Raw genomic sequence first — 72,089 nt, forward strand, 5'->3', positions numbered from 1 at the left:
AACCCCTAACTGGGAAGAAGAAAAGAAACTCAACTGGTGAAAGAACTGGGCTCAAATGAGTACACATTTTGGAAGGGTAATCAATTTTGCTGCCAAATCCTGGCTTTTTTAGTTAATTCTGCAATCCCAAAAAATGCAGTGGAGAGAGTGAGAGAAACAGTGTGTGTGTGTGTGTGTGTGTGTGTGTGTGTGTGTGTGTGTGTGTGCGTACGTTAATGCTGCACAAGCATTTTCCTCAGAGCGACTTCTCCAATGCACCTGCAATGAAGACATTTTACATACATCTGCATGCAAACAAGACAATCCGGCGATTTGCATTTCGGAGCTCAATGGGCAGGAAATAAATCTTGAGGAGGAATATCCATACTAGCAACCGCATTAAATCAACATCCCCGTCAAGCTTTGCTCTGTTCGAACAGCTTTTGCATTGAATTCGTCCAAATCAGTGGTGCTCCATCATCTCCCATTTCCTGCGCTGACATTCAGAATCTTTGATTGTTTTTCCATTCATCACTTGTTCACCGCTGCCCTCATCACAGTCCTCTCTCTCCATTCAGCTAGAAAGGGAGGCAACACATTATCTTGTCCTCACTTCACACTAACTAGCGTGCACACAGAATAATCAAACCTGTCATCGTAATTGGAGTTTTATTTTTCGCAAGTGCTGCAAGGTGAAAATATGCCGAGAACCGCTGCGTATTAATTAATCTAACTGAAGCTGGGTGTCTTCTCTCACACACAAGACCAAGAGTAAACATCCAAACAAACACGTGCACGGCGCCTTTCCCCGTTCTCCTTTGAAACTCTTAATAACAGAACATTTCATCAGCCGTGATTAAAGGATCTGCTGTGCTTAGTGGTATCCGCTTAATGTCTCCAAGACGAACTTTAATATTGGCCGGTGAGATGTGTCCCCTGCTGTCCAGTGTGTGGGCTGTGTACCACCTCGTGGGGAAGGGCTCCCGCCGCCAAGCAAATGTTCCTCCTTTCTGTCCCGAGCATTCTGCTTTCATTACTCGCCGATCTCATTCCAGTGCCCTGTAATCAAATCCTCATTGAGTGAGCTGAAACTCAGTTAGCGGCACTGCCAGTAGCACGGCTGGTAGCACACAAAAACACATGCCTTGTGCGTGTGCATGCACGTGCCTGCAGCAGGTGTAACAAGGTTAAAAATACAATACATTTTAATAGAGTTACGTTAAGATAAAAGTATTGTATGTGAGTCAGTTAGGGAGAACACTAGCCCTCCTCTTATACTGTATGTCCATATTGAAAGAAGACGTGCAAAAGGCTTTTCAAGATGGCAGCACAAGACACACCTATGGCAAGAAGCCATATGGCAAGAGACTCAGTTTCCTGAACCAAGACACAGGTGACAAGTAAAACGAGCATTGCTGAAAAATCTTCAGGTTTTAATGTAATGTCCTTGGTTTACACAGCTAGCACAGGAGATATCGACCAGGGTGGGCTGGGGCTAGCTGGTTAGCATGCTTTGCAACATGACACATAGTTGTCATGACGTCAAAAATGTTAATTTTAGTAAAGTTTACAATGTTTTCAACCAAATTCTTACATATTGCACCTTTACAGGTGACTTAAGATAATTAAAAGTGTAAGCAAGTAACACAACAACATTACCTCGAGTACCTTAAGTATTCTTTATTGCAAGAATATAATAAAATAGGAATAGGTGGTCGACACATCGATGGAACAGTCTCCAGCTTGCACATTTTCAGAGTAACAATCTGAAGCTTTAAATTCAATCAGAGGCGCAGGAAGCAGGTGCCTTGCTCTTTAACTTGCAATACTGAACATCATTATCCTTCTGTTAGAACTTAAACCTCCTCTCAGTCTGACCTTGTAATGCTTCGTTCAGGTGCACAGAGCAGCCAAAATCTGTGAAACAGACAAATGAGATAGAGATATGAACTCACCCTGATGCCATTACCAAGGTGATGCATGTATCTGAGTGCCACCAAAAGAGAATCTATTTCAGCTGTCTATCTAAAGGCCGCGGAGCCATTAGTGCATAATGCGGTTCAGGCGGTCACAGGCAGGCAGGAGGAGAACAGCTTCAGAACCACATGACTACCCAATTAAGAGCCTATTGTTGACATTCACAATGGCATAAGTACAGCACTGCCCACACAGAAATAGAGCGCCGAAGTATAAAAGTAGGATTCTACACAGCCCGAGGCGTAAAGCGCGCTGATAAACTGACACCTACACTGAGGGGACCAGAAATGTATATTCAGTTCCTTCCGCTTAACCCCAAAACTTAAAATGAAAGGCTCTGCACACGCCCACAGGCCTTTTCACTTATGGCTGATGAGACCTTTTGCTTGTGGTGAAGCTGTGGAAGGTGCGCTAAAAATGGGAACGCCATGAGGTCACCGGACTCCTCAAGAAGAGACACGGAGATGTGATTCGTCCCGCCCTCACAGGTGGGTCAGGGAGATGTCAATCAAACTTCTAACGCCTGAATTATAGGTGACATAGGTGAGTATTTTCATTTTTTCTACTTCACGACGTTTCAGATACCAGGTTTCAGTAGCATAATATTTCTTTGCCACATAGTTACTTTAAAGATCACAAACACACGGCTAACTGATTAAATATGAGGAAATCTTATACGCTGAACTAGCTCAGATTAGCCTAACTGAATCTGACACAGCATTACAAATGCTTACATGGTAATGCATCAGTAATAATAATCAAAACAGGAACCATTCTCTCGGCTAATGAAGTGCTTGAAGTGCATTTCGCTGCAAATACTTTTGTACTCCTGTAAGTAAAAATATGACTGCAAGACTCTGTTGTTGCAAAGACAACCACATCAGTCCTGAGAGTTGTAACTGCCAGCGACAGAGGATTCAAAACGGGAGTTTATTCATTCATTTAGTCTATAATGGAGATGTGAACGCAGATAGAAATGGTGCCAGGTGGTCAGGCTGAGATTTCATGCACAGTGGCAGACAATATTGCAGCGACAGCGAGGCAATCTTAAACCTGATGCTGTAATTATTCTATAGCCATTATATTGTGCAATCAACATTTATGTCATAACGATAAGTTAAAGCAAAAGACTTGTCTATTGACACTGTGAAAGTGCCCTCTTGGGCGATGAAACTGCCGTTTTAGGTGGTCCAACCTGCAAAAAGTGTGATGCAGTGCACTAATGGGTGCCCTGCATGCCTTCTATGTGCCTCTAAATGTTTAAACAGCTCCCTGGGTGTGTTTATTACAGAGGTGTTATATATATATAAATATATTTTAAAATCTGAATCACATAACACAAATTTAATCTCAGCCTTTCTGCTTCATGACTTTCCACATGCAGCTTGTGCCCTTTTCCTTTTTTTTTTTGAGACCACCCCTGATAATCACATAGGCTAGCTCTGCGATGAATGATGGTAGGATTGAAGATTTTCTTTTAGATACATGTTTTTATAAACACTTATCATCTGTAGTAGGATAAAGAAAGAAAATATTGATGGTGATCTGTGGCAGCATTCTTTACATGCGGTAATTCATGAGCCACCTAAAAAGATTAAGCATGCGACTGGAAACAATTCCCTTTGTCCTCTGTACAACGTGCAGTTGGTTGTGTTTTCTTACTTTGCAGCATTTCTTTTTTTCAAATTGTGAAAAAAATCATCATCTGTTGCCCGACTAGTGAAGATGTTTTCTTAAATTGCAGTGAAGGCATTGAGCGCCTGTAGGGCAGGATTGCTCAAGTGGAGCCTGTGGGCCAAAGCTGACCTGCCATAAGGTTATTGACATTATTAGGCTACTTATTTTCAAAGTCTGAGCATAGCAGGATGTCGGTCAGTTTGCTTTTCGCTCGTGGCCCACCACTTTGCTTCAGTTTTGGCCCTACAATGGAAAAGGTTTGGGCACCCCTGGCTTAGGGTCACCATTGAGTGCTGCAAGAGTGAGAGCTAAATCCAGGAAATAAGTTAATATTTTTGCACTTCCTGTTCCCTTCTCTCAAAGTCAATGTTTGTTTTTTTTGTTTTTTTATAGTTTTTCCTTAAACCTAAACGCCAGAAAAAAGGTCTGTGGTTAACACAAGCTTAAGATATTTTCAGGTTTTGTACTAGCACATAAAACAGTAATAGTAGTAATCAGTAAGTACCCCATGTTTGAATTAAAAGGTGTTTACGTGTCCTAAAAATTATTATAACTATTTTTGCCGATAAAACAAAATTCACGTAAAAAATACAATTAGCCCGAGGACGTTACATTAACACCTGGACACAGCCTTGGACACGGAGCACAGTTCATTTCAATATGAAAGCTGCTCGGTGGCGCATGAAGCCAAAATAGCTCAGCTTCGCCGACCGAGCCAGCTAACTTCTGGTTTAGTGCCTGGCTAACTTGAAAAGAGACAAAATGATTTAATCCTGCAGCTCTTCTAGACTTTCCAAAATGCTATTGGACCAAATGGCTCAAATTATGACAGTCAAACGAGTCATTCGGTGGTTGTGACGCTAAAAAAAAGAATTAGCCACCATTTTACAGCCGCTTCTTTCACAATGCAAGTAAAAAAAAGTATTTTTAGACCACAGTGATATTTACACGTTTTGCTCTATGACATAAAATAAATGTCCACAATGTAATTATAAAGCGCTTACGTGCCTTAAAAACTGCGGTTGCTAACAAGTGGCTAAACATTGACATTAAACGTCATCTCACTGAACATAGAGACTCATCTACTCACTAGTCCGTCTTAACAGGGAAATTATTCTAACTCTACAAATCAATTTACAGAAAACATGTATAGTAATTAATGTAGTAAGAAGCTTAGTGGTGGTGACATTTTAATCATGCGACTGCAGTGTCCTCCGTTTATAGCCTAACAATAGCTTGTTAGTGCTAGCGATTTCATTTTCGCGTACGAAGACTAGTGTCTGCCACATAGATTATTTTTGGCGGTATTTCAAAATCCAATTTTTAAAAGTGATACCGATGCTAACTTCCTTGTTAGCCTACAAAAATACATCATCGCTACACCACTCAAATTTTTTTAGCAACTATACTAAAATCTTTGTGGCGGGAACCAGGGCAATGCTAACATCCGGGTTAGCCTAGCAACAACATCCACTTCCGGTTAGAAACCTGGCAGTTAATTGATGTTAGCTTGGAGGGCTATTCGGTGAAAGTGTCGTTATTAATGTGATATAAAGGCATCAAATGTGCACTTCAGATGAATTAGATGTGTGCAGTTTGAAATAACATCGTGTGGGGGGAAAAAAAAGACAATTAAATTGCGGTAAGCTAATGCGCTCTACCCGGAAGTGAATGTAAACAAACTTCGTGTCCGCTCTTTAAACGTTCCTGCCAACTCACGTAGCAAAAACCATCCGTTTTTATTATCATAAAACTGTTTTATTGAATCGTTTTTTTTAAATAGCTATGAGAATGAAGCTGATAGGGTCGACAGAAAGACGATTCTCCCTCCCTGTAGTGCGCCTGCCGGTTTAAATCTCCCTCTCTCGGCGATGCAACTTCCGCTTTCAGCACCATGTACAGCGCCGTCACTCTCATTTTTTCATCGAGAGCTTATACGGCAGCTCGAGGCGGGGAGGTAAACTTTTGGCAATATCGGGAGTGAAGGTTTATCGCCGCTGTTATACGACGAGTTGTTTGCGCGTCTCTGTGGCTCCGATGTGCAGCTCGGTCCGTCGCAGCGAAAAATAAAAGTGCGGCCACGGAGGCGAGACCGACGGGGAGAGGCAGCGAAGATAAGGCTCCCCCCTCGATATGAACTGAATATGCACAGAGAGACGAGTCCGTGAAGCAGAGCTCGCTGCCACTGGGTTACTGAGGGGATCACATCGTAGTAGTAATCTTTTTTTTTTTTTTTTTTTTTTCTCTCTTTTCTTTTTGTAAATACAAGACAGGAGAGAAATCCAGCGAGTTGCAACGCGAAAAGAGAGCCGGGGAGGAAGAGGAAGAGAAAAAAAAAAAGGGACTGCCGTGCGGGGGGACGCAAAGGGACTCGATCTGCATGTGAGACCGCTGGTCCTCACACACCGGAGGCAAGAGATGCAGCCTGCGAGCAAGCTCCTGACTCTGACTCTCCTCATCTTCATGGGCACAGAACTCACCCAAGTAGGTTTCCTATTTTAAACGCCATTTTCCAACCTCCTCCTCCTGTAGTATTATTATTATTATTAATAATAATAATAATATTAATATTATGATTTAAAAAAAAAAGATAATTGGCTTGAGAGATTACCCCGGTTACCTCGCATTAAAGAGCCCCGGTGAATTAGCCCCCTCTACCCCCCGTTTAAACAGATTAACGGGTGGGATTACATGATGTGAATACATTGTGCTGCTTGACGGGCGCGGATAGATCCAGCAGAGAGGAGGAGAAGGAGCCCTGCTCAGTGTGGCTGAGATAATAAAGGTGGTGGTGTTGGTGGTGATGGAGAGGGAGGGGGGGGGGGGGGATGTATTGCATGATTTGTCAATTTCCTCATTAGCAAATGGTCAGATTAATCAGCCGGCGCTGCTGTTTTTCTTAATGCACTGTGATGCCTTGCAGCTCTCTTGTGGAAAGGCCATTGGATGGATGCATTTTCTTGCTTTTTTTTTTTTAAAATCACGGGCTCCACAATCAAAACGCAGTGTCTCAAGGAAAAGGTTGTTTTGAGCATGCTCAATGACCACAGTGTGACTTGCTTGTTGCCTCCTGTGTGTGTGTGTGTGTGTGAGGAGAGAGAGAGAGAGGAGAGAGGGGTGGTGGTGGTGGTAAAGAACATTCAGTCCAACAGTGCCAAAGCCACCCAGCCTCACGAGTGGTAAACAAAATCACCGGTCAATAAAATGCTTGCGTGTGATTCTTTTACTGGAACTAGTAATTACTTCCTGCTCTCCGAGGGCCATTTGCAGCAATACGTATAATAGCTACTGTTGCATTAAACTGTTGACAATATAAATTCCCACGATCACTGGAGAGAGAGACAGAGAGACAGAGAGAGAGAGAGGGAGTGAAAGGAGGGGAGAGTTTATTTATTCCCAGGCCCTCCCCGCCACCACTGGAATGAAGAATTTGGTGATTTAATTGGCCTTCCTTGAGTCATATTTCAGGGGGGGCGTCACTGTCGTGCGAATCCAATTGTGGTTGGTAATTGGAGACTGACAAAAGGAAAAAAGAAAAATCAAACATGCCACTGAGGTACTATCAATAAATTAATCTCTGCTCCCAGTGTATCTGCAATATACTCCACTACTCCGAGTGACAAACTCAATAAAACGTGCTGGAAGTAGGTTGCTGCTGCTGCTGCTGCAAAAAACCCCTGCTGGCCCTGATAAACCAACGTGTTAGAACAATATTGATGTAATATTGCTTTGGCAGAAATGTGCCGGCGATTGATTTCCGCAAATTTATGAGGAATGTCTGCGAGCGGGAACGCTTTTTATTCATGGAGCAACAGCTTGGTGTGGACGTTCGCGTGGAATTTGATTTTTACACGCAGCTATTACGATTTTGATCTAATGAATGTGCGGCCTGTACGAGGGACGGGGAAAAATGCTGACACTGTCGAACAATGGGGAGGCTATTTGCTGCCGATTGATGGAAGCCATCAGTCAGAGGAGGGAGAGGGGGAAAAAAGGGGGGAGTGTGTTTCATTTTGGGTTTCATGACAGTCGGTTCAGGTCCTGCATGGTGCCGGGTCAGGGCCCAGTGTTACAGTGACAGTCAGTGTCTCTCTCTGACGCCCTGAGAGAGCGTGTGTCATCTGTTTGAAGGTAAGTCGATACTAGTCCACACGCAGCCTTGCCTGTCTGCGCCCCTTCCTTGAGAACAGAAGCAGAAGATACACTGACAAGCCTCTATTTATACTGCCCCTGCTATAGAAACCTACATTTCAACGTAGGATGGAGATGCCTCTGCGCAGCTCGTCTGTTTGAAGCCAGATATAAAAAGTGAGAGGTGTATCTATCTAAAGGTGCGTTTTATTGCCAGATAACTCATGAGAGAGTAAAAAAAAAAAAAGCCATCCGTGCAGCATGGCCGGCCTTGATCTCCGATGCTCCACAAAACGAGTGCTCTCTTAATGACCACATTAACCACCTTGCTTCAGAAGTGTCGCACAGCCCTCAGACAGCGCGGGGCAGCTTTTCTTAACATCTGGCCGAGGGAGCGGGGAGACACCTGATTAGTGGCACACTCTCCTCTTCAATTCTGCCCGCGTTTTTTCACCCCTGTCCCCCCCTCTGCTGAAGGATCTGGCTCCTGCCTGGTGTTAACACGGAGAAGAATAGCAAGCAGGCAGCGGAGGCAGCATCTGGTCCTCACCTAGTGGCTCCCCCATGGCTTCAGGCCCACATCCTCAAGCATCACAGACACCTGACAGAACAGATGGCACCGCTATTTGCCTCCCCTTTGACACCAGGCAACCTACATACCAAAGCTCAAGAAATTACTGTAAAACACCAGCACGTGGTTGGGTTTTTAGTTTTAAGAATGTAGTGTTTTACATTCACTACTATTTAAAGCATCTAATTCACATGCAACAACTAAATCTACTTCCACAGAGGCTTCAGCAGGGGAACAGTTAGGGTGTTTTTTTTATGTATGAAAACCCCCCAAAAAGAGGCGAAAAAAAATCAATTTGGTTTCATGTGAGAAACTGAAGACAGAGTTGAGCTGAATTGCAATATGCGTGGTGTGATTGGCAGCCGGGGGTTGAGGCTATTTATTATTCAGTATGGCTGGTTGAGTGACGAAGCAAGAGGAGAGAGAGAGAAAGTGAGCAGAAGAGGAGTAGGTGGAGCATTATGTAGTTCACTGGCATGCTGGAAATGTGATTTTTCTTTTTTTTTGTGCCACTTTATGAGCATTTACTACATTGGATATTGAAGGTGTCAGTGTGGTTCTGCTACGATATGAACACCTGTTCACTGTAATGCAACATAGTGCAACAGCCCAGTCAGAAATACGACTTCTATGAAGCGTAAAATGTTCAATTTTGTATGTATTTTGGTCATTTTTCAGGCTGCTATTTGAATTTCTCCTCCTTTAATGAAAGCATGACAAACTCAGAATTGTAATATTTACAGTATAAATGAATTTATAATACAAACTCGGAGATATTTATCTTTTCCATAACTGATAAACAAGCTGTTCTCAGAGGAAAATTAGGTCCCCAGATCACTGTTTGAAGATAGAAAGGTGGCAGGGTCCGCCACATGTAAACAAAGTAAAACAGTGTGAGACTGTGTTGTCCTTTTTAAAGGTCAAGTTTGTTTATTCAGTCATGAAAACAAAGAGAGTTTGTTTATTTAGTTTGTTTAGGACTAAAAAATCAGTCAATGAAGATCTTTCTCTTCTGATTAAAATTTAGATTAAGATGGCTATATTATTATTATTATTATTATTATTATTATTGTGATTGTTATTGTTATGACTCTATTGTGTAATGTGGCTGCTTGATCCCCTCCAGGCAACTTCCCTAAATCATAATTTGTGTCCTGTATAACAACTTCAATCACACACCCACGGTTTAAAACACTGCAGGCTACATTCTTACAAAAAACAACACATAATCTGATCAAAACCTCTCTTACACAATCTTATTTATACAGAGTTATTACATCAGACTGGATAACTGATCATTATACAAGTGTTGCACTTGTTATATTTGCAAATTTGACCTCTTGTCAGTCACTCCACAACAAAGTGCTGTGGCACTCGTCTAATGAAATATTGTGCTCTGAATTTACACATCCCAACAGGGATCCTTGAAAAATGCTTGAACTGCAGTGTGATATTTTAAAGTACTTGTAATTGCATTACTTTCATTAAGACTCGCTACCCGACTGAATAGTTACATTTTCAGGGAAAGACCTAAAAATGAAAATAAAAGCATCCAGCAGACTGATCCGGCCTCACGCTGCCCTCCATTTCTGTAACAGCTGGTGATGGAGAACTGATCAAAACTGAGCCAGATGTCTATTTCAGATACAGGATTGTTTATTTTATCATTAAAAATGCATTGTTTTGCATCCTAAGGTGCTGGAAAAGCTTGAAAATGCACCTTGAAAATGCTTGAAAGTGCCTAAATTTTCTAAAACACCCTATAAAAAGTCTCTGACTGGTTTCTCAGTTAGAATCAGCCATCTTTCATCAACACACCTGTGGATTTCCTCCTGATGCTGGTGTCTTTTTTATCACACTGACTTTAGATCTTCTGTTTCACCTGTCTTGACACTAAATTGGATTGGACTCCACCTGCGACAGCTTAGAAAACTAACTGCACCCATTAGAAAGCTTCTAAGAGACCGCTGTGTCCACACTGAACTGCACCACATCACATCACATCACGCAAGACTATGGGCCGGACTCTGGACTGCAGTGCACAGCGGTGAGCCGACCCCTGCCGGTACTTTGGCAGCAATCTGTGGAGCCATCACTCCTGTGAGCTCTCACCTCAAAGGTCACAGAGAAGAGATGAGAGAGACAAGAGAAGAGGTATAGCAGGAGGGAAGGGGAGAAATATGGAGGGTGAGTGAGTGCAAGCTTCACTCCCCTTCCATCTTTTCAGTTTACCAGAAAAATGCATTATGGAGCACACAGGAATAGCTGTGGACACAGAGCCACTCTTGCTATTCTGGGGGGCCTCATGTATGATGCAGTGCTGCGATTTAGCCCGTAGGCTGCAGCATTAGCCTATACAAGCCTGCTGACGACTGAGAGACGACAAATAATTCATCTGTCCTGAGCTTTGGAGAGACTCTAAACAACAATATGCACCATTTAACTGCACTTTCCTAATGTGCGTGCAATAGTTTGAGTCTAATAACCACATTTTCCGTGCGTAAAGATGAGATTTTGTGATGTAAAGCCAATGAAAATCAACGTTGTTTTTTCTAAAATGCATAAAGTTATCTGTGCATTCGATAAATATATGTTTTTGGATGTTTTATGGTGCATCATTGCATGTTAAGAGCCCTTCCCTTTCTGATTGTAGCAACGCCGAAATCAGCTACACGATGGCGCCAGAGACCCACGAATCAAACACGCTCATCCTCACTCAGAGCGCGCAAAGCAATCCAGCAACCTCTCCGTAAAAAAACGCACTCCCGAGTCCTGAAGCCCTGCGCTCCTCACTGAAATGCGACATTCTGCGGGAGTGTGTTCATTCACTGTGACATATGTGGGGCTGTGCGGTCACACATCACACCGGTTGTTAAAGTTTTTAAATACAAAAATGAAAGGCCAGCTTTACCATGCGTGATCCTCTCTGACCGAGAGCCTCGTGGAGGGAGGAAATAAAAAAAAAAAGAAATGTCACTGTCCGCTATAAATAATCCCTCAGCAGCGTCAGTGTCGGCCGACCTCAGCCGCACTGCTCATTGTCATTCCCCCCGGGGACGCAGCCCGTGTCGGGCAGCTTTGGGCGAATCAGGCGCGATCCCAGATATCACCATGAACGGACCCAAACCTGGCTGACATCATTGCGTCTGGCGATATAGATAGATCCGTAGTACCTCCTCCTTCCCTCCTCTCATCCATTTGGAGCAGCCTTTATGTGTGTGTGCGTGTATGTGTGTGTGCAGTCAGTGGCACTTAATCACAGAGCGCACCAAGGCAGGAGGCGGACCGTCGGGCGTGAACGAAATAGTAACGGTGAACCGGAGAGGCAGCAGTGTGCGGGACAAGGAGCTATCCAGAGGACGCATCCAGCAGCCGCTCTCGGTTGTTGCTCCCCCTCTTTTTTTTTTAACTGGATCAAGTGTTGCCGTTTTTACCTCCTCGGTCGTCTGCTCTCGCGTCCGGACTCGTTCGCCGCCGCCACTTCGATTTGGAGATGTCCAAAAAAAGAGCATCCGATCCGGAGTCCCGGGTGAAGCAGCAAGCAGCCGCGCTGGGCACCATGACTCGCCTGCCTTGTTTCTCCCCGGAGTCTGTAGAATGAAGACGGCTTTTTGAAGTAAAGAGTCCCAAAAAGCGAAGCGCTAAAAGATGTCGGTGCCTTTGCTGAAGATCGGCGTCGTGCTCAGCACCATGGCGATGATCACCAACTGGATGTCGCAGACCCTCCCCTCTCTGGTCGGGCTCAATACTACCAAGCTCACGGCGGCACAGGGAGGGTATCCAGATCGGAGCACCGGAGTAAGTGCGCAAGTTTCGCAAAAATTCCTGCGCCTTTTTTTTTTTTTTTTTACCCACCTTCCTCCATCCTGAATGAATGAATCAACTGCTGCAGGTAGATTACAATCAGTCACAGGCAATATGCGCGCCTTTGAGTTAATGAATTAGAGGAGAAATCCTGTGATGCGCTTTGCAAGGCGCATGAAAAAGTGGGAAAAAAAAGATTTGGAGAGGCATCGTAGGCATCTTCCCCCTGCGTCTGGTGTTGCTCCAGCTGCCACTGGGGCTGCTGCCTCTGTCGATATGAGCATCCTGCACTAAGTGGAAAGTTATTGGTCGCCCCTCTTCTTCTGGTATCGACACAAATGAGAGATCCGTGGTGCAAAAATTAGCCGATTGACACCAGCAAATATCAGGGCAGTGCTATTTTTCTCTCTCCTTGCCCCCTTCTCTGAATCAGCGGGAACCCCTCATTCTTCCTTTCACCGTGTGTGTGTGTGTGTGTGTGAATGAGCGAGAGGCGCTCAAAGCCAAGATGCTGTTATAGAGTCAAGATGAAGCGTTTCTTTGTTTCTCTGGCAGGCTGCTGGCAGATTCGGAGCTGTCTCGGTGCCAGGATCACATTGTGAGCGCTCTTGTCAAGTGGATGTTTGCTCTGGAATTTAGAACAATGGATGTTGAAGGCAGATAAATGGAGAAATAGTAAAAAAAAAAAAAAAAGAAAAAGAAAAAGGAACGACTGATATTAACGCCTCACCGTGCTGTGTTTATTCCTTGATTCTGGGGAATATGCAGGCGTTGTTTTCGCAGGTCCTCTGAGGTTTTATCTGATCATTTTTGTCAGTGATGTGTGATAGTAATGAACGAGCAGCACAGAGGAACGCTGAGGTGTCAAGGCAGCTGCTCAATAGTGATTTTTCTTTGTCCTGCTGTCAGCACATCCTTTGGTAGAAAGCAGCTGACTGACAGTAGCTGTGATCTCTCCTTTTTGGGGGGTTTTGGGAAAGTCATTCCTCACTAATTGAATAAATCAGCAGTGATTTTTTCTTTTTTAGAACAGCAGGTTGGAAACTGGAGTTTTCTCTCTCTCTTCCACCTCTTTCTTACGTCATACACGTCATTGCTTTACGCACCCAACCCACTGAATAATGGGAGTAGCTCCAGCTGCCTCCATTGGCTGCATCTTCTCTTTGTGTGGCCGTAAAATATTCTGTATGTTGGCGCAAAACGGGTGGAGCTTGGCGGTTTGTAGCGGTACAGCTTTTGCACAGAACATGCACAATACACGTCACGAGCGTCCTCCTGTTTTTTGCTGTTTTCCCTTCTCCTCCAGCATCACTGCTCACCTGCCCCCCCTCCTTTTTTTCTCTCCCCATCCACTCCTCTTTTGTCCTCAGGTGTTGCCAGCAAACCCAGAGGAATCGTGGCAGGTGTACAGTTCAGCCCAGGATAGTGAGGGGAGGTGTGTCTGCACCGTGGTGGCGCCCCAGCAGTCCATGTGTTCACGGGATGCCCGCACCAAACAACTGAGGCAGCTGTTAGAGAAGGTAAACGCCGCTTAACTCCTCAGCAACACACGGCTCTGACAATCGATTGCCATGTCACGCCCGCAGTGACCTCCTTCACTCCTTTTACTTACAAAGGCGAAGACACACACATAGGCCTACCCATGCTTGTGGTCTTCCAATCACCTCTTTGCCTGTAGGACAAGAATAGGAATCACGCTCTAATGAGCTCCCTGGAAACCAAAAAGGCATCATGGGAGGCAGCTATACGCTCCCTATCTGCTTCTGTTGTACTGCACATACCCAAAGAAACACATTTAATGATGCAACCCGGCTCAATAACTATGCACTGGTCTCAAAAGGAATATTAAAACAATTCTGTGATATATTTTTAATGTAAAGATGGAGAAAGTCGCCAGGTGATGCAGAGTAGCTCACTGATTCACGTATATGGGAAAAGACAACACAGACATCAACAGAGCTCTAATGAATACATAGAATACGTGCCAGGTTTACGGAGTTAGAGAGCATGACGGTCTTGTAGAAAACAAATGTCTTAACAGTATGCATTCTACACTTCCACCATGTGTCGGAGGCCCCTGACTAGTTGGCCTGATGTCAGGGTTTGTGAATCACTGCACGAAGTAAGCCAAAGCAACATATTGAAAATCTGTTGCGTTTTTTTCTCACTCGTCGCTCTAATTAGACCATTGGAAATATGAGATGTGGTTCGTTCCTCAGTCCCAATGTGTCCATATGTCACATGTTCAGGTCCAGAACATGACCCAGTCCATCCAGGTGTTGGACCAGCGAACCCAGAGGGACCTGCAGTACGTGGAGAAGATGGAGGTGCAGCTCCGTGGCCTGGAGACCAAGTTCAGGCAGGTGGAGGAGAACCACAAGCAGAACATCGCCAAGCAATACAAGGTACGAAGCCACCGACTCGACCGCCATTCTGTCACAGCTGCTCTGTAGCCCATCATACACAGCCTTGCCCATTTTGTGTTTGTGTGTTCCCACTGTAGAGATGTGTTTGCCTAAAAGAACCGTGCCACATAGCCAGAAACCCAGAATGCATGCAGAATCAGAGAGCTTAAATGGTTGGATACATAAACTGTATGAATTCATATCCTTATTTCACACCAGCTCACTTCTAATAAACCTTTGTTAATATCCTAAATCAACTTTATGAGATTTAATAAAACACTGTTGTTCATCAGAATGAGCACGTAATGGTGATGTTGTTCTAAAAATTAAGATATTTGCACATGAGACCCACAGCTGTGATCCAATCTGATGGAGGAGAGAGAAAAGAGACAGAGAATAATAAAAGTTCTTTTGAATTGATATTCTGCAGGAAGAGGAGGGTATCATTTGAAATGTTCAGAAAAGTGCTTATATGCCAGACTTCACAACTACTTTCACTACTTTTTCTAATCTCTATACATCTTTTTTCCATCTAACAAGGGCTGTAAATAACAAATAGTAATTAATTAACCAATTAATATGCAGATTATTGTCTCAGTTTATCGCTTAATTGTCAGAAAATAGTGAAAGACCATAAAAACCATATAAAGTTGTGAAAGGGTCTATTTTAATCCATGTTTTCCAAAACCTAATCAAGTATTTTAGTTCCCTAAACTGAAGAATTTAAGTTCCCTAAAGTGACGTATTTTAGTTCCCTAAACTGAAGTATTTTAGTTCCCTAAACCTAAGTTTTTTATTTCCCTAAGCATTTGTGTTTTTGTTGCCTAAACCTTCACATTTTAGTTCCCTAAAACTTTGTATATTAGTTCCCTAAACCTTTGTATTTTTGTTCCCTAAACCTAACAGCAACAGAAAACCCACAACAAAAGGGAAATAATAAGAGATCTTATATTTTAACCCAAACCATTTTCCTAAACCAAATCAAGTATTTTTGTTGTCTCAACCCAAGTCTTTTAGGTCCCTAAATCTAAGTCTTGTAGTTCCCTAAACCTAACCAAACAGCAACAGATAACTGTAAATAAACAGGAAATAATAAGTGATGAGTGGGAGTCCTACACCTAACCTACTCAGCCATGACAGCAGCTCTTGTCGCTGTTTTGTAACATTAAATGATGCTGCAACATTTATTATGATGCTCCAGGACCACACCAGCACAACCACATCACCACGAGACATTCAATGCCACCTTTTAGTAGTTGCTGAGACTCTGTGCTACAGACACAGTTCAAATGGGACCAAAAAGTATTTAGGTTTGGTGCTCAGCCCTGTTTTACAATTACTCACACAAACTCAGTTCTTCCTTTTACCTGCATTCTTACCTGCAGCAGCTTCAGTGTTTGCATCATCTCACTTTCGCAACACATTTGTGTGCTCCTGTCACCTGTGCATGCTCGCAAAAAAACCCATGCATCCAACGCTGCATCCAGGGCATGCGTGCAAATTTTCTGTCTTGTCATGTCTCAAGTGCATATATATATATACTAAGTGTGTGTGTGCGTTTGTTTGTGTGTCTGTTAGATAGGCTAGCAAGCTCCAGCCCCTGTCAACAGTTTGTCGTTTTCTTGCTTGCAGGGCTAACTTTAAGACATGTAAAGAGAGCCACAGGGAAGAAGAGGCAGGTCAATTCCAGATTCCCCTGAGCTGGGCCACAGTACTGAGAGCATTTGGGCGTCAAACAGTTAATTTTACCTTTAGCACCATTAAGACTAAGAAACCCCACCCTTCTCCCAAACCAACCCACCACTGATCTCTTCCTGCATGTTACTGCTGTCAAAGTTTTCCATCTAAAAGCTTTTTTCAGACGTAAATACATTTATTATTATTATTATTATTATTATTACTATTATTATTATTATTATTACTATTATATTAATTGCTGTTATTCATTTTATTTTCCTTTGGCTTTTGTCTATGCATATTTGGTTACTCAACAAATCTATACGTAAAACTATAGACGTAAAAATTCGAGACACTTTGTTGTGTGTGACATGTAAAAGCATGTAACCCTTAATACGATGTTGCATTTTAAACGATGATGACCAATAAAGAGCTTTCCCAATTGTTGTCGGTGTACCGAGGGCTTGCTTTTTAACGGCTGGTCACTGCCGGGTGGACGGAGCCACCTGCTCTGCTCGTCCGGCGGGTGGAGAATATTGCTCCGGGTTTGTTTGCTCAGACACACACCTGCACGGACAAAAAAAAAAAAACACACAGCTGTTCACACACAAACACTGAACATGGACACAAGCAGGGGGGTCTTCGTGTCAGTGAAGAGGCAGGCTAGAGTCAGAGTAGTCAGGTTCAGACAGGTGTTTTTTTTTAAAAAATTCTTTTTCTTTTATGGACAGTCTCCTTTTTGTCGCGCATGACACTCAACCGAGCTTATTCTAATCCTTTCAGGCCATAAAAGCGAAAATGGAGGAGCTTAGACCGTTGATACCAGTGTTGGAGGAGTACAAGGCCGATGCCAAATTGGTATTGCAGTTTAAGGAGGAGGTCCAGAATCTGACGTCAGTTCTAAGCGAACTTCAGGAGGAGATGGGGGCCTATGACTACGAGGAGCTCCACAACAGAGTGTCAAATCTTGAGGAGAGACTCCGAGCATGCATGCAAAAATTAGGTAGGCACAGAAAGTTGTTGGCACACACTCTGCTGCAAACACGTGCATGCACAAACACCCAGTATGTTGTGACTGACCAGAGGAGAGATGTTCAGGCATATTCACATGATTCAGAACATCACAGGAACATCATGTGCGGCTGTGACACTCGACCAGTCCTGTGCACATCACACAAGTCTTATAACACACCCCATGGTTTCTATTTTAAACATGCTCGCCCTTTAACAGACTTTGTCATTTGTATAATGTTGGTCAGATAAACTGATACTGAGGGCTGTGCATGCACCCACAGAGCTGGAGTTACATCCTGGTGATTTCTATATCTCCTGCACTTTTTCCCGCAAAAATGCGAGGCGCTAGACTAAAAACTATTGGTCGATGGACAGAAAAACATCAATCATCAATCAACGCTGAACATTTTCTGGTTTCTGCCCCTCAAATTTGAGGATGCACTGCTTGAAAGTTGAATGAAGTGGAGGTTTATTGGACAAAACAATTTGATGACTTTTTTCTCACTTTTTTCAAGATAAATCAATAATGTAAATAGTCATTAATGGCAGTCCTTCAATAGCCCCTTTTAAGCACAAGTGCTGAAAACATTGATCGAGTGACAGAAAATCAATTTTATAAATCGATTGAAGTCATTTGTCTACCTCAAAGCCAAACACTTTCTGGGTCCCAGCCCAACAAATTTGGGAATGTGCTGCTTCTCTCTGTTATACTTCTTTTGTAAATTTAATAATTTTGGGTTTTGGACTGTCTATCGGACAAAACAAAGATTTTATCAAAAACAAACTGATTTTTTTTTTTTTAACAAAAACCAAGAGATTTTATCTAATAAATCACAGCCCAGAACATGAATTGATAATGAAAGTAATCATTCGTGGCAGTCCTACAAGGCCCATCTTCTATCCAAGGCACTAACACTGAAACCGTTGGTCGACTGACAGAAAATCAATTTACAAAAACTATTAAAGTGATTTATCAGCCAAAGAAAAAGCAAAATGATTTTCTGAGACCCAGCCTCTCAAATTTGAGAATGTGCTGCTTGTCTGTGTTTTGTATCAGCGTACATTGAATACTTTTTGAGTTTGGGCTGTTAATCGGACAAGAAACAGTCATTCATCAATCCAAAAGCCGAACATTTTCTGGGTTCAAGCAAACTCAAATTTAAAGGATATGATTTTAAAAGAGTTCATCAAGATCAAGATCATTTTACAGAATGAATCATTAATCAAACTATGAGTTGATGATGAAAAATACCGTTAGCAGGGGACTAGTGCTGAAACTGTTGGACGATTGACAGAAAATCTGATGTATAAATCAGTTAAATTCATTTACCGATCAACAAGACAAATGTTTTCTGGCTTCCAGCCCCTCAAACTTGAGGATACGGTGCTTTTCTCTATTTTATATCATTGTAAAGTGAATATTTTGGGGTGTTTATCGCACAAAACAATTTTCACCTTTTTCAGTGTTTTATGAGATTTTATTGTACAAAAAACTACCAAGAGATTAATAGATGCTAATAATAATCATTGGCAGCTGTCCAGCAAGGCCCAACTATGACACAAATCTGTTTTTTAATATGGAATTCTGAATGAGTCTATGGTAGCTTCCTGTGATGTAATGATTGGGATGTGTACATACATAATTAGGTGATTTACATGGTTTAAACTCACACTGATGGATATCATACAGAGAGAGAGCTTACAGACAGTGTCTTCAGCTTGCAAGTTCCCACCACAGCCTTATCTTTGCTTTTGCCTCCGTCTCTTCACACCTCTGTCACAGCCCACAGCGCTAATAGATGCACACCCACACCACAGTGACTAAGACGCAAGAGCAGAGACACTTACAGGCCCCGCATCACGGGTATATTGTGTCCCTGTTTGAAATTATTCACAGTGCAAGATGACAAGAGGAAAAAGCTTTTGGTCACAATGGCCACTGTTCTTTTTGGAAAGCCAGTCGAGACACAGCGACGGGGTTTAAATTGCAAAAAGAAACCGATCAAAATGCACAAACGCACCCGATCTCAGCTCCCCAGTTACTTCTCCTGTCATTATTTCTCTTTGTTTGTGCACACACGGTTCATTTGTTTACTGGACACCTCTGCTCTCACCACCTACCGGACTGGAGCGGGGAGGCCTGTCTGTGTTTTCACTCTCAGTTCAGTGCACACGGCGCTCCTCACATCCGCGGGTCTGATAGGAGAGCAGGGGGAACTGCGGGAGGTGCTCCAGTGTGTGTGTGCGAGATCAGACGAGATAAAGCCGAGGTCACCCAGCGAGGGACTGGCTCGGGCAGAACAGAGGGTGGCGACTCCTTTCATCTTCACACGACTGCTGAGGCACTCATGCACAGCGCACACCAACACACTCCAGAAACACTCCCGATATTGAGATTAAACTCGCGAAGGTCACTTGCCAAATTTGCATCGTCAGATCAACAACGGGGGGGTGGAAAGAGAGAAAAATAGAGAGGGCAGGAAAAATGTGAGTATTGAGTAATAGACAGAGCGACGAGGGGAATGGATAGAAGGTGGTAAGAGGGAAGGAGAAGGAGTGATAAAGTGAAGGCGAGCAGGGAAAGTGAAAGAGAGTAACTAGGGTCCCCACAGAGCTGTCCTTCAAGCTGTTTTGTGCCGGAGAGACTAACAGCCCGGCGGCTGCTGGGACACAATGGCCATCGATCAAGGGGACATGCCAGCTTGCTGGGCAATAATCAAATAAATAAATCACCCTGTGTCGTGCCCCAGCAATGTGCAGGCACAAGGAGCTGCAGGCAAATCCGGCCCCTACACACCGAAACACTGATGAATGGAGCAGGAAAGTCATACCAGCACATAAAACCCCCTCTGCTGCCTGCTCTGCAGATGTTGTTCTCACCTTGCATTTCATCTGTAGAGTAGAGTTACGAGGCATAATGTTCTAGTCAGGTTCACATACCACAGAATCAATATTTTACTCTATACAAACAGCCTAAACATATCTCTGTTGTTCCCTCTCTGCCATCCTTATTAAAGAATAAATGGTTTCAAGGATAAGGTCACTCACCCCAATGCCGATAAAAAGCCGGGTGAGGTTATTTACACCCGTGACACACTTCAGATGGGTAAAGTGACGATATCAACTTAAAAAAAGGGAATAAATAATGTGTTTTCAAATCAATTTAGGATCTCGGGGCTTCCGGAGACTTTGAGTTTTGGCCATCGTTCCTTTAGGTTAATTGCAGAGATCTGGGAACAGTGAGCTAAAAAGACTTGACCTGAGCAGACCAGGGGTGCCCAAACTTTTTCCCTTGGAAGGTCAATACTGAAACTTGATAGCTGACCACAGGCCAAAGGCAAACACCTGCTATCTCTATTGTTGTTAGATGAAAATGGTACCAGGATACCCAGTTCCCTTAGGGTCAGGGGCCAGGGTTAGGAACAGTCCACCCAAAAATGAAAATTCAGTCATTATGTACTCAACCTCGTGCTGATGGAAAGTCAGGTGAAGTTTCGTAGTCCACAAAACATTTCTGAGGCTTCACAGCAAAACAACGTTGCAGCATTCTCCTAAACAACTGAAGTAGATGGGGACGTGTAATGTTCATGTTCACTGTAGCCACTAAGGTAGTAGCGTTAGCACGCAACTCAACTCAACGAAAATTATTACAAAATAAATTAGATCAACTCCCTGGATCTACTTTGTGCACAGCTGCAGCAAGTGTAAAAGGTCACTCAGTTTTTCTGTGCAGTGAGTGATTATTGACTAGAGCTGCAACAGTCAGTCAATTAATTGATTAGCTGATCAGAAGAAAATTCATTAGTGACAAATATTTGCCAGGTTCAGTTTTTCAGATGTGAGGTTTTTGTGCTTTTAATTTTCATAATCCAGGTCTCTGGAAGCCCAAAGATACCAAATTGATTTGAAAAGATGTTATTTAAGCTAACATCGAGTACATTGAGTACATTGAGTAAGCTGAGTATGTCTGGGACAAAATGAGACATTTGAAGATGTCATAAATCCATCTATTAATCGAAAAACGTTACTTAGAGTCCTACAATCAATAGTCCAGACGTGCAAACGTCTAGTTTAATCCGGTTTATGGACCATGACAACATTATTGCAGCATTCCCGGATCTAACTAATTACTTAAGTGAGTACAATGCCATCAAAACCAATAAAAACTGAGCCAAAACTACCAAAACAAGATACATGATGAAATTCCTGAGGAAGAGGAGGAGGAATATTTATTTTTAATGTTCATTCTATATCCAAATCCTCCCATTCCAGGGTAAAGGCTGATGGTATTTTTTCGTTATATCAGCTCCAGTTCCCATTAGGTTTTTCCATTTGCTCTGCCCTCTGCTTCGGCCTGGGCAAAATTCAGGCCAGAAGGGGATTAGACCCTGTGTGCATCTCCAGAATGCAGATCCATCAGCGGGCTCCCCAGCAGCCTGCAGTAGTAGTGTCATCTAAAGATAGAGGCGTGATTAGAGAAAAGAAATAAATAAATGAATGGCCAGTGTATTACTGTGCTCTTTAATCCCACTGTGGGTTATGTAAGGGAATCAACCCCCACTGGCAATAGTAGAAGCTGCTCATGTGACCATGTGTTTGTCTCTCAGCCGCCGCTGAGGTGTGATGCCCACACACACTCACAGGCACGACATATGTTGCACATGAACACATAAGCAAACCCACAGTTTTTATTATGTAAGTGGGAGAGATTTTACCAGATGAGACGATGGAGACTACAAAAAAAGAGAAGATATTTCACAATAATGAAGGGCAAGAGGGGTTAATGGAGACATTATGCTCATTTTCAGGTTCATAATTCTATTTTGGTTTACTACTAGAGAAGGTTTACACGCTTTAATGCTCAAACTGCTGCAGCACTGTATTCCCCCTCTGTCTGAGACGCTCTGTATTACCTCGTGTCTTTAAGGCCCGCCTCCTGAATACACACTCACCTCTGATTGGTCAGCTCACACATGCCTGAGCCAGCACCGTTAACAACAACAGAGCAGCTGTGCCAAATCAATTCTTACATGCCAAATTAGCCGCAAGGCATAAATTATGCAAATTGTGACTCCGTGATGTAGTGTGATGTCATAAAGTCACGGAATTAAAGGCGGGACGACTGACGAGGCGTTTTGGGAGCAGTGTTTTCTGTGGGAGAGAGCAGCTTCTGTCGGTGCAAACTTTGACCTTTTTAACTTTCAAGATCTTTTACGTGAAAACACTTAAAGGGTAATTCCACCAATTTGACACTTTTAAAGTGTGTTTCCAGGTCCTGGCGAGAACTGAGTGGTTTCGTTGCATTGTGGGTAATGTAGGCAATGGAGGAAGAATGAATAGAATAAATAACGCAATATATCTGGTTCTGCTGTATCGCTTTTGATCCTTTGTTTTGAAAAAAACTGTACATCATGAGTCCAACACTGCTGCGGGAGTGCAACCTGCAACTGAGTGACATCACTGGAGGCTATTCATCAGATTACATGCAGCTTCCTCCTGAGCCACAAAAGGCTTTATACTACTTCTTTCACATTTTGCAGTAGTGCTCCCCAAAACCTGTAAACACACTTAAAAATGGTGGAGTAAAAAAAAACAATAAAGCATTATAGGCCTCCTTGATAAAGAAAGAGGGGTGATGAGTGTGCTGCGCTGTGAGGGCTTAATGGATGCAACAATTCACTGAGAAAGATGCTAATGAAAACTTAAAATGAGCCATCGTCACAGTCACACTCTTTAAATTAGCATTTCAGAGCGACTCATTAGATTCCTGAGATAAAATTAACTCATCAAAATCATCTAATTAACCTTTGTGTCGCTGAAACATCCCCTGAAAAACGGCCACTGTCTCAATAAATGGATGTGATGTTGAGTAAGTATTGTTATTGGGTAAAATCGCATCTCTCATTTCTGCCTTGTGCTCATTAGAAAGGATACATTACTCCGACCAGCACTCAGTCACGAGGGCCACGGAGCCCAGTGATACTTTTGTCAAATCCGCAGCAACACCTCAATCAACACTAATTAACACTGCAGCAGCTTACAAGCAGCACACAAGAGCAGAATACACAGAGGCTCTCCCCCTCCTATTTCCCTCGCCCTCTCACTTTCTCACACACTTCTCACACAGAGTAAAACAGGCATTAGCATGTGTGAACGGAATAATAAGCGCCTGCTGCACAGCACATCCTGCAAAGAGAAAGGCAGAGGTGTAGCAACAAGATGGACATCAACTCCCTCATCCTTCAGGCATTTGGATTTGAAGTAAATGGAAGGAATAGATTTTGAGTTGGCCTGAATACCCTGCTGGGCGTTGTTCTAGATGTTCCCAATCTCGCTTCTTTCCTTCCAGCATGCGGCAAACTGACGGGCATCAGTGATCCCATCACCATCAAGACGTCCGGATCCAGGTTCGGCTCCTGGATGACTGACCCTCTGGCGCCTGAAGGAGATACACGGGTATGTACTCACGGTCACACAGTGTGGGAATCATCTCCTGATATGATGTTGAATGTATGGCTGGGTGTGTTTTTTTACCCTATATCTTCATGTGTGCCTGTTTGTTTCCTGGTTGGTTGGTTTATCAGATGGATTACACAAAAACTACACAACAGGTTTTAACAAAACTTGGGTAGAGGATGGATTTCGGCCCAGAATAGACCACATTAACTTTTGTTGTGGTTTAGGATACAGGGACGGATCCAGGGTTTTTTTTTTTTGACATGGCGAGATAGGGCATTTTTGACATATTTTGTGAAATTTTCAGGGAATGATGCATGGATTTTAAAGAAAAAGTCAGGCGTGTTTAGATGGCTGGTATCTGATTGGGTACAAAAGGGGACTGTGGGTCTTGGCTGAGGTATGCGCTCTACTGAGTGCGATTTTGATTTATTTCTATAAACAGATATTTGTATATGAATGCAGAATCTGTAGGCAAGGGACAAGATTGACCGTCACATTTCCTTCCTTCAAAAGATGTAGTGCACCAAAGAGGAAGCCTTTCCACAGATATCTATTATGCGAATATCCGTTGGCCCAGCCGGTCCTCATCAGAAAAAACAATCATATAAGTCAACTTTGAAGGCAGCTTATTACGACCCATATTGGCGGCGACCTGTAGTAATTGTTTTGGCAGCAAAAGAGGAAGTCAGGTGAAGTAGTATAAAGAGTATCAAAGTCTGCATAGGGAGGAGGTCGGGGATGGATGGTTCGTTCAATAAGCACAGGCCTGTAATCCAGGAGGCCACTGTGACTAAAAAGTCAACAGTGAGTTATTTTAACTTATCATAGTAAAGTGATGTAACATACTGAAGTTGTGTACATAACGAAGGTATATTCATAACTGGATGTTAATCCAAACTAAAGCTAACCAAATAGTTTCCTTGCCTAAACCTAAATGACACTGTGATGGTAAGACGAAGGTCCAGATATTAAACTGTTGATCAAACAACACAAGCAATCTGATCAACTGTCATCATCATCGCGATGATTGGTAGATTAATCCTTAATGAAAATAATTGTCAGCTGCAGCCCAACGATATTTGATACGCACACATTGGGGGATAAAATTAATACAAGCACACTGGCTGTAAACTTTTAACGCTGATGCATCTGAAGATATACAACACAACTGTGAAGCAATAATCGTCCTTGATCATAGGTGAAGGTCAACTCCTGCTGTGAAATTTAATAACCGTCTGTGTTAATTGGTCCGTCCTTTTATCAGATGATTGCATCGGATTTCCCTTTTGCGGAGAGGGGCTTCTGTTGGCTCAATAAATGGGTCTGCTTTCATTACTAAAACACATTAAAATGAAAGGACGGAGATAAATCTATATGGTTTGAAAGGGGGAAGCTGCCCGGCGGATAAGCAAGATAGGGAACTGGAAATGAAGAAAGTTTATTTGTCTGCTAAGCATGAAGATCGTCTGTGTGCGCCGGATTTACAAGACACTTTTTATAAGAGGCAGAACTTTCAATGTCACACGGGAGGAAAAGGGATAAAAAACTTGAGAGGAAGCAGCAGCGTGCTGTAACAGTAGCTGTGCAAACTTGCAGTTTGCCTCCTGAAGGCTAATTGTCCTGACAACAGAGGCGGTGTAATGTGTGTATTTTAAAAGACCCTCAGCAGCAAGGGTGAAGCGTACTGCTGACTAAGATTACATTTAGCATACCGTAAAGGCTACTTTTTTTGTAGAAACTAATACATTTTGAACAGAACACATGAAAGATGTGCTGCGTTATCAAAGGGCAGAAAAAGAAGAATGAGTGTAATTGACAGGAGCAGACAGGTCTGCTCCGTTTCTTTTCATCTTTCGGTTTCCTTACCTTGTGCTTTTTTTCTGAAGTCCCGGAGACATGCTTCCTTGATACGAATCATTTTTTAAGTCAATCACAGCAGCACATGGAAGCAGGTAGGGGAAGGGCTTCAGGTGTCTCAGTCCCACTGAGAGTAAGGAAGTGTTTGAGCTTCTAGCAGATCCGGAATAAGAGCTCTCTGCCCGGCTCCGCAGGGGCCAGCAGGAAGCAGGGCCGAAGTAGCAGAGACAGGCCTTTTATCTGGAATGATGGGCATCATCCCTGCGGGGCCCGGCTCATGCCACCCCGCGGCTGTCATCCTGACTGTTTGTATTCAGAAGCTGCCGGATCTCGGCTTCGTCTGGTCCTGGAGGAAGTCTCAGTGCGAACTTAATTGGGATGCCTGTTGACGTTGTGATGTGATTTATTCTGTGTGTGATCTGCATCGAAGATTCTGTTACTTCAGTCACGCTGACAAATGATGATGATGGGGGTTTTTTTCTGGCCATAGAGTCGTTATGTTTCTGGGTTTTGTGATCGCGATATCTCAAGAACAATTTGAGGGAAATTCTTTAAATTTGGCACAAATGTCCACTTAACCTTTGACCACCAAAATCTAGTCCGTTTATTCTGATGTTTAAGGTCACTGTGACTTCATGTCATCCCGTTCTCGTGATCACCATATTTCAGGAACGCCTTGAGGGAATATTTTCAAAATTGGCACAAACATCCACTTAAACTCAAGGTTGAACTGATTAGAATTTGGTGGTCAACGGTCAAGGTCACTTTCCCGCTTTTTGTGCTTTAAGAGCCGATTTGTTTTTCCAAGGGGATGAGAGCCACTGCAGAGTCACATCATTCAGTCACGGTCTCCAATATCCCGTTATTACAAGGAGCAACTATGGCGGACATCATCGAGTGTTGCTCCTGGCTTTGCATGCCTACATTGGCATCGGATTACTGTTGCTTAGATTTGGCGTCCACAGTGGAAAACTGTTGTTTATTCTCCTGTGGATAACAGGATACACCTGTGGACTCATTATCAATACCATTATTCAACCTCATAGCTCAGGAACAGCAGCCTGACTGGTGCGCAGAGACAGACAACCAAGAGGCTGTAATTCTAGTCCAGTACTGCTGTGTTTGATCCTAATTCTTCTTTCTCCCTCTTGTCATGATATTTCAGGTCTGGTACATGGATGGCTACCACAACAACCGCTTCGTGCGGGAGTACAGGTCGATGCAGGACTTCATGACGTCGGACAACTTCACGTCCCACCGGCTGCCCCACCCATGGTCAGGAACTGGTCAGGTTGTCTACAACGGCTCGATCTACTTCAACAAATTCCAGAGCCACGTCATCATCAAGTTCGACTTCCGCACCTCTTCAATCAGCAAGTCCCGGCAGCTCGACTACGCCGGCTTCAATAACGCGTATCACTACGCCTGGGGTGGCCATTCCGACATTGACCTGATGGTGGACGAGGGAGGCCTGTGGGCCGTCTACGCCACCAACCAGAACGCCGGGAATATTGTCCTCAGCAAGCTGAACCCCAACACGCTGCAGATCATCAAGAGCTGGACCACCAACCATCCCAAAAGGAGTGCCGGCGAGTCTTTTATGATCTGCGGCACGCTCTACGTCACCAACGGCTACTCAGGAGGCACCAAGGTCTACTACGCCTACTCCACCAACTCCTCTACTTACGAGTACATCGACATTGCCTTCCAGAATAAGTACTCACACATCTCCATGCTGGACTACAACCCGCGTGACCGAGCTCTCTATGCCTGGAACAATGGCCACCAGGTCCTCTACAATGTCACACTGTTCCACGTGATCCGCTCCGAAGAACTGTAACTGCTGGAAAACGGATTACATACATAAAATACATGTTGTCTGTGTAGAGATCTCCCTATATACAAAAATATATCTGCGAAAGAAAAAGACTCTATGGCAAGACCATTCTATTTATAATATGAAATAACTTCTACTGAGAGACTGCATCAACCGTGAATGCAACGTGGATTGAATGTGCATAAACATGAGACTGAAAAAAAATACCAAAATTGAAGGGTTTCATTCCAAAATGTGATATATTTGTTACAGAAAAAAAGCTTTATTTAAAAGTTCATATCACACAATCACAGAGGATTGTTAGACAAACAGAACTGTTTTGTAAATAAAAGTCTAAATACGACTTCTGACTTTAATAGTTACCCATAGTAGACTTTATTTTGATAGCTGCCATCGTTTCGTTCGAGGTATTTTATTTTGGAATGAAACTCTTTAATTGTTTGCCGCATAGAAAAATGATTGTAAAAGTAGACTAATATATAAGATTTAAAAGAATAAGAACAGATGCCAAAAAAAAAGAAAAAAGTCACGCCTTTTTTTTATATAATGGAATATCAACCTAAGCTCATCCCTGTGGCTCCGGTTCTTCTGCAGATATCCTCCCAGCTGAACTTTTCTTTTGGTCAACGGGGGTCCCGGAAAAAAAACGAAGACTGTTGGTAATAAACTGTCGGACCCCCAGGTCCCATGGACAGACAGGAAGGTGGGAGGTCAGTCTAGTCGGAAGACTTGATAGCCTAATGGGTGCAGTGAGGTCTGTCATTTTTATCAAGTACAGTAGCAAATCAAAAGTCTGTAGAGAAACAGCAAACAACAATAAGAACATCCACTAAAAGACCTGAAGGCACTGACTGTTGACAGCGCTGTTGTTTGAGATGATTTTCCTGTGTTAGTGACTACGTGTGAAAAAGGCTTTCTTTGCATGAGTGTTTTCTATCACTCCGGTCTGCTCTTCTGAATGTCTTTTGCTGTATGATACTATTAAAAAAAAATAGATGGGAGGGAGGGAGGGAGGGAGGGAGGGAGGGTGTGGTAGAAAACCTTTGGGATTCGAGGATTTACAAATTCTACTTTTTTTCCTGCTTCTTTGTATTTAGTTTCTTGTTTTGTTTATTTGTACTTCTTTGCGATCATTTTATTTTTCAAATGTTCTTGTATCACTGTAACTGTTGGCACCGGTTTTGCCTATCTGTATTTGTTTATTTGGACTGTGTGGGAGGAATCTATCGAGCTCACATCTCTCTCTAAAGAAAAAAAAAAAATTAATAATAACAGAATGTACCAAGTATTGTATCCTGGGAACCTGGTCCTCTTATCTGCGATTCACATCATGCGCCTGTAGTAGGGAGAGTTTTCTTTTAGAGGATAATCCTGTCTCATGTTTCCCCCCACTGCTAGTGAAGGATAATGCTGTTTAAATGTATACCCTCGCAGAGGACAAAAGCTTTTCACTCTTTTTGCGCTTTGCTGGACATGTGTTGTATCTGAGATGAGATAGTTAATGATTCGTGTCAATAAAACAGAGAAATCTGAGGCTCGGATTGTTGCCTTGAAAAAAAAAGCTGTAAGCTGCCGTGTGAAGGCACACTTAGTGCACGACTGTTGGAACTAATGCTCTTATTTTCTGCCTTTTGGGTCATCCTTCATTAAGATTGCACGGAGGGGACACTCGGAGTATTTAGCATGCACAGACCCTGTCGCCTTTCGGCTTAAAACGAGCCCGTGTACCTTTTTTAATGAAGAAATTCTCTCACGGATGAAAAGTTAAACTCATACGGGGGTTCCCACGAGTAGGGATGCAACAATTATAGATTTTGATTGTAATCCAAGGAAAAATCCCTCCCTCATGATTACACTGCATTCATTTATTTCACAACGCTATGAATGTATAAAACCACATGAGGATTTTTAGTTAGAGGTTTTATTGCATTTGGTCCACAAAATAATGTCTTTGTTTGGCGTTTGTTGTCTTTCGAAACAGAAATAATACAGTAATCAAATACTGCAATACGAAATAATAAATAGAAATAGATTAATTTGAAGTGTTGAACCTTTTTAAAAGCAACTTTTGTTCTTTGTGTATCCAAAATGCTCCCATATCAATGACTAAAGGCTTTTTCTTTTGGTGGGAATAAAGCTCAGGTCACTCTACCGTTGATTACCTAATGTAGCCCGTCACAGATGAGGGGAGATGCTCTCGTGACAGCATTTCAATCGGGGGAGATATCGTCCTGAATGAATAAATATTTTTATTGAAGTGTGCACATCAGATGAGAAAGGTGGGCTGCAACAGCAGGGAGGGGAGCAGATTTAAAGTTCGACGGCAACGACATGATTGGTTGAGTTAATCGTGGCAGAATCTGTCATGAATCTTCTCTCACTGCTAAACAGCTGCTTATTGAAAAATAACTTTGCATAATGACCCTTACTTGAGAGTGAGAACAGAAACACTTGGTAGCTGAGACCTAATGGTTACAAAACCATGGCGTTTGAAAACAGTTCATCGCTGCATCCCTACCCACAATCCTTTGTGCAAGAAGAGAAGTTCTTTTAATATTTACTAACTGTTGTCTGTGAGCTTCTGTAAAGCCAGTTCTTGATATAAATAATTGTCAGTGTTGTAACAATAATTAAGATTGATCCATGTCTCAAACTATTTAGGTGCATGAATTTGGGACAATTGGGCCTGGAACGTCCTTGAATAGTCCTTGAATTTTATGTTTTAAGAAAGTGTGGGAACCCTGTTCATGAGCAATAAAATGCACTGTTGCTCAGCTAACTACACTCAGGAGGTTTGCTGCTGCAGCCTGGCACGACCGGTGTTATAGTGGCTAATTTTAGCAAGTAACGTAGACTCGCTTTGAGCTTTTTAAGAATTAAATAAAACTTCTTGCTTGCTCGCTTCTGCCACCACGACTAGATGATGACTAGATCAGAAGGTTTTCATTGGTTGCTAAGCATCTCTTTTAAATCACAAGGGTTTCATCTGTCACCGTCTGACAGTGTAAGAACTGGAATAACCCCTCTTTATGTCTTCCCCATCACTTGACTTTCTCTTATTTGTCTGTTGTGATGTCTTATGAAGGCAAACTGTCCCCCTTTTTTGTTCACTCAACAATTTTCTCCCCCGTCTTTGTTCCGCACTCAATTTCACCCCCTCCCTCCACTACCACCGCGCTCTCCACCCCCCTCCCTTATCCTCCAGCAAGTCTATCTTTCCCGCTCTTTGTTGCTCCCGCTCCCTCACTGCCTCTTAGTCTTCTGATGTTTCAATCGATGAATAAATGATTGCTTCTATTTTCACTCCGAGTGCTTGGCCAACACAAGCTGCTTTGCTCCCCAGAAAGAGTTCGAGATAGGCTCTGGGAGACAGACAGACAGAAAAAAACACAGAGAGAGAAACATGTTTGGCGGAAGGTCTCGCTGCGTATGACACGGTGAGCTGTCAGTCAGCGGCTGAATATATTTGCATCTCTAAGCAGTGATTGGCGCATCAAGAGACAGAGCAGCACTCCCTCTGGTCCCCGTTCCCCCACACCCCCCCACCGACGCGCACACACTCACGCGCTTGTGAACCTGACAGTTGCATTTCATTTCATCATTTTCTTGTCGGCTCTCTGCCTTTTCATTTCTGCACCGATGTCTTGTTTACTCCAGACTAAAATAGGTGCTGGAGGCTAATTGCCTTGTGCATACCTTGCCCTCTAAATGCCACGACTACCGCAGCAGCACTTCTGGGAGTAAAGGACGGACGCGGGGAGAGGTTTGACCTTGCTCCGGCCAGCTGTAAGGTGCATCATTCCCCCAAGGACAAACCCACTTATCAGTGATAGAAAGCTAGTGCATATGTGCCAACAAGAGGCTTGCAGAAATGTTGCACAGCACTGCAGTTTGCATTGCTGCACAAAATTTGATGCCACAAAGTCAGGATTGTCAACTTTCCCCGCACTACATTGCATAATTTACATCTGCGACTGGCAGTCAGGCTGCGTATCAATGGCCTCTTTGTACATTTGAACGTTATGTAGCCTTGAAAACTGTCTGCCACGCTATTAAAACTGACACAAACCCTTAATTGATATTCAAGTCGATATGACTCATTTGTGCGGCTGTCTTGGCGCCTAAGAAGAGAGAGAAGATGCTACAAATCCATGAAAAGTTATATAATGTGTCAAGGGGAAATGTCGCATAAATCACAACAACATGCACTCGAAACAGCGAGAGCAACAGTGATCAGAAATAAACCCGACAGGATATTTGCCTGACGACATGAAGCAGAGCACTGAAGTTGCATTAAAGGATTTAGGATTTAGAGGGGCAGAAATGAAATATGATATTCATGATTATATTATTCGTAATTATGTTTTAACAGGTGTGTAATCGCCTCAAACCAAGAACTGTTGTGTTTCTGTTACCTTAGAACAAGACTTTATATCTACAGATGTATCTTCCACTGAGTCTGCCATGTTTGTACAGTGGCTCAGAATGGACAAAGCAAACAGAGGGGGACTTTTTGGGACGTTTTTACTGGCCAAACGTACGGGAGGGTGAGGAAAGGGGGTGGTCAGTTGGTTGCAAGCTGCAACCTAACCACTAAATTCTTCACACTGGACCTTTAATACAGCAGTACAGTGTAATGAAAGTAAAAGTAAACCGTAAGCCTGATAATAACGTGTTTATTCCAATCTGTTATACATATGCATCGTTTTATGTCAAGGAAATAGAAAAGGCAAAGTCACGCCCCCTTATTTAAAAAATGGATGTTTGATCCCGTTTGAATCGTGCCATGAATTAGAAATATGTTTGTGAATTAAAAAGATGATTTTTCAAGGCAATTAAGTCGCTGCATGTCGTGAATATCATCTTGTTTTGCATGAAACTGCTCAGTGAACTACATCGTCTCGCTCAACACACGTCACCATCACCAACATGGCCGCCGCCTCGGCACAGAATAGGTGTTAACAAAAGGTGAAAATCACAATAATCTGGTCAAATTGACAACTGCAGTTCTGTGAAAGGACGGGTTCTGTGATCAAACTAAAAGGGCACTCACCCGAGGCAATTATTGACCGTTCAACGAGACGATGTCACTAACACGACTGTTGGCTGTGTAGTCCTTATAATTACGTATTTTCACAGTGTTACATTTCATTAGTTTGATGACAAACTGCCATGCTGCACCATGCTGCACCATTACATAGTAGCCGAGAATGGACAAACCAAACACTGGCTCTCTGGAGAGGGCCTTTTGCATTCTGCACACTTTTTAAGTAGCCATAATAGGGAAGGGTGAGATGAGGAGTATTCAGTTGGTTGCAATCTCCAACCTCACTGCTAGATGCCACTAAATCCTTCACACTGGCCCTTTAACTGATCGATCATTATCAGCTGCGTCATTCATGCTTGACAATTAGTGGCTTGTTCGTCAGCTGCTTGGCTACCAGCCTGGTTGACTTAACCTGACAGTTGTGACACCTTCCAATGTAAACACATATATATGCTATAAATAGCTTTGTACATTTGCATGTATTTATGTGTGTGAGTGCGTTTGTTAAGGGGTAATTAGTTCCAATTACTATGATCAGATTGGTTACTCCTTCACTCTGAATAGACACACACGTGTGCAAATAGCAGCATGTTTTCATGAAAATTCAGACTTTAAAACCAGGTGACTGTGATTTGAATTTAGATGTTGTTTTCAAGTGCTCGCCTTGAAAAGAAATGATGGGACCAGTGTGCAATTTCGTTTCGGTGATTCTCCTGCGATATCAAAACTTTCCAAAGCTTCTGGTTTTGATTATATCAAAGAAAAGCACAGTTGTGTTTCATTTCTGTCATTTGGAACCAGAAGTTTCAGTCGCACTCGGTTTAGGTTCCCTTTTAAGTTCTGCAACCCACCAAGTGGTTAAAGTTTCATTGAAGATATAAAAACCTGATTAATCCCTAACTGTCAAGAGAACCAAAGCAGTAATAACGTTTCCACAGCCTAGGACCTGCCCCACACTCTAGCAATTACTGTGAGCGCTTTCAAATTTAATGCAAGATGACACATACCGACAGTTTCTCAACCGCACTCCGTTTTTTATTCTGTTCCTTTTACAAAATTTTCCATTCAGATTCATCACACTGGCGAGGGAAGGGGGACAAAACAGAAATAAAGCCTAGGTTCATGTTTTCATCGTAGCTCAGAGCCGTCTCCGTGCTAAAACTGTTACAAGCCCGGTGTGGGTTGGAATAACAGCCAATAATAAATCAATAGAACCATAAAGAATAGGACCGAGAGAGAAAAACAACAGCAATAAAGACAATTCATTTTAATTATGGCGTAATAAAAAGGCAAAGTAAAAAGAAGTCAGACGTCCCCTTTGTGATCCTCAGTGCACTGGTTTCATTTACAATTGTGTCGTTGTCAGCAATTCAAACACCTGCTCTGTAACAAAATGTCTCCGCAATTAGCATTTTTTTTTTTATATGCTGATCTCACAAGAGTGCCGGCAAGAAAACACACACAGCTGTGTTGTACCACTTGTAGACATAGCTCCAAAGCCAAACTCAATCTCACTGTGCACAGAATAAATCGCGGTTTTGTTTCCTGCAAAATACATTTACTAGTTTGTTTTGGCAGAAGAAGAAGAAGAAGAAGAAGAAGAAGAAGAAGAAGAAGAAGAAGAAGAAGAAGAAGGAGAAGACGGAGGAGAAAAATTACTTTATTAATCATCTTTATGCTCTGATTACTACTTTTTTTACACGTGGTCTGGCAGGTAAGGAGCGACTCCACTTTCTCACTTGATTTTCTTACCTCAGTAAACAGTTTATGTTCTCAAACTCAAGTTTCAGGTCTTCTTCAATACAGCATGATGTTCATTCTGTGAATGATGGTCCTATGCATGGTAAAATAGATAATGGGGGCGTGGCTACCTTGTGATCGACGTGTTGCTGCCACAGTAACCAGTCAGCAAGCTCTACCTTCCAAATATGGTCACCTCTGGCTCCAAAATCAAAGATGGCAATGGCCATAATACTAAAGCCGAGACTGTAGTCAACGAACCAATGAGTAACCTCACCGTGGGTTTACACTCGGTCTCCATATTGTTAGGTTTAGACCACTGGGAGCACTTGGTGAGGATCCAGGGGAAAGATTATGGTTTGGTTAAAGATTCAAAATGTCAACATCTTATCTTTAAAGTCAGTGTTAACGGCTTTTTCAATATGAAACTTGCCATTAACTGACTTTTTTTCCCACATGCAGGCAGTTGAGACAAGCTGTTAGCGCAATACTGACACTTTGGGATTGTAGGTCAGGTCGGACGCCAAGCGAGCTGGGAACGAGACTCAAAAATCTACTTTCTTACGAATTCAACCTTTTAATGTTAATTTGGAGCTGTGTTTTGGGCCACATGACTAATATAAATTCAATATTCACTCTCCTTTAAGCTCTGTTATGGTCTCCACCACCTGCTGAAGGAGATATCTGGATCTTTGGCTCACCTGTCATTGGGTGTCTATCAGGAAGCATTCCTCTCTTCCTTCCACTATCTGCGTGTTATTGTATCCAAAGGAAAGTCACTCTAATCTGGTATGAATGTAAACAAGCTTGCAGCTTTTACCTGTTCTTTTGCGAGGATATAGCTATTTTAATGCCAGGATCAGGCCTTCCTACCTGCAAAAAAAAGTTCCCCTGACACTATTTTGCACCGGCACCATCGCTGCATTCTGGTTTAAGCGCTGCTGAGGGCTGTTGTGATTGGTTTAAAGAAAAGAGTGCTGTGGAGAAACAAGACTAGCTAGTTGCTAACATTTGTTTGCTGTTTGATGCAGGGCAGGTAGTGTACAAGGGGGTTAGGGGAATGCTTTTTTTTTAAAAAAAAGCTTTATCGCTAAAAACAGATGCCTGCTGCAACTGAAAATGACAGATGAGAGCGGCGAGACTAAACCAAAACACAAAAGGTTGTGGAAAAACCAAAATAATGAGCTGAAAACTACAATTGAGCCGAGGGGAACTGCAGAGCCAAGTGCACAATTTGGTGTTCATTTGTTCCCTTGTTATTATAAAATATTAACTACAGCAGTGTTTTGAGTTGCCTTTACACAGCCATGAAAATGCTAATCATGCCAAAGTTGCCAGGAGCTAAAAATGTGAACATTTTTACAAATATGTCCAGAATATTTTCCTCATTATGTCTATAAAATAATAATAACCAGTGCAGCCAAACAGATTTGCTAATGCAGATTAGTGAGATGTGAACTGAATATTTCATCATTTGCCACGAAGCAAGGTTGACAGTGCTCACTTTTGGAAAGTTCTTTTCAAGTATAACTGATCAAAAAGTGCACTCGCAAAGCTTTAAGGGTCTGACCCGTTAAAATTACACTCTTGCTAATAAACGCTCAGCACATGAACAGAAACTCCCCATTTACACATCAGGTTTTATGGATCTAATACCTCCAGACGTGGAAAAGAGTTTGCTTTGAACCTTTAAACCTCTGACTGCCTGTGGGCTGACTGAGGACTAATGAGCAAAGCCCTGTTCATATTTTCCACCGTTTCTATACCTCAGTCAAAAGCCGGTGTGTTTGTGTATTTACTTGTGCATAATTTGTGTATACGATGTGTTGTGTTCATGTATTCCGGTGTGCAACTAACCATAACTGTGCTCCGTCAAGCATACAGTACACTTACTTTCACACTTAGGTGGCCACATGCAGCGATGACAGTTGTGTCGCATAGAGCATTTTCGCCGGGACAATACGGGTGGTCTTTTGCCGAGGGTCAAAACCTTATTTGCGCGCGTGCGTGATCGTGTGTACTCGCACGTGCGTGTCTATTCGTGTGTGGGTACGTATTACTAACAAGCTGTGGTGACAAAATGGATGCCATCTGTGCACACGGGAGATTTCACACTCTTGTTCGTGTTTGAGTCGTGCCAGTATTCTCCTCAGGGACACTGGCCAATCATCACAGGGAAGCAAAGAGCAACAAGCTCCAGCCTGTTAGCCAGTCGCATGTTCGCCACTGATTTTCAATAATATATGGTCCCCACATGGGGCAGAAGTGTTGTTTGTGCTAAGTGCTTGTTTTGGTTAATTTTTTTAAAATCCAACCTGGTAATGTTGGATCGGCGAAACAAAGGGTGTTTTTCTTCTTCTTTCTTCTGAGGAAATGTAGTTTGTTAGTTTGTACTGCGTGCAAGTGTCAGCGTCTCGTGTAAGTAGATAAGGTTAGTCACTCAGATGAGCTCTTCGATGACAAAATCTGTGAGCAGTGACTGAAAGTTTGAGATTAGGATCTTCAGTGACTTTAAATTAGTCTCCGGCGAGGTGTGATCCGGTGGAGTAGCCTGCGAGTGGTGACTCACGGGCTCTGATTCAGTATAGGCATTTCTAATCCCTGCTTCCAGATGATTTGAGGACAGGCTGCGACAGAACGATGAATTATTCAGTATCAGCTGTTCACCTGGAACCGAACCAAGGGACGAAATCAAAATGATGTGGGTGACTGAAATTAAAGAGTGGCGTTCACAAAGAACAATCTCCCATCCTCGCTTGTTTCAGAGAATCACATATTTTTTAAATCACCACCTGCCTCTGATGAAAGGCTTCGAATGGAGCCACGGAGACTCCTCACCTGTGGGGAGACTCATTACAGCGGTGCAGTATTTTGGATCTGATTTGCGACTGTCTTGCGACACAAGATGTCAATATCACAATTACTTTAATACCGTTAGGGCCCGCTCACAAGGAACGCCTAGCTATTGTGCAACACCTCCAATTTGGAAACTAATTCAACGCCGTGTCCATCCATTTTACTCAGCTGCTGTTGTGCAGGAGTCCTGTCAGTGCAGCCTGATTACTCTGTTACACCTGACACCTCAAGTCTCAGCAGGAGCAGTGAGAACTGCATTAGATGTAACCGGATCAATACCTCCAGGCCATTTTCCCCCTTTGCACCATCAACGGATAATTATGTGCTCAACCTCTCCACCTCAATCACATGTACAGTCTAAAGGTTGCATCGCGCACATAAACACCTCACGCTGCACTTTCTCATCCCTCGTTGGATCTTAATCGCGCTTGCTCGTCTCCGTCGCCGACTCCCCGCCGCATTTTATCTCTCGCCGTCTCGGCCTCAGTCATCAAGAATGCAAATAGGGAGTGACAGAGCAATCGTGAATTCCATCACTGGGAGATGGAGTGAAGCAGCTCGGCCAAGATCTATGGGAGGGAGTCGGCCGAGTGCGAGTGAGTGAACTCTGTGGCATTCGTTGTTTGCATGTTTCATGATGGCTGTCATCTATAAATCACAACAAATTCAGGGACTAAATCTCAGATTAGCCTCCAAATCACGACAAGAATCAATCCTTATTCTACCACGACAATACACAATGCACCATTCATCAAACTGGAATTAGATAGAGCAGTTCAGCCCGATACTTATCTACTGATGCCTGAACACCAATCAGCATTGACCGATGGACTAATCCTAAACCAATTTCACATTCCAGACTAAATCCCACTGATCCCCATACATACATCTGCGCAAATGCACATGCATAAATTGGGACATCCACATGTACTTATGTCTGTGTATGTCTCTGTGTGTGTGTGTGTGTGTGTGTGTGTGTGTGTGTGTGTGCGTGCTGCAATGCATGTCCAAACCCCGAACATCCACATACTGCTCAACGCAGCCCTATAGAGCTCTCCCCACCCCCATCTCTGCCCCCAGGTGCACTGAGGCAGAGAGCAGAATGGAGCAGAGCCGTGTGCGGTGACAGTGACATCCATCGCATGCAATGAATAATCAATGAACACCATCTGGTGCATACAACAGGGGAGCACAGCTCCAATCGTTTACTCCAGGATGTCTCTCTCTCTCTCTCTCTCTCGCTCTGTCCCACACACTGTCTCTCACTTTCTCGCCCGCCTCTCTCACCTGTTTGCTCGCCCTCCCTCTCCCACTTTTTTCCCCACACATATTACCACTACACAGCCACCGTCTCGCTTTCTCTCATCATCTAGTCTTTTTCTCCATTTACATCTCTGTGCCCTGTTCTGCCCCGGCCCACCACCACCGCCGCCGCTCCCCACGCTCCTCAGTGGCCTCTCTGACAGGCTAGTCATGGTATCCCTCATTCTAATTCAGCGGTACAACTCCCAGGCAGCTAATAAGGTGACCTGTTGCCCTTTAAAGGACATCTACTTTTATGATTTATAGTAACTGAATAGCTTATTAGAGTGGTGTAAAAGTGCTGTAGAAGTACTCCAATTATTTAATCTAAAGGACACCTGGTTTAGGAAAACAGTTTTTTACACAGAACTTACAAAAGGTCTGACTACAACAGTTATCTTTTTATCCTCCAACACCTTTTTCTTAATTTTGCTGTTTCTGTTTTACAGCTTTGGATATTAAGCAATTATACTGCTACTACCAGCCCTCAGTGACTGGGTAGATTTGCATAATACATTTGCATCAGATGCTGTCTGACCTCAGACTTATATTCAGCTACTGTGTCTGGAGTAGCTGTCTGCAAGTCTATAACTCCTTTCTGGCTTGGCACTCTATTTAGCCTCCTGTATTTCATCCATAACTGCTGTCTTGACTTGCCATCAGCTTCCCCAAACCCTCTAAAGTCATTCATCCCTTCCATTTGGGAGCCTCTCTCAAGCTCAGAGTTGAGCATATGCATCCCATAGCTAACATGTAGCTTTCTGGAGAAATATATTGTTGAGTCTCATCCCCAGGTTGTCAAAAACTGACACAAATTGGCAGTATTTGATGACCTGGGGATGAGACTTGAAAATCAACTGTCTTCTTTCAGAAAATTACATATTGTTGGTTCTGCACTCACAAATGTGTCAGAAATTTTAAGCATAAAATTTGTTTCAAAAAGTTTTCTCCACCTGACAGGCCAGGCAAGCTTGAAAATGTCTCCACATGTTGAAACGGCGTAAATAGGAGTGTAGTAAGAGCCAAATAACAACAGCAACAACAGAAGAAGTTGGTGTGTTTACTGGGGAAACTACAGGTCACAATCCCCTGTCTTAGCACCACAAACACAAATAAACTACACATAATACAGCCTCTACGCCTGATTCTGACTGTTATGGATGTATAATGAGACCTGGTTACAGCATTGGAGGCAGGACCCCATTCATTCCTAAGAAAGCTGCTCAGTGGCGCTTGAAGCCAAAAAAGCTTGTCGTCCCAGGTATGAAAATACTCGGATCGTCAGTGTTGTGGGGCCCGAGCCTGCTACCTTTCACAATGTACGTTTATGGGAAAATGTCTGTTTGGGCCCCAGTGTGTCACATAACATTGTAATTACACGGGTTGGCCACTTTGTAAACTGGCTTCAAAGCCTGGTGCTATTCCTGGGTGCTTGGTCACTACATGAAACGATAGCATCATCATGCTGATATCATGCTGCCCCCTATAGTTTAGGAGCCATCTTCGAATGTATGCATTCAAAAAGATGCATTCAGGGACAGCACCGAGTCTGTAGATCAGCCATGTTTTGTCAGCGCTCAGACCCACTCTTGCACGTAAATGGACTTAAATTGCAGTACCATGTGCATAGTGCGACAGAGAAGTCATTGCATGGCCTGTGTCAAAAGTTTGGTAAATCTGCCACTGTTATAATTGTAAACCACATATGAGCAGAGAGAAAACCGAAAGCTGTCAAGCAAAGCAACAGTAATAAAGGTTGCAGAGGGCATAGTAAAGGGTCAGTTTATTATGTGTTGCCAAACCTCAAATCACGGCTCGTTCTTTACACAGTAAATGGAGGTTTTTCCACCAAAAAACGGCTGCACATTGTGGAAAAAGCTCTGAAGTCACAGTCAGTTCTCTGGAGTGTGACTAGACTGTCAAGGCCATCCTCCAGAAAATAAAGCATCAAATGTGATTTCTCTCAATTTTTATTTAATTCAATATTGTCTCTGAAATGCTGAGCGAGACCCACGACTGTCTGGAAGCATCATCCCTTTGGCTTTGGTAGAAATTCAATAAAGTGTTTCATCATCATTGTGATCGTTTTGACCAGCACTTATTTACCAATGTAAAGTGTGTTATTAATGTGAGATTGACAAGATTTTTTATTGGTATTGATTTATTTCTCTCAGTGGTATTTCAGCACTTTGTCTCATGCTGTGAACATACAGCAGAGGGGCTGTTTTAATTAAAGCCTCAAGTGTTCTCATAGCAAGACATGCTGGTGAGTGTTTTTATTGTAAGGTGGTAGCCCACAATAAACACTCACGGTCATCCTTTGGAAGGCGATAAATCCCCCTTTTTGGCTCGGGATTTCATTTTAGTCCTGACTTTGTTGCACAAGGTGCCTAAATTTGTTAAGGCTCTATTCATCCAAGAAAGCAGGAGATGGAAGACCACTTAGGAAAGGAACATATGCATACAAATAAGAAAAAGAGAATTAGGATTGGCCGGAGATATCAGACCGGTTGAAATGATCACTCGACCCAAATTGAAAGATGTGCAAAATGTGGAGAGGCAAGCAAAGGCTTCATTAGCCCCGGGGCTGCAGGGGGACCTCTGCCAGCTACAGGAGAGTGCACTGCACTTTTGCAGCAAAAGGCTCAGCAAGTCAGCATGCTCAGAAAAAGGCTTTGCTTTCATCCTGCTGCAGAACAGGTGTAAATTTAATTTTACATTATGAAAAATATGTTTCTGGCTTGTAAATAAAGAGAGGGAGACTCGGGCTGAACAACAGTGATCTGTCATGTAGGCTGTAAAATGTAAATGCATGTAAATTGCAACCCTTTTATTTTGAAGTTGAAATAAAACTCCTTTCAGATGCAGCACTGTCTCCTCCTCAATATTTTTCACTCGTGAAGGGAGACTGCACAACCGTAGATGCAACAATAAACTGCATTTGCACTGACAGAAAGATGGATCCGCTCGCATATGTTTAGGGTGGGAAAGTCTGCCAGCTGAGGATATAAATTCTTGCTGAAGAAGTGGACATTTCCACAGGAATAGTCACAATAAAAGTGATGTAATTGTCCGGTGTGCAAGTCCAATCACATTTACTTCTGGCAAAACACATTCTTCAATACATCTTGGCTTAGACAGCAAAACAAACAACTTTTAATGGAAGCATAACGACCTCAGCCCTCCGCTCCTTCAAAATGAGATTGCTGTTTTCTATACATCCTATTAGTTTACACTAAAATGATCCCTCTCTGCATTGTGGTTTAACCCAAATCCTGTTTCAGCATTAAAACGGATTGCGAAAATTCTATCAGAATGTCATTTTGTGCCCTAGGTGTGTCCCATTATCCAGGAAATGTTTTTCTTCTTCTGCCTCCTTTCTTTCATGACCCAGGAACGGATGCACCACGCTGCTGGAAACAACAACAACGTTGTTATCTCCCTTGTAGCAGCTTTGCAAAAAGCATTTTGTTATCCTTTTAGGATGTGTCCTTATGTCATGTCAGCCTGCAACAGTCGAGTCAGTGTCAACGTGGCTCATTTGCAAAAGTGAAGACAAGCATTCATGGTAAAGGGTTGGCACAGGCTGCTGAACAGTTAGCGGGGTACTTTTTAGTTCTGCACTCGGCTATAGGATTTGAAGTTTGGCCTTGAAACTTGGTCTGTAATTTGTGCAGTAGATGATGAAGATGTCTGATTTGTTCTTCTGAGAGGTGATAAAAAATAGAGGAGTCTGCATGGTCATTGTTCATTAGTCTCGAAACTAGATAACACAAATGATGATGCGACCCGCTACAGAGGCGGCAATCGTAAATAAAACAGAATGGAATAGTTTTCTGAGCATTTCTGACAAACGCTCGATTAAAAATGGTACACAGACAACATATTTAATGTTTTGCCTCATCAACTTTATTGATTTTGTAAATATCTGCTCATTTTGAGTTTGAGGCCAGCAGCAGCACATTTGAAACAAGTTGGAACAGGGGAAACAGAAGACTGGAAAAGTTGTGGAAGGACCAGGTTAACAGGTGATGTGTTACCTGTTTCTTTTTCAACCTTTGACATGTTTTAATCAAGTGACACTTCATGTTGAACAAAGAGATCATTGTGTCAGAACTCTTAATCTTTATTCTGATATTTTGCCGTCTTCACCTCGACATATACTGAGGACCAGTTCACACGCACACAGGTACTGTGAAACATGGAAACTGCTGGTTTTAAACAAAAACGATCTCTGTTCAGACGAGCACTTGAGCACAGTTTCTTTAACAATCTAGGTCCATATGACACACCTGAAAACGCATATCACGTGGCCTTTCATGAACACTGGGCACGCTGATGTTGGTGTAAACAGGCAGCAGACTGTATGCTCCTGTCAGCTTCTTACTACTTAGTTACTTTAACTTATACATGTTACAGGTACCAGGGCTTTTACCAAGGCAGTTTTTTCAGGACAAAATGATGAGGCAGTGAAACGTTCATCAAAACGCTGTCATTTGCCATTTTCGTCTCCCTTTTCCAGTATTGTATTTTTAGTGTTCATAGAGGGTGTGTCTCTCTAACAAAGACAATAAGACCCAGTTAAGAAGCAAACTTTGTGATTATCTTCACCCTAGAAGTAGTTTAACAAAGGTTGCAACTGATTTCAGTGACCTAAATCTCTGTTTACTTGTGTACGAAATGTCAAAATGTGTAGAAAAAGACAGACTGTATGTGTGGACAGGGCCAAACTCTCCTTGACATTTGAGATTCAGCCACTCTCTGCTGTCCTGCACTAATCCCTCTTCCCAGATTTCCCATCAGCAGACCTTCCCCCGCCCACATGCTCACCTGCTTTGCATTCTGTTAATCAGCCCAGCAGTAAATATATATATAATAAACCGCCCATCTCCACTCTCGTGCTGCTGGATTGCCTTGTTTGTGCTTGCCTTCCAGCGTTTGTTTTCTACCTACCTGACCTTTGCTTGTGCCACAGATTAATGATTCTGTGCCTGACCCTTACCTGGATATGTTTGGACTGATTCCCTGGTTCGCCTTTTGAGTCATGTGAAGGAGAAATTTGTATCTTAACCTGATTGTCTGTGCTTGCATTTCATCTGAGCCATTACAGAAAAGCCTGCGTAATTCGGCGTATGACTTACAACAAATGAATGGGCTCACAGCCGCATTTTGAGTGAGCACTACACACGACAAAGCTGTTCCTTTGTATTTTTGAACAGCAGCTCCGGCGTGCTGGTCTTCTGAGTGCCAGGTACACTCCCTCAGAGACGAGGCTTTGCCTTTAATTAATTTCCTGAACGACTGAGCGCAGTTTAATAGTCATTTCCGAGCTGTCCAGTGGTGATAACGATTAAAGCAGCCAAACGGAAGCGAAAAGGCCGTTTCTATAAAAACCGTCCTGTGAATTAACCTTGACTCTATCGCTTCTGTGAGCTTTTGTAAACACCACTACATTAAAAAAAGGAGATACATGAAGGTGACAAGCTCAGGATTAAGTAAGTAACACAAGTGATAAGTTGTTAAAACGGTAAACAGAATATAAACGTTTATAGCAGAGTGTCAGCAGATCCAAATGTGTGACATTACTGCGAATGTGGCCGTCTGTGAAAGATGGAGTGTCTCTTTATTGCCGCCGTGGAGCCGTGAACGCCACCACGTGACCCACTGGGAACTCGTCTTTTGTCAGGCAGAAATCCCAGAAATCACCAGGAGGGACTTGTGTTGCCCCACAATTCACTGGGGCGAACGACTGAGTTGTGGCTCCGTTGGCCTGTGCAGGCCGATCTGGCAGTCAGCTCCTCAACGGCTGGCACGTACAAAACTAAATATGGCTGGAAGACAGGAGAAGAAAAACAGTCCTTTGTGTTTAGTTAATCCCAAACGTCCCATCGGTCTGAAATGATTTTCAGCTTGTGGTTCTTGGCTTGAGATTATGAGGGGAGGATTTCCAGCTCCCTCGCCATCTGATTGCTTATGGTCTTTATGGGATGAAGCGACGCAGACGCCACCAGCTAAACAAACACTACGTCACATAGGGGCCTCCAATTACATCCAACATGTCGACTCCGTAACGACATTGTACTTTGTGTTGCAGAACCTTACACAGCTCAAAAAAAACCCCAAAAAACGGACCTTTTCTTTCCATTCGCCCTCAAATGAAGACCTGAGCTGCTTTTTTTTACCTTCCTCTCCCACACTCCCTCGCTGTTGGTGCACTTTTATCCTTGTTTAATTAAGGCAAGTTAAGGGACACCCCCCACTGCTCGCTGCCACCGCTCTCGACCTCCCTGTATTAAAGGGAGGGAAAGGACAGCAACAGGGTGGTGGGATGCTTTTAATTAGCTGGGTAGCGCAGAGAATCAATTATTTTTTTTCCCGAAAATGTAAAAAAGAACTCAAGGTTGAAACCCCTCTGTCTTTGTGTACCTGGGGTTCTTCTTTGAAAACTACGATGTTAAGTGAAGCGAAGCAGTTAGTGCCACCGACTGCAGTGCCGTGGCAAACAAGCTGGATCCACAGACGTGTTTGCAATTTAAAAAATGGACAGACATGCACCTCATGCAACCATAAAACTTACCCCTTGTTTGACTTGATGTCCTCCATGTTTGTCACCGGTGAGTGGGTTCGTTCTCTTTCTCTAGCCTCGGGGGGGACAAGATTGTATCACCCATGCAACACTACCTCTGCAAGGCTGGTGGTGACAGCCATTGGCTGGTAGGCCTCCTCTTGTCTTTACGCAGCCCACTACTCTTTTGATAAAGACAGTGTATGTGCACAATCCTTCCAATTTCTTCCTTCAAGGGTCACAGTCAAGACCATCTTAACTGAGACCAAGTCATGACCAAGACCAGAATGTATCAAGACCGAGACTAGACTTTCAGGGTTTTTGACCAAAGTCCAGACCGACCTTAGGTGCTCCTAAAATTGGTCTGAAAAATCCACATCCATATAAAAACACCCACAGTTTTTTTTATAAGTGTACCATGATAGATGTCTCGATCAAATAATCGAAAAGTAACTGCAGAGGTGAATTTTACTTTGTTTTCTACGAGCAAATAAATACAGAAAAGAAAACGCAAAGCAGTTGAAATAACCGTCTTAATTCAACACTCCTTTTCAAAGTTTTTTGCGCAAGCGTCGGGTTTTCTGGGTTTCTTGTCTTCCCATAGAAGCCATCATTAAGTTTGTATCAGACAATTTATTGATATCGCTACAGCTGGGGTCTTGACTGATGTTGAAATAAATTCTTTGTCTTCTTTGTCTGAGGCCGTGAAAAGATGCGGTCGATTCCAAGGGCGAGAAATTCAAAAAGTGGTCTTGAGAACAAGGTTGATGACGACACTACCTCCTTCACGCTAAACTAAATCATTCATGTAGGACAACAAGTCCTTCAGATAAACTACAGAACGCATTGTTTACAACTGTCCTTCAGAACGACACATAGCAGACTTTTCAGATCTTTCGCCTGTGTCGGCAGGATACAGTCATATTTCAAAAGTATGCCTTTCAAAGCCGTAACAGATCTTTGCTGCAAAAATAAAACAATTTCCTGATCTCACACAGCTTTAGTTGAGGTTTATTTTGGCCACAAGAATGACTTGTTTCACATCGTGGAGCCGTCACAGTCATGGTTAATACAACCCAAGGTTAACTGAAGAAAGTTAAGAGACCATTGATTAGATTAAAAGTTTTTTACTTTTACTTTAGTACTTTTATTTGGAATGGCTTTAAGATTCGAGATAAAGGGGATGAGGGTCGTGTTCGAGGGGGTTTTGAAAGGGGGTTGATTACTGGAGGGGGTGAGTGGGACCGAGACTCAGGGTGGGGAGCAGATCTTGAAGAAGGTAAGGCTTTATCATTACCCTGTGGTTCCCTTTCACAGAGGAGTACTGAGATAGAAGTACTAACAGACATCTTTAATGGTGGGAGGAAACAGGAGCATGAAAGCACTGACAGAACATGTGAACTCTTTGGAAAGCTTGGGTTCAAATCTGGGATCTTCTCGCTGTGAGGCAGCGCCGCTAAACACTGAACTGCCCTATGAGAGGGGAGGGAGGAGGAGAACAGGGTTTAGAGGGGGGTAAGGTTGTGAGAACTTGTAAATCCCTCCAGATTGATTGCAGTGGATTCAGATCACCTGTGTGGAGACCGGCTCCTAATTAATAAGTGACAGCAGCTTGGGGCATTCCCCTCACAGCCAATCAGGGTGTGACGCTGCCCTTTTGTGAAGGCTTAAGAGAGGTGGAGGGAACGGCACCCGGGTCGGACTGATTCTCATTCTGATTCTGTCCTTGACACACTGCAGCCTTCATCCAAACAGACTGTCAGCCAGACACTCTGCTCTCTTCAGGCCCTGTTGAGATTTCTCTCCTTGTTATTTTTAGTTGAGGGAAGTTCTGAGCATCAAAAGTCACCATTCTACCAGGTCACCTGCAACAGGGCAGGGCCCATTGGGGTGTTGCTTGCCTTTTCAATAGCCTGGCGCCTGCAAATTTGCTTTTGTTGTTTGGTTTAACTGAACCCATTTATATTCAAGCCCGTCTATATACCTTCAGTTTCTCCTATTTCATTTCATTGGGGACTTAAGGGGTGGTAAAATAAGTATATTTCAGTTTCGTTATTGCCTAAAGATGCATTTTGTCACTACTAAAGTATTATGACACTGGCATTCCCCTAAATATATGTCTTGTCATTTCTTTTTTTTTTCTTGGTATTATCCTTCCAGTACTGCCACATGTGTCAGTGATTGGATTAGTGAGGCACATGTTTACCCACTATTCTGTCTCAAACCCTAATATAGTCCAAAAAATGTCCCACTGGCACGAGAATGCATTTGCCTGACAGCCTGTGTTTCCTAGAACAAACGTCCACTCCCCTGCAGTTGTAAGTTCAGTGACTGCCGGGCCTGTCCATGGTACAGAATTTTCCCTTTACACCAAACAACATCCCCTAACCCTAACCCGACTCGACACATGATATGAGGAGCAACAAAAAAAAATCCAGTGAGAAAGTGTATTTCTGGCCTTCTGAGCAGTCGACTTTTGTTTTTGGGATAACAGGCTGTCGGACAAATGGCCTTTCAGTCCAATTGGATTAATGGGCCTTCTGAACCAGGGGCAACAAGGTTCCCCCCCGCACTTGTTTTGTTTGCTTTTTCAGGCAGTCACATACAGTATGTTGCACAGAGGGGAATGTTGAGACATTAAGAAAATGCCAAGTGTCCTTTAGGTTCAGTTTGCTGCCACTGAAGATGTTGCACAGATACTCACTGTAGTGGAAAAACTAGATACAACAACCTGCAGTGCAGTGTGCTTACTGCTTAAAGGAATCAGATTATCCAGCCCAGAGGTCCCATACCACCAAGCCGTGGTACCGGGTCTTGGGCCGAGAAAACCCAACAGGAATGGGGGGGGGGGGCTAACTGTTTTATCACATATTAAAAGGCAAATTATTTCCTTTTAACAATTAAATATTCTAGAAACCGATCCTATTTCCGTAAATGTCTAATATGACAATGAATACTTTTTATTGGTTACATCATGTGAGGGTCCAAGGCAAGTTTTTATTTATTTATTTTTTTATTTTTGTGGTGGGACTGTGGGGAAAAAGGCCCACAGACAGTGAACATAAAAGCTAAATTCAACCTAAAATGTGAGGACTGGGGATGCAAATGCTCCAACCCGGCCCATTAGAGAAATGTAGGCTCCTATCTGGTCCATGTTGGGAACCCCTGATCTGGCCAAATCAGTAACACTCCCATCCATACATACATGCATGTAATGGTGAATCAAATATCAACAGTTTCATGTACACGTATGTTTTGTATCCTCTTCTACAGATTTACTTTTCTTCAAAATTTAAGTGGAAATCAATACAACATGGTAAAATCTTTTCTCCGTAAAAGTGGAAAGAAAGCCGAGCACGAGTGAGCGTGAAGATCTGCAGACTGATGTGTGAAAACTGAGACAACTCACTGAGGACTCGCACAGGAAATGAGCTGACTGGGATGTGCTCTAACGTTTGGCTGCTTCTCGATTAGCTCCCACTTTCCACGAATGCTATGGTGCAAATTTAATTCCAGAAGAGCGATGGGTTTAGATTTTCATGGGCACCAGACCATGGGTAGATTTTATTTTTTTTAGCTCTGTATTTTCCCTTCTTTCATCCCAGCACCTGGAATCAGTGATCTACAGTACATTTTCCCTTCCTTTTTTACCCTCTATTCGAGACCCGGGGAACTGGCCTTATCTCAAAGAAAAAAAGCACATTAATGTGCAACATAGCTTGAAGGCAGTGTTTCCACCGAAACCTCAGACGACCCTGGGCAGGAAATTGGCAGCACCTTTTTATGGCCTCATCTAGATCAGGCTCTAATCCAAATGCAATACACTCAGGAGTCCCAACAACATGTTAGAAGGCAGCCACTGAGTTTAATTGAAAACGGGGTTTCTTCGACAAGTCGAGATAAGGGCGACTCACGTCCAATTTACCTGCAAAAACTGTTTAAAAAGACAACTTTTTACTAAACACACAGGTGCACGCTGTGTGACTTTGTTGGCTCCTCAGACACTCATGCATTATTCTTGTAGTATCTGTTTTTCCTCTTGGCACCAGTCAAAGGCTAACAAAGCAGAATGAGCTCAAAAGCCGTTTTTTCCCCCACCACCACAATCGGGCTTATGCAAAACAGAACAATCATAAATTCTTCTTTTTGCCTCATTTCGTCTTGTTCATTTCGTCCTCCTTTTTATCAGCAACAAGGAAATCCTGGATTCTACATTTCATCTTCCCATTAATAGACGCCAGTGCTGCTCTAGTATGCAAATCCATAACAAAGAGCTTTGGATAATCTAAATTGCCCATTTATTATGAGATTTCTCACACGATAGCATGGGATGAAATGTTCCGGTTGTGAAACAGAGCAGCAGATGCAAAAAAGTTTCATTTTCCAACTGTGTCTGCCCTCCTTATTAAAGCAAGTGTTTCTTTTTCCACAACAAGTAATCTTCAGAAAGACAGAAATCAAGCCTCTCTGGTCTTTTTACTCTCTCTGTGGAGTGATATCGCTGTCAGCTGCAGCACCGGGGGTATGGATCTCTGAATCAGGGGCCTGGAACGACATGATGATATATACACAAAGCAGCTGACAAACAGAGAGCGATGGCGGGACAAGGTCATGTTTTCTGTCCAGAAATAGGACGTCTCTGTCTCTTTGCACAGAGAAAAACAATCCTGGAAATGGTTCGGGTGTACTGATTGTCTGTCTCATCTGGGAGACCGCGGCTTGGAGCGGAGGGGAGCTGTGCACTCTATTTTACAGTGATATTAATCAAAGATGTGGGGAGGGGGGGGGGGGGTAATAAATGTCAGATTTGTTGCAGTTAGAAGGGTGAAGCGGATCAAAGTGGGTGGTCACGGCGAAGCACAAATCCCCACTGAAACAGATTGTGAATCCATAAAGCAACAACCTGAACGACTTTTATCTTCGTAGGAAACCCACCGCTGATTACATCCAGTCCCTGTTGTCTGGACTTAAAGCCCCTGAAAACTTGGCTTCACATCTTAAGTATTTAATACGATCTATTAAATATACAGTATATTAAATAAGCAATCGAGGTTAAAAGAAGGAAGAAAAAAAAAAACATCTTAAGGTATAATTTATTAAATCAACTGAAAATTCATTTTGAAGATAATATGCAATAAATATGCAACAAAGTTAAAGTTTCTGGAAAAGACATCCTTTGGTATTATTCATTAAGAGTCACAGTGGTCTCGCAACATGCGCCAACAACTCCTCAACTCTCAACAGCTTTACTAAATTGTAATTTGTGCACGGAAGAATGACTTTTTCCCTCAAGAGCCTCGCCATCTTCTAAACGGTGAGAACAGCACAGATAAGAAAGAAAAGGGAAAACAGGCGTCTGTTGACAAATACCCCAAACTTTGCTACAAAATAGTGTATTTATGTAGGCTTGCGTCACTCATGGTAAGAAACTGATACAAAAATGGATTTTCAAGATACTTTTAAAGTATTTATCAACCCAAAGAGTTAGTTTCTGGTTTTATATCTCAGATGCTGAGTCATTGTCTCCTTCCCAACTCGCTTTGGGGTGGAGTCTGGCCCTTCTCCCTAACCCAAAGCATCAATCTGACATCAACCTATGCTATTGTTGAATTAGCATGGTGATTTAACACGGTAGCAATGTGCTAGCCTGTTGGAAAATCAAATGAGAGATGCGTCATCGGCTCAGATAACTACACAACACAAAGACGATGATTCAAACATGTGAGCTACGTGGTTTCAGCGATTGAGTCCATAGCAACCACCATAGCAACAAAAGAAAATGTTGCATTTTAACTATTATTTCTGGCAATGAAGCTATTGCACAGTGATTTAAAAAAAAACAGCAAAATGGAAAAGTAGACCATATTATTATAGTTTTTGAAGTTTCCGTATGAGGTTGTGTGAGGTTTCCTGGGAAACATCGACGCACAACACTCTGATCCGACACTGATGTACATGTCAGCTTGCCAATGTGCAAACACACATGCAAAACGAAGGGATTGCACTGACAATCCTTTCACCTTCTGCACACATCCACAGATCGTCTGTCGTCTTTGTCGGCTCCCTCCCTCCCACCTCTCTGTCTTCATCTCCTCCCCTCTGTGCTCTCACCATATCCGCTAATTAATCAGGTCAGAAAAAATGAATTATGAATTTCTTTTCTTTCCTCTCTCGTAACAAAACATGCCCCCTTTTTTTTTTTTTTTTACACAAACCAAACACACCAGCAGGCACACTGTTCTGTGTGCGTGGAGTGTATCTACTTGAACACCGTGCCCCGCATCAGTAGTCATGTTTTATGGGGTATTACAGAGTGAGGTCAACACACCCAATCTCATTTGTTTGTTCTGTTTCATTTTCAAGGAGGCACATTTCCTCCCCACATCAGCTGGGAAATAGGAGAGAAGCAGCGGGAGGGAGAGAGACGAGGTGGGGGTGGGGAATCTGATCAAAAGCAGTGTCTTATACAGCACATGAAGCTGTTTCATCATCTCTTGATCCTCTTCTGACACCTCATATGATGGAGTGTTGGATCCGGGGGAGGTGTGTGTGTAGATATATGTGTGTGTGTGTGTATATGTATGTGTATGTACAGTCATGGTGGATGCTTGAGATGATAATGCTGAGCCCATACAAATGTCAATTCCCTTGGTGATCTTTAATACCGTGGTTTCCGGCAGGCATTTCTGTCTCACAGAAGCGAGGTGATATTTTTTATTCATTTTTTTTTCATATCACAAGATTTCTTATAGACTGTGTTACAATAAAATAAGAGTTACAGTTAAAGGGGCCGGTTTGCAAGATTTACTTTCATAATAATGTTTTTTATTTGTGTATAATCGCCTGAAACTAAAAATTGTTGTGTATTTGTTATCTTACAAATGAGTCTTTTATTTCTGCAGAGGGATTGAGACCTCTTCTATGGAGTCTGCACCGCCATGTTTCTACAGTAGCCCAGAGGAGACGACCAAACACTGGCTCTAGAGCGGGCCATTTGCGTTATTGTGTTAACCATAGGTTCTCCTACATGGTGGTGGTGAGGGAACCGGTATTTAGCTGGTTACAATCAGCAGCGTTAGATGCCACTAAATCCTACACACGGGTGTATTTGTATTGGTAGTGGGCGGAGCCTCTATACCAAATAAGCGTTTTTGAAGGAAAAGATTCATATACATAATCCAGTATCATGGATTACAATAAACTGTAATACCAGCCTCATTGTTTACTTTCACTTCCTTTACACTCTTTCTGTATTAAAAGTCCAGTGTGTAGGATTTAGTGAGGTGAGGTTGCAGATTGTAACCAATTGAACACTGCAAGTCTCACCCTCCCCTATGGTGGCAAAGGCCCTCTGTAGAACCTGTTTTGATGTGTCGGGTTTGGGTTACTGTCGAAACATGGCGCTGAAACACTCCATGGAGGAGGACCCACTCCCTCTGTGGATATAAAAGGCTCCTTCTTAAGTGAAGACAACAACGATTCTTGGTTTTAGGTGATTATACACCAATATAAAATCAATTTCTGCACCTATTTGTAAGAAAAGTTCATTTTTGCGTCTCAACTCATCAAAAACTGACACTTTGTAGGATGGGTCAGTCGCAATCTCACAGCAGCAGTTTTTGACGAGTTGGGAATGAGACTCAAAAATCATCTTTTCTTACAAACAGCACCTTTTTAAATCTCCAACCTTTATAAGTTACCGCTCATGCAAACCAAACATTTCCGGCTGCTGCAGCTTCACATTTAGTCGACTGTTACTCAGAGATGGTGACGGGAATGTAATGTGTTAGTCAGTGAGATCATGCTGCACTCACGTGCTCCAACTTCCCAAGTCTGGAAGTTGTTCTTCTGATTTCGGTGCGTTCATGTGCACCAGGTCGGAATGTGGGAGCAACATGGACGCCAAAAAGTTGTTTTGCATTTCATCACTTAGAGCGTTTAAACAAAGGAAACGGATCATGCCAGTCATGAAATATATTCCACAGATCTGCATGTTACACGCCATGCTTCAGCATCATATGACGTCAACTCAGCAACTCGCGTACCAACATTTTCTCCAACTCTCTGAGTTGTTGCTCCGACTTGAGGGCACGTTCACGTCAATTTTCCCAGTTGGAAATGTGTTTTTCTGATTATTCCGACGCCACATGAACACACTATTAGAACTGCTATAGTTCTCCCAAATCAAATCTTAAGGATTATCAGTTTTAATACCTGTGGTTTAAAATGCAGCCATTAAGTAAATGACCACCTGAGCCAACAGAAATATCCACTGAAGCAAACACAGGAGACTTATAGTATTATCACAATCATTTTAAACTCACCGAGAAACGTCACATTTCAAATTTATGGCTTTACGATGAATTACGTGTAGTTTGAGCTAAGAACGTGAACTCAGTACTGTCTAATTGAGCATGAAATTGAAAATAAAGATAATCTAATACGTTGTGTCCATCGAATTGTGCAGAGAAATGAAAAGATAATAGGATTGCCGGCCCAGAGTAGTGTGATGGATGAATATGGATGGAAACAGACAAGCTTCAGGTAGAATCCCAATTAGCAGAATTGGACAGCCACAAAATAATTCTGACGATCCCAACTTTGTTATGTGAATTCATTTTCAAGCACAACGAGACGGGAACCCTCCAAAGAGTCCAATTATCCGTACCCACATTGCAGGTGGACCTGGACTGGTGGACTATACTGCACAGTTGAGGATTAGGCCTTCGGGTTTCACCTCTATTACCTACACAGGACAGCAGCTGCAGTGTTTACATGTAAATGTAATTCACCCTCTTTGCTGAAATCTGTTTTATCTGCTAACAACTGTCAGTTAGTGGGCACAGCCACAGAGTCGAGTTCACTGATAAGTGTCATGGGTCTACTGTGCCTGGTTGGAAACAATGTTTTTCAAGAGCTATACGCTTTTTTCTTTAGCCAAAAGTCTTTAAAATCAAAGGTCACTGTCCTTTTTTCAAAGGTGTAGTTTTGCACAACGGTCTTATACAGTGTTCAACGCATCTTTGAATGTTTTTAAAAGGAAAAATACAGTTAATTAGCCGATGCGATGGGGCATAAACCAAGTCCAGGTGTTTACCGCTGCAGGGTACTTACTATAAACGGTGTATTTTAATGTTAAAACACACAATTATTGACGTGGAACATGCAAATTAGAGGATGGAAAAGTCTTTCACATGTTTGTTGCATCCTGTGGTAATTATTTTTCCTCTTGATTAGACCAAGAGGCTCTTCACAACTTTCTGCAGCAGCAGGGCTTTTATCTATAACTAAACGAAGGGATCGGATGTCTCCCACGTTTTCTGCCTCACTCTGGCTTCCCATCGGGTTTAAAGCGTTTTTATTGATTACCTTCAGAGTAATAAATAGATTCAGCCCGGCTTATATTACAGAGCTTTTAAGAGAGCTTGTAACTCATTATGTAGGGAGACGTACATCTTACATCTCCAGGAACAAATATATATTTATCCTGCACCAAGTTAACATGGCAAACAATGATGATCAGGGAAAAACAAAACATTTTGAAATATGATTTATTAAACCAGTTAAGACAGGGTTATTTCTTTATTATGAAGTTGAATTGAGGAATCATATTGCAAAGGCACAATGAAGTGAATCTGGGGAGTATATCCTGATCGGATCTCATTAAGAACCCGAGGTCACACTGTGGTACCGACTTGTAAAAGCGTACCCCGTTTCAACTATTTTACTCTGAATGGGACCGAAACCTACAAAAAGGACATCATACTGTGTTAAAGAAGACTTGAAACTAGCAATCGAGACCATAAACTCATTGGGAAACCTGTCTACTGAAGTGAGAAGTAGGGTCATTTTTTTCATAAGCTTACATACAATCAGACTTCTTTTTGAAACCAGTAAAGTAGCCCCCCTGCTGGCCATTTAAAAGAATGCAAGTTTAAGGCACTTCCACATTGTCTGTACTTTCCAGACCTGGAAACTTCGTCCATATTTTATCAGTGGTTTCTACTGAAACATACATTTTCTTAAAAGTACACCGCAGTGGTTAAAGAACTACACCTCCATAAGGTTGGTGGACTTGCAAGGTACAGTGTAGGGTTTAAATCGATGTGGCAGAGGACAAAATGTCCTGACATTGTTTTCCTTGTATGAGCCAAGCTCCAAAACCCTTGATGTCTTACTTTCCCCATGATGCAACTCAACACCATCTTGCACTAGAATCTTCTTGCCAGGTCTCTTTGTTGGCTGGCTTTCTGGTTAAACAAGGCTAAGAGTCTACAGGCCCGCTAGCAGCTCTGTGAGGCTGTACTTAAGCAGAACACACGGATACATTAAGGACATGCAGTATACTCACTATTGATTTTATGACAGTTATACAAGTATGCAGTTATTGATGCACCTTGAAATGCCTGCCTGACATTTATTATAGCTGCTACGTAACATCTTAGAACATTGTTTATTTGATGTGCTTTTAATGTGTCTGTGCTGTTGCTGTACCGCAAATAACCTCTCATTAGAGGACATTAAACTTTAAAAGTCTAAGGCCCAATTTCTAATTTTAAACCCTCCCCCTGGCCTCAGGTGCCCCCTTGCCCCACAATAGAGCGACAAGAGGTAGCGGTTGAAAATCTTCCCCTATGAAACAGGACAACCTTCATGCATCATCAGTAGTCGTCAACTGCGTTTACGTACACAGACACAACCAGGCATTACCAACATGCTGTGCTGATTTCTCTTGTGTCACTGGCAGTCACATATTATCACAATTACATTTTCCATATCTGATGGAGATGGAAAGCACTGATGCTAGCAATTCGGTTATACCATGAACGTCTGTGAAAAATGTGATTACGATCCGTCCAATAACTGTTGAGATGTGAGTCTGGAATGACGGCTCTGACTGACATCGCCATGCCTGAAGCTGAAGATATGATCCGGATCGATGCTGCCAGAGGACAAAAATTGCATTAAAAGTCCAGCGGAAGGTCGCATTAAAGAAAGCGAGCCACGAGGTTCATTCAACGCTGATCGGTCGATCCTAATGATGGTAAGATTTTGGTACTAATGACATACAGTCTTCATTTCATGGTTTCCAATGTGATGGTATTTTTAGGGTTTATTGCCGAAGCGCATTTTCATATTGCACAGGCATGTCAGCAAATGGAAAGTAATAGGATCATAATTATCCCAATATTTCACATTGCTGTGTCAAATCTGCTGCGCACCTCTGGACCAGGGTGGAACAATGAGCATCTCTATTTCTAATAGCTGTGAATGATTCACTCCCAACATAAGAGTCTATTTTCGGAATAACAAGGGGGAGGGGAGGGTGGAGAGAATCAGAGATTCTTCTCCCAGTTATTGAATAATTTACAGACCTTGCCAGTGTACTCATTAAGGCTCTACAGTAGGCAGACAACGAGGAGGGGGGAGGAAGGGGAAGGGGAAGGGAGAGTGCTGTCAAACAGAGAGGGAGAGGAGAAGAAGAATCGGCTATTTGGTGAGACTGCCGTGAGGAGAGGGGAGGAAGAGAGAGCAAGGGGGGTGATGTTAAATACATCAGAAGAAAGAGAAGGAGAACAGAAAATACTGGCATATCAAGGGAGATAGAAGGGAAGAGAAAAAAAAGTCTGTCAGTGTCGTGATTAAAAGATTTATGGGAGTTGAGGGGGAGGGGGGGCCGACTCTTCCCACAGCCACTCTTCCTTTTGTCTTCTTTGAACTTGGGATGTGTCGACAGGGCTAAGGGAGTTTGGTTAAACCCGACTGATCGCAGATATGAGGTGCCGCTTGGTCTTTTGAATTAGCGGGTCCCAGAACACAGTCGGAGGAGAAAAGATAGAACGATGAGAGCGGAGGCAGGAGGGAATGGAGGGTGGTTGGGGAAAAAGGTGAATCAAAACAGAAGGGAGGAGTCTGAGGATAGTTAATACCTTCATTACAACTATTCTGCTCTGAGCGTAGGCTGGGAGGAGCACCTACCAGCTGTCTTTATACGATGCGATGATGACTGAGCAAAACCCAGAACATTAGGCAGCCACCCAGCACCTATCCCCGGCCAAAACTTTGATCTTTCAATCAATTTTTATACCTCGCTACATTTGCCATTAATGCCTTCCTTACAACTATCTTTTGACCACAATATGCAATAACGACCCAGAACAAAAGGCGGCTTCCAGCGACTGTCCTCGGCCAAATCTGGGCACCACTGTTTTAGTCAGCTAAAGTTAGCTGTAGTTAGCTTTCATCAGTCTTTGACGACATTGGCTAGTAGTCTGAAGGGCTTTTAAACCGGTATGCTTTACATCGCAGTTAAACAAGTAAACAACTGCAATTAATAAAAAATTCAAAACTACTTAAATGGAAAGTTTTACAAAAGTTAATTTGTACTTTCAATACATTAAACCAGGTAATTTGTACTTTTGGTGGAGTAGTTTAATTTTTACTTGAGTATAGATTTTTCGTGTTTGATGCCACGACTGGCTGGATAACAGGGAACAGTAGAAAGCAGCGGGTCATACTCCATCAGACTTCTGCATTAGACACATTGCATCGATCGAGCGGGGCGGATCGGGGCCCTCACGTGGAGGTCGGTGACAAAGTTACAGGGAGTGAAAGAGATGAAAAAGTATAATATCTTTCACTTCAGTCTCTCATCACACTTGATGCTGACTGAACGATATTTGAGTGCTGCTCCCTGAGACGGACGGGAAACTATTCACGAGCCAATGCCCAATTGGCACGTCCGTCTGGGGATCATGTTTACACCGCTGCCAATCGGCACTAGAGTCGGTAAACAGCCGTGACTACTCCAGAGACATTCAACCCAGAAATGAATGTCGGCTGCACCTTTTTTTTCCCATTGAGGACAGGCAGGATGGATTGATGGATTTAAAATCTCATCATTCAATAATATGCAATTTAACTTTGGCATTGTTCTAACTGAAACACTCATGCCAATAAATGCTCATTTGAATCAGATAGATGAGGAGTTGTTGTTGTCGGGGGGGGTGGGTGAGAAAAGCTTTCACTGGAAGTGCTATCCCATGATCCTCTCTTGTCTCTTGTAGCACCACCATTTAGCAGGCTTTTTGGCAGGCTGTAAAACAACAGAAATATCTGGGGATTGTTCGGTGTACTGGCCTTCGCTGTTATAGCACTGTCATTAGCCAAGTCTACATAAAAGTGCAGATGAAATGCCACCACTCTTGGCCTAAATTACCCCTGAGAGTTCACTGTTAATGCGTCTGCCTCTGCTCCTCTCTCACACCAGACATTTATAAGAGGATTTTTTCCGTGCCCCCACCTCCCCTCACTTTCTTCTTCCCTTTCTCCGACTCCAGTAGCCTCTGCGTTCATGCTCTGCTCCACAGCTCAGCACATATACTGTAAAATATGGAGCTCCAGGATCATGACAAAACCACCGTGTGTCTCCCTATCTCTGCGTGTATCCCTCAATATTTCATAAATGGCGCACAGCAGATGTTGTTGTAAAGCGCATCAATATTTGATGCACTCTCTGTCTCCCTTTCTGATATTTTGTATTCCAGTGACATCGGCGACGGCATTCATGTTGGCCTAACAGCCACTGTGGTTTAGTCTATTATGAAGCATTAGGTTTGAGCCGTGTTCTGCTCGCCGACTAATGGAGAAAACAAGTCACAACATTGTGCGAGCGTTCGCGGGATGTGTGCCTGTTTGCAGGTGGCTAATTAGCAAGGCATGCTCGCTCTCTCTTTTATTTTTTTGTTTTCCTCCTCCGCCCGATCCCTCATTCCAGCGTGTCATAATTCTCAATGAGTTCCCCTTTTTAACTACACCCTAACGGTGTTGATTAATTTCACCAGAAATTACAGTGGAGGTTGCAAGGAAAAGCATTTGCATAATACACAAATTGTAGAGCGCTTTTTGAGTCACCCAGATGAATGGATTCAAGTTGGCAGAGCGACCGGCTATGAATGAACATGAGGTACGATTGAAACATATTTCCAAATGTCAAACTATTCAGATTTCTCTCAGCCTGTCTGGGCATGATGCGTAAAACTGTATTCGTCAACACTATCACATATGCCCTGGCATGTTCTTTACGCCACACGCCGCTTGTTTTGGATTAATACAGATTAGGGAAAAAAACGGGGGGGAAAAGGGGACCCAATATAATCTGGATTACCAGCAGCCTCATCCCCTCTGGCCACGGCAATTCCCTGGAGAGTCAGAAGCCCGTGTGCAGTGGCATTTCCTTTGACCCATTTGCAGCAGTGGTGGTATTGCAGGATGAAATATGGAATATGAATGAGTGCCTCCTCCCATAAGAGCTTCCATTAGAGATCACTTAAGGGGCCCTGGTCCATTATTGAGAGGCTGCAGGGGGTGTGAAGCCGCTCTCTTTGAAGTGGTGGTGAAGTACATGCATTAGTTGGAGTACGGCATCTCTGTATCATTATGATCAATGTGTATCTAAAGATGGGAATGACTTACAATAACTATCATTAAGTAATTAGATTTTTGTATGTTGCAGTGAATTGGATACCGTGAGTGCGGTGCATAGACGGAGACAGACAGATATCTGGATAGATACTGTAAAATATATGAATTAATGAAATAAATCCAGTATTCTCTGTGAAAAAGACTGTACTGATATGTGCATCTCTGCTCTAAACACATTCCCTGGCCTTTCCCCTCAACCTCACACACACACACGCACACACAAGTCGGACTGGCAGCCATTTCTCAGGGGAGGAGCTGTTACATAGCATCTAAGAGGTTATTAAGGCTACTGTGTCTGGGGGAGGATGAGCTGAAACTGCAAAGACGACCAGAAGGCAGCAGCAAAATGGCCTCTTTTGACAGGGCGCTGTTCCTCTTAGAGTGCAGCAAATCTCGCTTCAGGTGCATTGTGGGCCGTAGTAGTTGCAGCCTGTAGTGTGTGTGTGTGTGCGTGTGTGTGTGTGTGATTTGCCTCAGGGAAAGGGAAGGGATTTCTGTTCTGTATTTGATTTTCATGCCTGTGATCATTACATTTTCTTGTTGGTGGGGATCAGCTTAATCCCTCCTCCTGGTGCGCATTTCATTCTGTCACAGTGAATCAAATGCATGATTTTTTTCTTCTTTTTTTAATCATTTCATTTCTTTATCTAACAATAGATGGCGCAAGCTATGTCGAAAAAGCAGAGCTCGTCTGCAAAGTCAGCCGCAACAATAAAGCAGTAAATAAACTATTTCTGCATGGACTCAAGACTCGAGAGAGGCTGCGGATTTTGAACATCATCCCCGAAATAAGTGTCAAAGTCTATTGAAGCAGATGCCGAATTTGTCTGCATTAACAGGTGTTATTCATTGCTGTGACATTGACAAAGGGAAATTACTTTGCGTACAAATGGCTCTCGTTACAATCTGCTCTGCTGAAATATATTCAAAAGTAAATATGTTCGTCAATCCCTAATGATGAGCTTGAACATCAGCCAGTAACATTTGCTTTTGAAGTGGAAAATGTAAAACTTGACCCTGATGCCCTCTCAACTCTTGTTTCATCATCCCCTCCAGCTGCAGATATTCTTGCTCTGTAATAAAGTTCACTTCAACAGAAGTGGCACCCTCTCCTATCATAGCCTTCAGCAAACTGCCTCAATAACACTGTGAACTAGTTTTGATATAATTGGTTTTCATGTCTCTAGTGCCAATATGTCTGAATGGCACTATACAATCTCGAGACTCTGGCTAACTTTAAACTTTCTTGTTCTTCTTCTCCCTTTCTGTCTCACGTCTTTTGTGAAATATGTTTTTATAAACTAGTTTTCTTGCTGAGGGTTGCATAGAAAAATCAATATCACTCTCAAGTCTGTGTGCTAAACATGGAGCTAGAGCCAGAAGACAGTTACCTCGGCTTTCTTAACTATTGTTCGTTAGCAGGGATCTGCTGGACTCTTGCCATCACCACGAGAACTCCAGGAAGAGTCCAACACATAACCTCCCCCGTAAAACCATAACCATTTTTGCATGCTTCTGGTCTTTATGCTAAGCTAAGCTAACAACCTACTAGCTATTTACCACACAGACCATTGAGTGTATAACATATGGACAGAGCTTTCAGGGTCTGAAAAGTGAAGACGTGTAAAAGTGCCTTTATTCTTTTTTAATGGCCAGCAGGGGGCGACTCCACCAGTGTAAAAAAAGAGTATGTAAGCTTATGAGAAAAAGACCCTACTTTTCATTGGATTTATTACCTCAGTAAACAGTTTCCTAATGAGGTTTCCTAATTTATAGTATCAAGTCTTCTTCAATACAGCATGATGTTTATTTGTGAAATATGGTCCCACATTCAGAGTAAAATAGACGATAAAGCAGGGTATGCTTCAGGGCGAAGCTACCTTGTGATTGACAAATTGCAACCACAGTGTGCCTTCGTGTTTTCAAGCAGATACAATCAGGATATCTTCCCTAGCTCCACTCTTTTGTCCAAACATGCTCACCTCAGGCTCTGAAAAACCAAGATGGTGAAGGCCGTAATGCCAAAACCCAACTGGTGACGTCACAGAGGGTTTACACTTGATACAGACATTAGAGCGGTGGTGATCTTCTATTCTAACTCCTGGAAACAAAGTGAATAATATAATCATTTTTCTATATATTAGCTTTGCACAATTAGTGGGAGTAGTCTTTTATTAGTTGAGGCCATGTAGCCAACAAGCTAGCTTTGTAAAGGTGAATTAAATGAAAAGAGCAAAGTTAAAAAAAACAACATTCAAATAAAATAACAAACTTCAATGAATCCTGTTTCACAGTCATTAAAATGATTTCATAGTCATTAAATCATTCTTGCATATTCAACACTTGAACTTTATCGCCTTTAAAGCAAATGAGGGGCGATCTCACTGATTAATGCATAAAGCTCAGTAAGTCAGTGTCATCTGCAAGCACATTTATGCACAGTGTCTATAGCGTGCATACAATATATTGTTTTCACTTTAAACTCTGCACAGCTGATTTCATTTGGCTTCTACAAGTCTTCTACATGAGCACTCACAGGGGATACATACATCAGAGCTTGTGTACTGATGTCGGAGTTACGAAGACGGATATAAGAAGTTGGTTCATCGTGGTCGGATGAAAGATGTTGTCAATTTCCAGTTCATGTTTACACCCTGGTAATTTTCAAATTTACAAATAATGAACAGAGCTTATATGAAAAAAGAACATTTTGAAAAGCTAAATTCCATCTTGAGCAGCCTGGAGATAATTACTTTCGGCAATATTTATGGTAATGAACTTGTGGTAATGTATAATTCAGTGTCATTTAGTTTTTAAATAGAGGTCCAAGGGTTTCCCTGAGTGACTCTGCTGACATAAAGTAATTGCTTTATTAAACGAGAAAAAAGCTTCTAATGATGATTGCTCGATAGACATATTTATTATTTATCACAAGGTTGTTATATACAAATATGTAATTTAGTTTCTGAAGTATAGCCAGAGTTAATGCACAATGAGGACAGATCATGAAAATCATACGCACTGAAATTGTACAACATGTTCTCTTGACTGTAAGTCATCGCAAGTGTTAATATGTGAAATCAATATACTGTCTGCTTACATGCTACAGTTTGCCTCACAGTGGCTGTGCAGGCAGAAGTAGTTGTTCAACATTATCATGTCCAAAAAACAAAAAACAGGTGAAACTAACAGTGAGGTAATTTTCCTCGGGCTACTTGACCTTACTCTCGAAAAGTTCAAAAGTCTTCCACTTCTCACAACCAAACTTTAAGTAGCTGCAGAAGTTTTGGTTTTTTTTTTACAAGTTTTCAGAATGAATGAACAGCACTAAGGGTGCTAGTGCTGCAGCAAACTCAGTCTGTATGATTCATCATCTGGGGACTATGAAGCTTTGTACAAAATTTCAGCATAGAGATATTTAAGACCTGGACCGACGTAGTGGACGGACTGACGGACCAACATTGTCATTTCTAGAGCCATGGCTAAAAAAAACACCGGATGGTTCATTAACTAATTTTGACAAGAATGTTATTAGTTTTGCAGATATTTGGTCATAAATCCAAGTATTGGACAAAAAACTTTGAATCTGTAAACACAAGTCAAGGATATAAAGTTATTACAGGGAGCGTATATAAAATTTCATGGCTAAAACAATAAATGTGAACCTCAGGGTGGCTGGTAGTGCTAGAGGAAAAGTAAGGAGCAAATGTAAGAGTTTTAGTCTGATTCATCCTCTGGGGACCATGAGGTGTAGAACAAACATTTCATGGCAATCCACCTAATCTTTGTTGAGATACTTCACTCAAAACAATAAATGAATCTCGTGCTGGCACCAGAAAAAAAGTAAGACCCACCAAAAGTCTGTAGGATTTATCATCTGGGAACCATGAATACACAATTTTGCACCAATGCATCCTCTAGATGTTGTGTTAGAGGAAAAGTCAGAGGATCATCAAAGCCAGAACATCCTCTTGGCACCATGAATGTCAGTAAAATATTCCATGACAATCAGTTTGATTGGTGTTGATACATTTGGAGCACATGTCCAAGGATCTCCGAGGATCTGTATGGTTCCTCCTCTGGGGACCATGATTCCTTTTAGCCATGCATGACAACGCTGCTCTGTCGGTCTGTCTACCACTTCAGTCCAGCCTGAAATTCTCAAATGTTATATGATGGATTGCCATGAAGATTTGTTCTAAACTTCATGCTCCCCAGAGGATGAATCATACTGACTCTGGCAATCCTTTGACTTTTACATTGTACTGACGTGTATATTAAATCTTGAAAGCAGAAGTCTCACTAAGGAAATGTATGAAAACCGCATTACAAATCAAGATGTCTGGAGGTACGAAAAACTGCACTGCAAAAGTAACAGAAGGGCACCTCTTTGTTTCCAGTTTTGCTCCACTCTCGTGACATATTGAAGAAATAAACTTTTCTCAGGCAAGACGACAGCTGGAAAGCAGTTTAATTAATGGGACCACTCACAGTTTCAGTTTGTCTCTTATCATATCACAAAGTGTACAGGACAAATTAACTATCACAGCCTGTGGACAAATCTGTGTGACATCTCCAGAAGGCTCGGCATAATTGGAACAAAAACAATGCCGCATTGATTCCAGTAGTGTCTTGGTTTTGTAACCTTTCATCAGTCCTCCATCAATAGCCTCGGAGAAACCTGGTTATAATTGATTCATTGTTCTGAGATAGCATCTGCGGTTGCATGATCTTTGTGAGTTTCAGTGAATTTGTTTTTCCCAAACATTTCTCTAAAACTGCAACCAAGATTATTGATACGGTACAAAAAACACATAAAAAAGACACACACAAACACACACACACACACACACACACACACACTAGCTACACCATTTTTTAAAGATTTTCTTACAGGCTGTTGTTCTGCCCGGTGAAAACCGCTGCAACAAATACCTTCGCTGCCTTCTCCTTTTTGTATGTAGTAACATTTTAAATATGTAGTTTGTTTTCCCATTCCCTGAAATAATACATCATCTTTGACATAATGAAACAAAAACCAAAATCTAAATGCTCAATCAATACAAGTTTACAGCCACACTAGCGGCTCTGTGAGGCTGTATTCAGGCACAGCATGTCACGACCTCAGGCAGTCCTTAATATTCATTCTGTTGACTGCTGTGTTCACTGCTTGGCCTGCACCCTGCCTGGTTAAGCTCGCCTTTATTGGCTGATTAACAGGTTTTGACCCTTGGCTGTTGATTAAAATGTATTGATTTTACTATTTGGACACAAGTTTGAGACGCTGTGTGAATACTTTTGAGTATTACAATGCCTATACCTTTCTTATTAATGTTTCAGGAATACAAAATTTGCCCAGTTGAGAATACAAATCCAGAAACAAAACATATTATCAATTTCAGCCCCTTGAAAGATAAAATAGACTGTCATAGCCTGTGTGGTGTTTTCCTGCCTTTAGCCCAGTGCAGAGTGGGATAAGCGCCAACCACCCCCCTCAACCCAGAATATGAATAGGTAAGGTATACATAATGGATGTCAGCACACAGTTAGCTTTCGACTAGTGTCAATATTGTGGCTTGACTCTGAAATGCCCTCCAGCTCGTTCAGTTGTCTGCCTGCACTGTTCGACAGTGTTTGCCCCTCAAGTCTCTCTGACCCCGGTCAAACTTTTGTTCTGCACAGTTTCCACAAGGAGGAAAAAACACTATGAAACCACAGTTTACTGTGCTACGTGGCACTTTAGCAGTCAACAACACATACTGCTGTAGCATTATGCTGAACCGCAGTAAAACTGGCTTTTCAATCTGCCCTTTTTTTATTATGTTCTGTCTTATAGTTTATGTTATTTTGGTTTTAACAGCTTAAGAGATGAGTTTTGAACCTTCCAATCCTGCCAACTGGAGTACACGCAGACCTCTGAGGTAAACTTTTGTCATATCTCACAAGTGCTTTATTCTATCATCAAATATTTTATGACAATTTGTTCCTCATAACTTTATATAACTGTTGTTTTAATCAGTGCTTTTTAAAAACACCAATGTACTGGGCTCCTGGGGTACTCTGTCAGTCATTTTGAAGGAGACAGACACACACAGAGCAGACACAGATTTCCTTATGTGCTCTGTCAATGACCCTAACTGCTCTTCCTAAAGAGCTAGTTCCTCTCGTGTCTTGCACTGAGCAGCAATGACCATCATGGGAGTGAGGAAACTGCGGTGGTGGATGGCCAATGCTGGAAAATCTACTAGGAAAAAAATGTCCTTCGCCCACGAAACACAGACAGGAAGGTGGCAAATGTTTGCTCCTCCTGTCACATGCCAGTAAGCCTAGTGTGAGCCAAGTTGTGTTCTTTAACTGCCTGTGGCGTGCGGTGTTCACATTTCTATGTGAAATTTCAATTACACATCTCCAACCTTTATTTTGACAGGGGTCACACTGAGACCCAGGTCTCCATCTTCTTTTCGTTTTGAGACCAAAGACCAAATTAAAAAGTGTTGAATGACCCCAATATAAAATTAATTGAAATAAACCCACAATCACCTTTTTAAAATGACTGAAAACTAAGGGATACCAGAATGAAAGGACAGTGAATAAGCTTTTGGCCCAATCCCAACAGAGTTACAAGGGGAAGTGGTTGAACTCGCCCCCTGTCGAATGGGACAAGCCTTCAACCCTCATACCTTTATCAGCTGACGTCGGTGAAGTTTATGTTACGACCAGACTTTCCAATATGGCGTCCTCAGCTGTGGTGATTTCTCTTGCCTTACCGTTGCAATCCTTGTTTTATCACAATGCCAATTGTTACATCTGATTGAGATTGAGAAGCGTGTTCGTCCACAGCTTCACCCTATCAGTCGGGTCATGAAATAATAAAGAACACTGCTAACGTTAGCTGAGCTCAGTGGCTAACGTTAGTGTTGCTAACCTTACATTTTGCTGTGATGGTTGAGTCTTACATTAGTTTAATCTCGAGTCAGTAGTCCTTGTATTTTAAGACGTTGGGGCGATGAGGGTTAACTGTGACAGGTGGGTTTGGTTGAGTGCTTGCAAATGATTACATGCTCAGTGTTTTGTTGTGTTTGGAATAAAAAGCAGACTTGTTGATTTTCGGATTGATGGTTTGGTGTTTGAGTTTGTTGGCACACTTTCCTCAGTGGGTACCACACCGGTAGCTAAATATACGACACATAGTAAAAGCTGAGTTATTACCCTTTACTTTTATTACTAGTATAATCCGGTGTGTTACACTCATCCATCCTTTTAACAGATGAAGACAGGTTTGAATGTACCACGTGGAGTTTTATTGTAAACAAAGAAAGTTTTGATTACACTTGTTTCTCACTAAAACACATTTACCTCACCCTGAAGGTGTAATAAAACATTACCGAAGCCTCCTCCTGAATATTTTAAAACCCACACTGTGTACTCTTCCTCTTCTCTTTTATTGGTGTATTGCTGCCTTTTTACGGCACATAACCAACAACAGTTTACTGCAGAAATGGGTTTTACAGCACATCACCACCACTCTAGTGACGTGTATGTGCGTCCTTGTGCGCAGTGCAGACAATAAAGGCACCAGCTCATCTGAACATCACTGTGCAGCACAACTAGAGGTCAAAAACTCCACAGGGTGCCTTTAACGGAGCAAGGAAATTGAAAAAGGCTGTCAAAGCTGCAGTAATATGGGCTAGTAGATCAGAAGCGCAGCACTTGTGTGTTAGTCTTGACTCTTGATGTTGTTGTTGTTAGTAATGCTTTTTCTGAGCGCTTAGAAGGAAGAAAATGGCAGCAATTCATTGCTGGAGGGCAATGGATTTGTTTAGGGATGACGTCACGGGGTGCTCTCTCTCCGCTCAGATGTGTAGATACAGCCTTTATTCATAAAATTACGGATGAAACCGAGGCTCCGGCTTCTGTTTGTATCAAGCCGAGCCGATGTTTTGTAGGACGCTCAGCCGAGCAGGAAGCCTCAGTCAGCAGGGTGCTCCTAGTGCTCCTCTCAGCCTCCTCGCCTTTTCGTCTCTCCTGCCTACCAGACTGACACCTAAAGTGGCACTAATTGGCATGGGCTCTGACAGCCATCCACTGCGGCTGCGAAAACTTTTAATGACACGCCTTGCACCCAGCAGCATCCAGACTGTCTTCCCTGTTACGGGAAGCCTGTAAAAATACACTCAAGCTGTGCATGCTCACTGGCAGTATGTTCCCTGTTGCCTTCCCTTTTTCTTTTGCTCTTCCTTTCTTCCCTCCTGCACAAATACAGCACAGACACTCCGGCCTACACTCGCTAACGTTACCCATCGAGGCACAGATGGGTGCTGTCTGGCATGAGATGACGCATAGACCTAATCATTTATTTCTCTAACTCATGGACAAATCTGAATAATGCATGCAAAAAGGGGGCTTTAGAGCACATGCTTATGAAATGCAATAAAACTCTTATTTTCTGGCGCGTGTTGGCGCAATATAATCTCCATTACCTCTCTTTTTCTTTTGTGTATGGGCCATAAAGCCTTTTAAAGCCGTAATCCATGTTTTAAGGCTCCTTTCTTGAAAGGATTCATGCACAGCAGGAGTGAACACCTCCTTTCTCTTCTAGGATATTATATTTAAAAGAAGATGCTCCGTAAATGCAGATTGCTGTCATCATTAATCATGTGTAGGCTCACTTAGACACAGATGCAGACTCGAGCACTCAAATATATGCCGTACATGCTCGAGCACGTACATACATAGATACATGTGGAAACACAGAGGAGGCTCATATACAGAAAGACTTGGCCTAATTATTTCTTGCTCTTTCTTCCTCGGTCAGCTTCCCTCTCTAATACTCCCGTCGCCTTTTAATCTAGCTTTCATACTCCCACATTCTCAATATCACCCTCAAAGTGTGAGCACTCTGCAGCACTCTCCCTGTGTCAGTCACTTAAGCCTCTCACAGCCACTCGCACTTTCCTCCTCTCTCGTCTGACACACAGACAGTGAAGCAGAAAGCAAAGTTTTTGGGCTCCAGATTAAATCCAGTCAGCGAAAGGCTAAGGATGTTATCTCAAACATTTCCTATTCCCCTTCCTCCCCGCGGACGACGGCAGAAGATTTGTCTGGCGCACGCTCCAGCATTTCTCCACATCGGGACCGAGTTTCTATTTACTTATGCTCTGCTATATATGAGGGTACATATCATTTCAGCTCATGAGACGAGGGGATTGTTGCAGGAGAGGCAGACAGGAATAACGGCTGCAGGGGAAAATGGAACGGGGAGAGAGAAAGAGAGCAATAAGACGAGAGGGTGATGGAGGAGAAACAAGAGGTCTTCAATCCACCACAGGTGCTTAAATTACCTCGTTCCTCTCACAGCTGGCCTTGGTTCAATTCGCAACAAATAAGAGCTGCTGGAAATTGTGAGGTAACACCATCTCTCTTGCTCTGGTCTTTACATTAAGCCTGCTCTGTGGCATTACTACCATGAAGTCCCTGAAGACAGAGAGGTAAAGAGCTGTCTCGGCAGGGTCACCTTGTGTCCGCTCTGCATCAGCCGCTGATAAACAAGCTGTGTTACAGTGCGAAGAGTCCAGGTAGTAATTAGAGGTTGGCAGTGGTGGAAGAAGCAGTTGCCAGGAGAAAATGTTGGCAGCAACCACGAATACGTTCAAGTTTGTACATGCCGTACGCCATTTACCGTATTGACATTTCCTCAAAAAGCATCGTATCATATTCACATATCAACAAAACGAAATGTGAAGTTGCAACATCTGTGGTTTGCAGAAGCGTACATTGTTAATATTTATTCTGGCGATTGGGCTGAAAGACGTATTCAGTTCAGAGTTGTATGAGGTACTTGTCCAAAGTCAGTGTATTACCGACAGTAGAGGGCAGTTCCCATGCCGCCAGTGTGGAGAAGCAGCAGGAGTTCTGATGTCAGAAGCTAAGGACATTTTAGAGAGGTCTTTTAGGTAGCGGTCACACATATACACAGTACACTGGCCACTTCCATTTTGAGCAAGCGAAGGGGCAAATAAAACATTTGCGTGCTGTGGCAAAGCAAATTCCTATCTTGGCTTCGTGTGGAGTTCAGCATTGGTGAACTTTGACTGGCAAAGTTGCAACCTCAACCAAAAGCAAAGAGTGTAGTTGACTTGTCACGCATACTACAAACCAGAAAACTGAGTTTGTGTGCTTCACATCCTGCACTGCCCCTTCAGCACTGACAGGTTTGGAGTAATGTGGACTGAAGTGCACTGATCATGCTGTTTAACCGGCATCTTGTTACACCTCACCTGTCAGTTGGATGGATACCTTGGCAAAGGAGAAGCGCTCAAAATCAGACAGATATCATTCTTGTGTGTGCAAAAAAAAGTCTTAAATCCTTTACTTCAAAAACAAAAGCTTTGCGTTGAGTGTTTTTGCAGCAGCAGGACGATGTGTGTAGGATTGACTCGAAACCAACTGTTGTTGTAATTTAATGTTCTTTGTAACAAAAGAGCGCGTCGCCCTTTGAGCCTCACTGATGCGCTTTGGGAAAACAACAGAGGATTTATCAGGCTTTGGTAACACAGGCATGTACTTGGTGGACGAACTGATTCGACTGTAGTTTTGATCTTTTCTTGAGATTTGTGGAAAAATAACACATAAAATTCAGAACGTACCCATTCTTATATTTTAACTTGAAGTCTGCTCTGTAATCTGTTATCATCTCTTGTCGAGCATTCTTGTCATCTTTTCATCCTGGGTGGTATTTTCTTCAGGAGGACATTGCAATGTATTATTCAATGCTTTCTTGTAATATTTTGTGTTTTTGTTGTGATACCATCATTATTATGGGAGTGAGTGTACAGCAATCCGATGTTGTATTATTGAAGCTGTAATCCATGAATGCCTGTGGTGTAAACAGATTACGGATATATTGTACGTGGATGTACTTCATCATCACCATGTACACATCTACTCTGTCCGGTTCACCGTGAGGAGGAGGGAGAGGGTGAGATTAATGCTGCAATCCACCGCAAATCGGAAGTTGATAGTTTCAATCGGTATTCCTGACTTCCACTCTCAGTGCGTCCCAGTGCATCTGTTAGGGAAAACATGGACGCCTGCAGCAAACAGATGTATGCAAAGCAAAGTCTGCTAACTTCACAAGCAGCAGCTGATTTAACAGATTAGCTGTTATGATTAGCAAAAAGGAGGCAAATGAAACGATCCAGGTGGGCAGATCGAAGTAACAAAAAGCAAGCTTCAATAACGAGCTGAATCCAAAAAACAAAAGGCAGCCAATTAAATCAAGAATTCAAAAGCAAACCGGGATGACACGAGAACCAGAGGCATCAAAGAGACACGAGAGGCAAAAGAGAGGAACTGAAAAATAGTGAGGGAACACACGTGGATTAGATACGTAAGGACTAATTTAATGAAGCTCAGCGTTCATTAGTCAGGTTGATGTCAAAACTGAACATCGGCTTGACATACTGTTGAGTTGACATCAACCTCCAACATGAGAGAGATGTTGAATTTTGGTTACTTACTACCATGACGTGAAAGTACAATCATATCAGACCTCACCAGTATTTTAAGTCAACTTGAGGTTGGCATCAGGCCTCGTCCCGACATTGAATTTTGGTCACCAAATGTCACGACATTAGTTGCCAGCTTGGTTGGATCTTTCCAGAGTTTTCCAACTTGGATGACCGTCATTGCACTTTTCCGAGGTCCTTTTTCCAAGTTCCAAGTACAGTTGCAACGAAGCATTAGCAGCAATCCAGAAGTTTTTTTTCCATCTCAGTCCTCTTCAAATTTCAGTATCTCTTTGTCTTTCTTGTCTGTCCCCTGATGCCACACAACTCCCCCGTATCGCTTCTCCCATTTCTACTTTTGCTCCTTCAGCAAGGGCGAGAAATATTGATTGTCACGGGGTTCTGAGGACCTGGAATTTAATTCAAAAGTATTCAGATAAATCCGCTGCTGAACCTGCATGATTTATTCTCTGTCTGACTTGGCTGCTATCATCTAGCTCGCACTAGTCACATACTGTATGCCAAAGCTCAAATCTAAAAAGTTTGAATCAACAGCTTTATCTGTTAGAATCTGTTAGTGTGAGTGTGTGTGTGTGTGTGTGTGTGTGTGTCCATGAATTAAAGGGTCTGTGGCCATAAGAGACCTTCATCCTCATGGCCAACAGTGAGGCACACACACAACCTTGGATGGAGATCAAAAGCTGCAGCCTTGTTTCCACAGTCTGCAGCCCTCCAGCTCACAAACCCACCAAAACAACATTACACATGTGTCTGCAAACACACTGACGTCTCCAAGATCGCAAGCACAACACTCTATCTCTGATGAAAGTGAATTTTATATCTCCAAGATCACTCTAGGATATTCACTGAGCTGTCGAACGCTCATATTTCTGCTGAGGGAGTACACAACTATGCATGCACATAATACACACTATCACATTTTGCATGTTTTCATGTATTTGGGAATGACTTAAAGCTGGCAAGCTGAGGCCATGTTTCCACCGTCTGCAACCAGTCAGCGTTTGATCTGACTCCAAGGTTCCAGCTGGCTTTGAGGATAGAGGTCTCCCTCTTCTTGGCCAACCTTTAAAGCCACATGCTCGGTAATTAACATGAAGCACCTTTACATCACGTCACCTTAGATGTGTGGGGAAATAAAAAATCTCGGACTGGCATCGACATGAGCATCATTATTTCAGT

At 42.6% G+C, this 72,089-nt stretch overlaps 1 protein-coding gene across 2 annotated transcripts; it reads left to right on the forward strand.

The window, feature by feature from the left end:
* The first annotated feature begins 5,554 nt into the window (after window positions 1-5,554).
* Window positions 5,555-27,600, forward strand: olfm1b (olfactomedin 1b). Of its 2 annotated transcripts, none has more exons than XM_073477978.1 (6): window positions 5,555-6,117; window positions 13,510-13,659; window positions 14,389-14,544; window positions 17,005-17,224; window positions 23,585-23,691; window positions 26,717-27,600. In XM_073477978.1, the coding sequence occupies exons 1-6, from the start codon at window positions 6,052-6,054 to the stop codon at window positions 27,389-27,391; spliced, it is 1,374 nt and encodes a 457-aa protein (XP_073334079.1). In that variant the 5' UTR covers window positions 5,555-6,051; the 3' UTR covers window positions 27,392-27,600. The 2 variants fall into 2 exon arrangements, with proteins under 2 accessions (XP_073334079.1, XP_073334078.1); XM_073477977.1 differs by lacking the exon at window positions 5,555-6,117 and adding an exon at window positions 11,984-12,133.
* Window positions 27,601-72,089: the final 44,489 nt, after the last annotated feature.

The sequence above is a fragment of the Pagrus major genome, chromosome 12 (genome assembly GCF_040436345.1).
Source record: "Pagrus major chromosome 12, Pma_NU_1.0".
NCBI lineage: Eukaryota > Metazoa > Chordata > Actinopteri > Spariformes > Sparidae > Pagrus > Pagrus major.

Coding starts and splice junctions, on each gene's coding strand:
- olfm1b (XM_073477977.1), top strand. CDS start 11,984: ATGTCGGTGCCTTTGCTGAAGATCGGCGTCGTGCTCAGCACCATGGCG. Junction 13,660..14,388: donor TGAGGCAGCTGTTAGAGAAG/GTAAACGCCGCT, acceptor TCACATGTTCAG/GTCCAGAACATGACCCAGTC. Junction 14,545..17,004: donor ACATCGCCAAGCAATACAAG/GTACGAAGCCAC, acceptor TAATCCTTTCAG/GCCATAAAAGCGAAAATGGA.